The 69960-nt window shown below is 52.5% G+C and overlaps 2 protein-coding genes across 3 annotated transcripts in view; one reads left to right on the top strand and one right to left on the bottom strand.

Annotated features, from left to right (window-relative positions):
* Positions 1 to 33121: 33121 nt before the first annotated feature.
* LMTK3 (lemur tyrosine kinase 3) lies at positions 33122 to 61345 on the top strand (the record flags this gene model as incomplete). The annotated part of the gene is made up of 16 exons (XM_080703659.1): positions 33122 to 33197; positions 34053 to 34186; positions 34432 to 34582; positions 35080 to 35156; positions 35587 to 35705; positions 43559 to 43646; positions 43966 to 44114; positions 45348 to 45432; positions 45507 to 45628; positions 45730 to 45879; positions 46277 to 48789; positions 52344 to 52750; positions 56113 to 56248; positions 56351 to 56488; positions 60842 to 60974; positions 61102 to 61345. The coding sequence occupies 16 exons, from the start codon at positions 33122 to 33124 to the stop codon at positions 61343 to 61345; spliced, it is 4722 nt and encodes a 1573-aa protein (XP_080559785.1).
* Positions 61346 to 68273: 6928 nt separating this feature from the next.
* CYTH2 (cytohesin 2) overlaps positions 68274 to 69960 on the bottom strand; it is a gene marked incomplete at both ends in the record, with an annotated part of 10505 nt that continues 8818 nt past the window's right edge. For both annotated transcript variants that reach the window (XM_080702224.1, XM_080702223.1), the window contains 4 exons: positions 68274 to 68361; positions 68500 to 68654; positions 68743 to 68814; positions 68905 to 68981. In XM_080702224.1, the coding sequence (XP_080558350.1) occupies positions 68274 to 68361; positions 68500 to 68654; positions 68743 to 68814; positions 68905 to 68981 (392 nt within the window). The remainder of the gene's footprint in view (positions 68362 to 68499; positions 68655 to 68742; positions 68815 to 68904; positions 68982 to 69960) is intronic.

The following is a 69960-nucleotide window of genomic DNA, read 5'->3' as shown; positions in this document are numbered from 1 at the left end:
ATTGTGGTTTGAAGACAGCCTCAGATGCTTAGTGAGGCCCTTTGCAACTCGGCAAGACCCTGTTTCAAAATAAAGAATAAAAATTAGGGCTGGGGCTGGGCGTGGTGGCACACGCTTGTAATCCCAGCATTTGGGAGTCTGAGATAGGAACAACTGTGGTTCGCAGACAGCTGCAGCTACTACTTAGTGAGGCCCTTTGCAGCTCAGTGAGACCCTGTTTCAAAATAAAGAATAAAAAATAGGGCTGGGGGTGTCACTCGGAGGTATAATGCCCCTGGGTTCCATCCCCAGTACAGGAAAAAAAAAAATAGGGCTGGGGGTGTAGCTCAGAGGTGGAATGCCCCTGGGTTCTATCCCCAATACCAGAAAAAAAAAAAAAAGAATAAAAATAGGGCTGTGGGGGGAGTGTGGCCCATGAGTAAAATGTCCCTAGGTTCAATTCCAAGTACAAAAAAAAAAAAAAAGTAAAAAAAAAAAAATGAAGAGGAGGCTGAGGAGATGCGAAGCCTATTTCTTGGGGGCGAGGGGTGCAGACTCCCGTGGAAGTGGCAAGGAGGAACTGAAAGACACCGAATAGCATGTGAGCCAGTCATGGGAGGTGGGAAACAATGGAGAGCACGAACCCTACAGGACTGAGGTGAGGGTCCCAGACACCTGGGCGACCGGGAGGACATGAGAGAGCAGAAGGGGGGAGACCCTGCACCAGCTGGCGTCACAGGAGGAGCTGGAATTCCACACCTGTCATTCTCTCAGCTGTCCATCTGCCACGGCTTGAATAGGGTTTGTTCCCTCTGATTTCTGCAGGAGTTTAATCCCCAGTCTTAGGTTACTGGCATTAACAGGGTGGATCTGGGTGTGGTGGTGCACACCTATAATCCCAATACTTGGGAGGTTGAAACGCGAGGATCACAGGTTGGAGGCCAGCTTCGGCAACACAGCGAAACCCTGTTTCAAAATAAAAATAAAAATAGCTGGGCACGGTGGCGCACGCTTGTAATCCCAGCATTCGGGAGGCTGAGACTGGAGGATGGCGGTTCGCAGACAGCCTCAGCAGTAAAGTGAGGCCCTCTATAACTCAGTGAGGCCCGGTTTCAAAATAAAAAATAAAAATAGGGCAGGGATAGCTGGGCGTGGTGGCACACGCTTGTAATCCCAGCATTTGGGAGGCTGAGACCTAGAGGATCACGGTTCGCAGACAGCCTCAGCTACTTAGTGAGGCCCTCTGCAACTTAGTGAGACTCTGTTTTGAAATAAAGAATACAAAATAGGGCAGGGGGTGTAGCTTGGAGGTCAAATGCCCCTGGGTTCCATCCCCAGACCCATAAATAAATTAATTAATAAATTAATAAATAATACAAATATAAATAAAACAAATAAAAAATAGAATAGGGCTGGAGGTGTAGCTCAGGGATAGAATGCTCCAGACCCCCCCCCACAAACACGATACTTAATTCAACTAAGATGTTTATTTATTTATTTATTTATTTATTTATTTATTTATTTTTTGTGGGTCTGGAGATGGAACCCAGAGGCATTTGACCTCTGAGCTACACCCTCTGCCCCATTTTTTATTCTTTATTTTGAAACCGGGTCTCACTGAGTTGCAGAGGGTCTCACTAAGAAGCTGAGGCTGTCCGCGAACCACGATCCTCAGGTCTCAGCCTCCGGAATGCTGGGATTACAAGCGTGCGCCACCACGCCCGGCTTCAGCTAAGATGTTAGAGGTGAGGCCTTTGGGTGTGATTAGGTCATTGAGGTGGAGCCCCTAAGAATGAATCAAAGAGCACACATCGATAAAGACAGATGATAAGCATGAACTCTCTCTATGATGTTTCAAATCTGGGAGGCCTTCCCTCATGAGAATCTGTAAGATGATATTTGGACCTTGTATCTCCAGAACCATGAGTCAAAATAAGGTTTTTCTCCTTATACAATAACCGGCCTCCGGTATTTTGTTGTAGTAAAGAAAAGCTGACTAGTATACCATTTCTCCATTCATCCATCCATCTGACTGCTCATCCATTCCTTCATTCTTGATTCAGCTAACTATCCAACCATCAACAATCCACCCTTAGGCCGGGCGTGGTGGCGCACGCTTGTAATCCCCCGCACTTGGGAGGCGGAGACAGGAGGATCGCGCAGGTTGGAAGCCAGCCGCGCTGGCTTAAGAGACCCTGTTTCCAAATAAAAATATATAAATGGGTCTGGGAGTGTAGCCCGGAGGTAGAAGGGTTTCCAGGAACCCCAGTACCACCAAAAAAAAAAAAAAAAAAAAAAAGTCCACCCATCCATTCATTCATCCCTCTAACTGATATCTGAAGAGGCTTCTTCTGGGCCAATCCACAAACAAGACAGGCAAGAAAACAGGACTTAGAATTGGGCTGATCAACATGGTGGCTACTTAGCACTAGAGGCGTGACGTAACATATGTGACTAAGGAAATAAACATTTTCAATTTCAATTCTACTTCATTTTAATTAAAAAGCATAACTTTAATAGCAGAAACAGTATAAAATACTCCTTAAATAAACACTATAAAATACTGCTTAGCCCTCCACCCTGCTAAGCCTTCAGGGAGATGAAAATATCATCTGTGTGTGCCATGGACCACGAGAAAGCCCCCTTGTGTCCCAGACCTCAGGGATGGATTTTTTTTTTTTTTTTTTTTTTTTTTTTTTTTTGTGGGTCTAGGGATGGAACCCAGGGGCATTCGACCTCCGAGCTACACCTCCTGCCCTATTTTTTATTCTTTATTTTGAAACCGGGTCTCACCGAGTTGCAGAGGGCCTCACTAAGTAGCTGAGGCTATCCGCGAACCGCGATCCTCTAGGTCTCAGCCTCCCGAATGCCGGGATCACAAGCGTGCGCCACCACGCCTGGCTTCAGGGATGGATTTTTTTTTTTTTTTTTTTTTTTGCGGGTCTAGGGATGGAACCCAGGGGCATTTGACCTCCGAGCTACACCCCCTGCCCTATTTTTTATTCTTTATTTTGAAACCGGGTCTCACCGAGTTGCAGAGGGCCTCACTAAGTAGCTGAGGCTGTCCGCGAACCGCAATCCTCTAGGTCTCAGCCTCCCGAATGCCGGGATCACAAGCATGCGCCACCACGCCCGGCTTCAGGGATGGATTTTGAAGGGAGCCAGGAAGTGGTTTCCTCAGCTGGACGGAGGGTAGAGAGCAGGTCCTGGGCACCCCATCTCCACTTAAAACACCATGAACGCTTTGGTAATATTACATTTCAGTTGAACCATTGGAAACTGAGCATTGGAACAGAGACACAGAGCCTAAAAAGCATCTCAGAATAATTTTGATATTGATTCCATATTTAAGTGATTGATAGGTCAGATTCAAAAAAATATATTACTAAAGGTAATTTCACTCATGTTTTTCTTTTCATACTGGGGATTGAAACCAGTGGGGTTCTACTTCCAAGTTATACCTCCTTCTCTTTTTATTTTATTCTTATTTTTTTTTTTTCTTTTTGTGGTACTGGGGATGGAACTCAGGGGCATTCTACCTCCGGGCTACACGCTCAGTCCTATTTTTTATTCTTTATTTTGAAACAGGGTCTCACTGAGTTGCAAAGGGCCTCACTAAGTAGCTGAGGCTGTCTACGAACCGCCATCCTCCTGTCTCAGCCTCCCGAATGCTAGGATTACAAGCTTGTGCCACCATGCCTGGCTTCTTCCCTTTTTATTGAACAGGGTCTCTCTGAGTTGCTGAATCTGGCCTTGAGCCTGTGATCCTCCTGCCTCACCCGCACAAGTAACTGGGATATTATAGGTACTCACCATCACACCTGATTTTTTACTTTTTTTTTTGTGTGTGTGTGTGTGTGGTACCTGGGGTGGAACCCAGGGGCTTTTTTTTTTACCTCCAGGCTATACTTCCAGACCTATTTTATACTTTTATTTGGAAACAGGGTCTCACTAAGTTGCTGAGCACCTCATTAAGTAGTTGAGGCTGGTTTCGAACCTGTGTGATCCTCCTGTCTCAGCCTCCCAAGCACTGGGATTACAAGTGTGTGCCACCACGCCCGGCTTGTTTTTACTTTTTTTTTTTTTTTTTATGGTGGTACCAGGGATGGAACCCTTCTACCTCCAGGCCACACTCCCAGACCTATTTTATATTTTATTTGGAGACAGGGTCTCTGAAGCCAGCGAGGCTAGCTGCAACCTGCGTGATCCTACTGTCTCGCCTCCCAAGCACGGGAATTACAAGCCTGTGCCACCACGCCCTGCTTGATTTTACTTAAAAAAAAAAAAAAAGAAAAAGAAAAAAGAAAAACTGCAACTAGAAAGTTTCAAAGACACGTGTAGCTTTTGCGCTTTTTTTTTTTTTACAGTACTGGGGATGGTGCCCAGGGGCAGTCTACCTCTGAGCAACATCCCAGCCCATTTATTTTATTCTTTATTTTGAAACGGGGTCTCGCTAAGTTGCTGAGGCCCTTACTAAGTAGCGGAGGCTGGCTGCGAACCTGTAATCCTCCTGCCTCAGCCTCCCAAGTACTGGGATCACAAGCATGTGCCACCACGCCCAGCTGCTTTAGCACTTCTTTTACTGATGCTGCCGGCCGGGTGGGAAACTCACTGTGCTGGTATCAGGGCCTCCCTGGGAGGTGCGGAGCTGCTTCCCAGGAGAGAGGATGCCCCTCTTGGGAATATGAAGGGCAGGAGGACCTAGCGTTGAGGGCACAGGAGCTGGGTGGAAAAGGCGTCCAGGTGGAGGGCCTGAGTGGGGAATGGTGCTAAAGATGCCAGCTGGTATTTCCTCTGGGTTGGAGACGGGGCACCTGGGGATAGGAAGGTGGTGCTGGGTTCCTGGGCCCGGGTGCCCAGTGGCACATCCATCCCTGGTGACTTAAGGATAGCAGGAAACAGCACCAGATGGGGAGCGGCTGGGCCAGTAAGGACATGCGCTCCACCTGCTAAGCCTCCAGGGAGATGAACATGTCATCTGTGTGCCAGGGGCCACGAGAAAGCCCCCTCGTGTCCCAGACCTCAGGGATGGATTTTGAAGGGAGCCAGGAAGTGGTTTCCTCAGCTGGACGGAGGGTAGAGAGCAGGTCCTGGGCACCCCATCTCCACTCCTCTGCTTCTGCTGAGGGGGGGGGGGTCCCATTTACAACCCCTGCCCGGGCCCTGGAATGTGCTATTTTGTTGTTGGAGCTCAGCCATGGGGAAAGGGAGGTCACTGGGTCACGAGGTCAAGTTTGCACAGAACCAGGCCACTGTCACCTCCAGAGCCCAGCCTTTCCATTAAAAGCTAATAATTGCCACAAATACCGGAGAGCTGAGGGCAGAGAGCTCTGGCTGGTTGAGGCTGCTTCCCCAGAGGGCGAGGGGGGACAGTCCTGAGTCAGGGAACAGCTGGAACAAGGAACCAGGTGGGGTGGGGACAGGACAGCTCAGAGGTGGAAGTCTGGGCTCCTGGGTGTGAGGGAGAAGGGCTGGGACCCTGGGACCTAGACCAATGGGTCTGAGGGAGGAGGGCTGGGCCTGGACCCCTGAGTCTGAGGGAGGAGGGGTAGGCCTGGACTGCTGAGTCTGAGGGAGAAGGGCTGGGCCTGCACTCCTGGGTCTGAGGGAGGAGGGCTGGGCCTGGACCCCTGAATCTGAGGGAGGAGAGCTAGACCTAGACCTCTGGGTCTGAAGAAGGAGGGCTAGACCTGGACCTCTGGGTCTGAGGGAGGAGGGCTGGGCCTGGACAACCAGGTCTGAGAGAGGAGGGCTGGGCCTGGACCCCTGGGTCTGAGGGGGGAGAGGTGGTCATCGACCCCTGGTTCTCTGGGAGGAGGACTGGGCCTGGATCCTGGGGTCTGAGGGAGGAGGGCTAGAGTCTGGGCTCCTATGAGTCAGAAAGCTCTAAATGGGGCACTTAAGACAGCTGGGTCTGAGAAAGGGGGTGGAGAAATGCAGGTTGTGGAGGAAAGGACACCCTGTTTCCAAAGCCACCGGCCACTCTGAGCCGGAAGTGACGACCTCGGGCTGGGTGGGGTGGGCGGTGGGAGCAGACACCTCCAGCGGACGCCCTCCCCCTGCCTCCCCTCTAATCAGCGGGTCCATCTCGGGGTGTGCAGCGTTGCAGAAACCTCCGTTCTCCACCCGGATTACTCCATCCCCAAGGGAGCCCGCCGCGGGGCCGATACCGCCGGCCCCACCCCGCGCACTCACAGGGCTGCGCCCTCGCTGGTCCTCGGCGCTGGGCGGGAGGCCACGTGGGGGTGGCCCACACCTGTCTTCTTTCGGGGAGGGGATGGCTGGGCACTCCCACTGCCGGCCCGGAGGCCTGTGGAGACTGGAGGGAGAGGACCAGGGGCTTCAGGCCGAGGACCTGGGTCAGACGGGCACCTGACCTCTCAGAAGAAAGGGTGGCCACGGAGGCGGGAAGGCGGTGGAGGGGTGCTGAGGGCTGGGAACAGACTGCTCAGCCCTGGGGAGGGCGGCTGGGTCCCGGAGTCGGAGAGAAGAATGCAGGGGCCTCAACTCCTCCGTCTGAGGGGCCCCTGGTTCCCAGGGCCAGGACGGACAAGAGCATTGCAGGTGCCCGGGTGGGGGGTCTGGGGTCCACAGGCGCGGGCAGGTGAACAAAGGCGCCGACTTCCCACACACCTCCGGGGCCTCAGGGGTGCTCCCAGCACCATCCTCACCTGTCCCTGGAACTCGGTGCCAAACGCCAGGACCAGCCAAACTTGCCGTGCCAGTTGAGCATCCCCTGCCCCCCCCCCCACCCTGTCCCTTCCCGCGGTGAGTCCAGGAGGCCCTGCCCCGGGCCGGCGGGCGTGCGGAGGAGGTGGGTGGGAGGCGGGCTCAGGGGAGAGCCGGACCTGGCCTCATCCTGCTGCCTGCTGGGCGCTTCATTCCGGCTCCTCACACGTCTTCCTGCCCTGCCCCCACTGCCTCCAGGGGTTCACACTTCCTCCTTGGCCCCAGGTCCCCCAAAACCGGCTTCACCAAACGTCCACCGGCCCTTCCAGTTCCTCAGGACCGGGTCATGCGGATTCATTCATTCATTCGGCAGCGCTGGGCTCTGGGACCCGGGGTGCGGGGGAGGCTGGAATTGTGGCGGGCAGAGTCCTGCTCCTTGAGTATCCACACCTCATCTGGGAACCTCTGAGGATGTGACCCCTCTTTGCAAGGGAACCTTGAAGAAGTGATCAAGTTAGGAATCTTTTTTTTTTCTTTTCTTTTCCTTTTTTTTTTTTTTTTTTTTGTACTGGGGAATCCAACCCAAGGATGTTCTATCTCTGAGCTACACTCCTAGCCTGATTTTAGGATTTATTTTAAAACAATAAGCGTCTGCCGGGCGTGGTGGCGCACATTGTAATCCCCGCGCTTGGGAGGCGGAGACAGGAGGATCGCGCAGGTTCAAAGCCAGCCAGGCACACTGACTTAGGAGACCCTGTTTCCAAATTTTAAAAAAATGTAAAAATAGGTCTGGGAGTGTAGCCCGGAGGTAGAAGGGCTTCCAGAAACCCCAGTACCACCAATAAATGAATGAATTAATTAATTAGTTAATAAAACAGTAAGGGTCTCTCTAAATAGCTAAAGCTGGCCTTGAACCTGTCATCCTCCTCTCTCAGCCTTCCATTTATTTAGATTTACAGGTGTGTGCCAAGACACCCGGCCAGTTTCCATCTGAACAGCCTTTGAAGGAGACAGAGGAAGGAAAGGACCCTTGGGGCACAGGGGGAGCCCTCCCAAAGGTTGAGGAGGGGAACCACACCTTTCAGTGGGCAGAATGGAAGGACAGCTGGGGCATCTGGTCCAGTCCAAGTTCTCCTCTGTGACCTGACGCAGGGTCTCGCTCAGCAGAGGGAAACTGCGCCTTTCTGGTGCAGAGACACTCTCCGCTCACTCCAAGGTACATGGATGCCGCTTTCTTATATTTGTTGAATAAGCAGCACATCCTCTGCCTGGCTCTGTGCTGGGGATCTGCACAGCTATTCATTTAATCCCCGTGGTGCTGATGAGGTCATCCCCACGGGACAAGAGGAGGCTGGGCCAGAGGGCAGATGTCACTTGTCCAAGTCATAACTAGAACCAGGCAGCACTGGGAATTGGAGCCTCCATCGCTGCTGCTGCTGCTGCTGCTGCTGCTGCTGCTGCTGCTGGAGACATGCGGGGTGGGGTGGTACTTTGCAACCCGGAGTGGTGGTGCATGCCTGTGATCCTAGTACTTGACAGGCTGAGACCGGAGGAGCAAAGGTTCGAGGCCAGCCTCAGCAACTTCGTGAGACCCTGGCATTCGATCTGCAGTACCACCCCCCAAAAAAGAACCTTGTTGAGATGGGCACGGTAGGGCAGGTTTATAATCTCAGCACATACCTGTAATCTTAGTACTTGGGAGGCTGAGACAGGAGGATCGCAGGTTCGAGGACAGCCTAAGCAATGTAGTGAGGCTATCAGCAACCTAGTGAGACATTGTTTTCATATAAGAAAAAATTGGTCTGGGGTATATCTCAGAGGTAGAGTGCCAGTGACATTAAAAATAAATAAATGAAGTCAGCCATGGTGGCGCACACTTGTAATCCCTGCGCTTGGGAGGCTGAGACAGGAGGATCGCGCAGGTTCGAAGCCAGCCTCAGCTGCCTTAAGAGACTCTGTTTTCAAATAAAATATAAAATAGGTTTGGGAGTGTAGCTCGGAGGTAGAAGACCCCTGGGTTCCATCCCCAGTACCACCAATAAATAAATAAAAATAAATAAATAAATAAATAAATAAATAAATAGAGCTGGGGGTGGTGGCACATGTTTGTAATCCCAGCATTTGGAGGCTGAGACAGGAAGATCGCGGTTTGTGGCCAGCCTCAGCTATTTAGTGAGGCCCTTTGCAACTCAGTGAGACCCTGTTTATTTTTATTTTTATTTATTTATTTTATTTATTATTTATTTATTGTGGGTCTGGGACTGGAACCCAGGGACGTTTGACCTCCGACCTACACCCCTTCCCCTATTTTTTATTCTTTATTTTTATTTATTTATTTGGAGGGTCTGGGGATGGAACCCAGGGGCATTTGATCTCCAAGCTACACCCCCTGCCCTGTTTTTTACTTTTTATTTCGAAACAGGGCCTCACTAAGTAGCTGAGGCTGTCCACGAACGACAATCCTCGGGTCTCAGCCTCCCAAATGCTGGGATTACAAGCGTGTGCCATCACGCCCAGTGTGAGATCCTGTTTTAAAATAAAGAATAAAGCCAGGCATGGCGGCGCACCCTTGCAATCCCAGCATTTGAGAGGCTGAGACTGGAGAATCACGGTTCACGCACAGCCTCAGCTACTTAGTGAGGCCCTTCGCAACTCAGTGAGACCCTGTTTCAAAATAAAGAATAAAAAATTGGGCAGGGGGTGTAGCTTGGAGGTCAAAAGCCTCTGGGTTCCATCCCCAGACCCGCAAAAAATAAAATAAAATAAAGAATAAAAAATTAGGCTGGGGGTATAGCTCGGAGGTAGAATGTCCTGGGTTCCATTCCTAGTAACACACACACACACACACACACACACACACACACAGAGTAAATAAATAATAATAAAACAAATAAATGAAAGTTATTGGAAGGCCTCTTTTTTGTATGTGTGGTACTGGGTATGAACCCACAGACATACCACCTCTGAATATACCATCAGCCTTATTTAATTTTTGTTTAGAAACCATCTTGCCTAGTTGCTAAGCGTCTCACTGTGCTGCTAAGGCTGTCCTCATCCAACCTGCAATCCTGTCTCAGCCTCCCAAGTATGGGGATTCTAGGTGTGTGCCGCCATGCCCGGCTGGGTTTCTTTTCTAAGGTCAAAATTTAATATAAACCAGAATACAATCCTCTATGTTTAAGTCAACAAGGTTTTCTGCTCTTAGTAACCTTTACAAAGAACAGGTTTAAAGAACAAATATTCTATGTTTTATCAAGATAATCTCTTCTGTTTGCTGTTTGATAAGCTTTTGATTACTTAGGAATCTACGTTAGCAGAGTCATACTTTATTTAAGTGCCTGTTTACTTTTTAATGATCCCCTTCATAACTCAAATGAAATAAACACCTATTATTTGGGGTTACTATAGTATATTGGACACCCTGTATCGGTGACTAGAGCTGTGTATACAGTCAAGGGCTAAATATGCTATGTGCCCATAGACACCAGATTTAGAAATTGTTTATGATCATTCTAGCCGGGCGTGGTGGAGCACGCACACTTGTAATCCCCACGCTTGGGAGGCAGAGACAGGAGGATCGCGCAGGTTCGAAGCCAGCCGCGCGCGCTGGCTTAGGAGACCCTGTTTCCAAATAAAAATGTAAAAATAGGTCTGGGAGTGTAGCCCGGAGGTAGAAGGGCTTCCAGGAACCCCAGTACCACCAAAAAAAAAAAAAAAAAAAAAAAGAAATTGTTTATGATCATTCTGCATTTCTTATCAACAAGGTGGGATGATGGTCTCCCATTTGAGAGGCTGAGACAGGAGGATCATGGTTTGTGGCCAGCCTCAGCTACCTAGGCCCTCTGCAACTCAGTGAGATTTTGTTTCAAAATAAAGAATAAAAAGTAGGGCTGGAGGTGTAACTCTGAGGTAGAATGCCCCTGAATTTAATTCCCAGTACAAAAAAACAAAGCTTTTTTTTTTGGTGGTTTGTTCAGATTTGTTAAAATGTGAACATTTTCCTAACTGCATTGTATGGTACAAATCGACATTTTTTAGACTGCTTTATTTTATTCCACGGGTTTTTTCCTTATTGTCACATTCAGAATGCTGACGCTTACATGTAATTTTTCCATGTTTCAGAAAACAGAAGCCATCCCAGTGCTTAGGAGGCTGAGAGGATCGCACAGGTTTGAAGCCAACCTCAGCTACTTAGTGGCGCTCTCAGCAACTTAGTGAGACTGTTTTCAAATAAAGTATAAAAATAGGCCTGGGAGTATAGCCCGGAGGTAGAAAAGCCCCTCGGTTCCACCCTCAGTACTAAAAAAAAAACAAACCAGAAACCATACTTATTGCAAATTTCTCTTAATATTGTACAGTTAAACTGTGGCTTTTATTTCTCACATTGCAAGTCAGATTTTTTTGTTGTTTGTTTTTTTGGTGTTTTTTTTTTTGTACATAGACACATATTCTCTCTCTCTCTCTCTCTCTCTCTCTCTCTCTCTCTCTCTCTCTGTCTCTCTCTCTCTCTCTCTCTCTCTCTCTCTCTCTCTCTCTCTCTCTTTCTCTCTCGCTCTCTCTCTGGTACTGGGGGTTGAATCCAGGGGCATTCTACCTCCAAGCTACACCCCCAGCCCTATTTTTTATTTTATATATTTTTTATTTACTTATTTATTTTGTGTGCGGTACTGAGGGTGTACCTAGGGGGAAGTCTACCTTTGAGCTACACCCCCAGCCCTATTTTTTATTCTTTATTTTGAAACAGAGTCTCACTAAGTTGCAGGGGGCCTCACAAGTTGCTGAGGCTGGCTGTGAACCTGGGATCCTCCTGTCTCAGCCTCCCAAATTCTGGGATTACAAGTGTGCTTCACCACGCCTGGCTTAGACTACATCTTTAAACCTAAAGCTTCCATGACGGTCCTCATCTTCACCCTAAAGGTCTGTTTTCCTTTGGACCTAAATTCCTAAAAGGTCTGAGAAATTAAGGGTGCAAGAGCTCTTAGAACCCCAAATGTCCAGTTAACCACAGCCAGGTGTCTTGTTGACCTGCAGAATGTATTTGAGACTGATGGTGAATGTCTGGGGGATTTGGTTCAAAGGTCAATGGCACTTGGTCAAACCCAGACACCATCCAAGCTTGAAGAATCTGAGGAAAACCAGAGCACCATCCCTGCGATGTGTCCCTACCACCCAAATGGGGGTCTCCTGTAAAAGAAGACCTGCGTCCAAAGTGCCCTTCTCACTCTGGAGGAAGCCCCCCGCCCTCTCTCTCTCTCTCTCTCTTTCTCTCTCTCTCTCTCTCTTTCTCTCTCTCTCTCTCTCTCTCTCTCTCTCTCTCTCTCTCTCTCTCTCTCTCTCCTCTCTCTCTCCTGTCTCCTCTCTCTCCTCTCTCCCTCTCTCTCCTCCCTCTCCCTCTCTCCTGTCTCTCCCTCTCTCTCTCTCCTCTCTCCCTCTCTCTCCTCTCTCCTCTCTCTCTCCCTCTCCTCTCTCTCTCCTTCTCCTCTCTCTCTCCCTCTCTCTTTCTCTCTCTCTCTCTCTCTCTCCTGTCTCTCCCCTCTCCCCCCCTCCCACCCCCTCTCTAGTTTTGCAGTACTGGGGCTGGAACCCAGTGCATTCTACATCTGAGCCACACCCTCAGCTCTATATTTTATTCTTTATTTGGAAACAGGGTCTCACTGAGTTGCAAAGGGCCTCACTAAGTAGCTGAGGCTGTCGGCAAACCGTGATCCTCCGGTTTCAGTTTCCCAAATGCTGGGATTACAAGCATGTGGCACCACGCCCGGCTTGAACTGCATTTTTTTTTTTTTTTTTTTTTGGTGGTACTGGGGTTCCTGGAAGCCCTTCTTCCTCCGGGCTACACTCCCAGACCTATTTTATATTTTTGAAACAGGGTCTCTTACGCCAGCATAGCTGGCTTCGAACCTGCACGATCCTCCTGTCTCTGCCTCCCAAGCGCGGGGATTACAAGCGTGCGCCACCACGCCCGGCTTGAACTGCATTTTTTAAATTCCTAAATAAACCTCTATGTCTCTGCCTGGCTTGTGCTGAAATATTTTTTGTCACATAAGTCAAGGACCCTGTCAATCCTGAGATGAGGAATCAACCCTTTTCCCATGACAGTCAGAGGTCCAAAAATATTATTTAATTTTTTGTCAATGTGTTAATATATTGAGACCTGTTAAGGACAAAAACATATAAGTGTAGTTATCTTGTTAACCACATATACAAAATTTTGCTTCTAAAGAAAAGCAAAAACTAGCTGGGTGTTAGCCGGGCGTGGTGGTGCACGCCCGGCTAACTTGTAAGCCCCGCGCTTGGGAGGCTGAGACAGGAGGAATCGCACGGGTTCGAAGCCAGCCTCAGCTACTTAGTGAGGCTCTCAGCAACTTAGTGAGACCCTGTTTCCAAATAAAATATAAAAAAGGTTTGGGAGTATAGCCCGGAGGTAGAAAGCCCCTGGGTTCCACCCCCAGTACCACCAAAAAAACAAAACAAAACAAAACAAAAAAAAACTAGCTGGGCGTGATGGCACATGCTTGTAATCCTAGTACTTAGAGGGCTGAGACAGAAGGATCACAGGTTCAAGTACAGCCTCAGCAAGTAGTGAGACTTTTATCAACCTAGTGAGACCCTATTTTAAAATAAAAATTAAAAATAGGGCTGGGAGTGTGTGTAACTTGGAGGTAGAATGCCTCTGAGTTCAATCCTCAGTACCAAAAAAGAGAGGGGGGGAAAAAGACATAAAAAGAAAAGCATGCCCGGCTTCGTGGTACACACCTGTAATCTCAGTACTTGGGACGCTGAGGAAGGAAGATCACAGGTTTGCGGCCAGCCTCAGCTACTTTGTGAGGCCCTCTGCAACTTAGTGAGACCCTGTTTCAAAATAAAGAATAAGCTGGGCGTGGCGTCGCACGCTTGTAATCCCAGCATCCGGGAGGCTGAGACTGGAGGATCACGGTTTGCGGACAGCCTCAGCTACTTAGTGAGGCCCTCTGCAACTCAGTGAGACCCGGTTTCAAAATAAAGAATAAAAAATAGGGCAGGGGGTGTAGCTCGGAGGTCGAATGCCCCTGGGTTCCATCCCCAGACCCGCAAAAAAAAAAAAAAAAAAAAGAATAAAAAAGCCAGACGTGGTGGTGGCACATATTTGTAATCCCAGCATTTGTGAGGCTGAGACAGGAGGACTGAGGTTCATGGACAGCTTCAGCTACTTAGTGAGGCCCTCTGCAACTCAGTGAAACCTTCTTTCAAAATAAAAAATAAAAACCAGGGCTGGGGGTGTAGCTTGGAGGTAGAATGCCTAGACATGCTGTGTGGAACTTGGGTTCCATCCCCAGTACCGAAAAAATATAAAGAAAGAAAGAAAGAATAAAAAATAGAGTTGAGGTTGTATCTCAGAGGTAGAATGCCCCTGGCTTCAATCCTCAGTACCAGAAAGAAAGAAAGAAAGAAAGAAAGAAAGAAAGAAAGAAAGAAAGAAAGAAAGAAAGGCATAAGCTGTGTGTGTGTGTGTGTGTGTGTGTGTGTGTGTATGTGTGTGTGGTACTGAGAGTGGAACCCAGAGGCTTTCTACCTCCAGGCTATACTCCCAGACCTATTTTATACTTTATTTGGAAACAAGGTCTCACTAAGTTGCTGAGAGCCTCACTAAGTAGCTGAGGCTGGCTTCGAACCTGTGTGATCCTCCTGTCTCAGCCTCCCAAGCGCGGGGATTACAAGTGTGTGCCACCACACTTGGCTATAAGCCAAGTTAATAATGTTAGGTTGAAAATAGAGTTAGGGGGTTTAGGAGGAAGGCAAAAACACCAACCGGGTTATCAGAGACCACTGTTTTATTGGGACCCGGCACCCTTCAGAGAGTCAGGTGCCTGGGATTGGGGGGTGTTGGGGGGAAAGGGCCACGCATCTGGAGAGTTGCATAGTCCTGATTGCTGGCTGAGTCAGGTGGGGGATCAGAGGCACGGCTGTTTTTTTTTTTTTTTTTTTTTTTTTTTTTTGGGTGGTATTGGGGGTGGAACCCAGAGGCTTTCTACCTCCAGGCTATATTCCCAGACCTATTTTCTATTTTATTTGGAAACAGGGTCTCACTAAGTTGCTGAGAGCCTCACTAAGTATCTGAGGCTGGCTTCGAACCCGTGCCATATTCCTGTCTCAGCCTCCTAAGCGCGGGGATTACAAGCGTGCCCACCCCGCCGGGCAGCACCACTGTTTTACAGGCAGCCGATTCTCCCGACCTCTGTAGCATCGTGATGTTTGGAGTCTCCAGATATCCGCTTCTGACTTCCAGGTTCCGCTAGGAGACCACGTGGAACAGGGACCCAACTTATCAAATAAATGACAGAGGAATGACTTCTACATAACTGTGATGCTAATTATTGGCTTAGTTAATAGATGATAGATGACTCCTACATAACTGTGAAGCTAATTAATGGCTTCTTTGTATGTTAAAGGTACTTAAGTTCCTCAAGTGTACAAGACTTCAAAAATGCAAAGTTTAAAAGAATACTTTAGCCAGGCGTGGTGACGCCTGGCCTGTCCTCATGTAATGCCCGCACTTGGGAGACCGAGACAGGAGGATCGCGCTGGTTCGAAGCCAGCTGCGCAGGCTTAAGAGACCCCAGTACGGAGACAGAGGGGGGGGGGAGAGACACTTTACCAAATATGGTGGCCCCATGCCTGTAATCACAGTACTTGGTACAGTACTTGGGAGGCTGAAACAGGAGAATCAAAGGTTCAAAGCCAGCCTTAGCAGTTTAGTGAGGCTCTCAGCAACTTTGTAAAACCCTGTTTCCAATAAAAATATAAAATAGGTCTGGAGGTGTATCTTGGAGTAGAAGGCCCCTGGGGGTTTCATCTCCAGTTCTTATTTATAAAAATAAATAAATAAATAAATAATAGGAATGAGGGTGTAGTTTAGAGATAAAATGCCCTGGGTTCAATTCCTAGTACACACAACACACACACACACACACACGCACACGCACACACACACGCACACACACACGCACACGCACACATCAAATAAAGTAAAAAAAAAAAAAGAAAAGAAAGGCAGAAAAAAAAGAATACTTTACCAAGACAATATACTCTAAACAAAAATTGTTAGTAGCAATAGCCTTTTTTGGCTTATATTTATGTGTTCCAAATTGTATTATGACCATTATTCTTGAGAAAACGTAAGTAGACACGTCTGAACATGCCTAGACATGCTGTGTGCTACACACAGTGATACTCTGATAACTAAGAACAGTGGACATTGGTCACCCAGGGACACATCTGTAAACAAGTTCATTCCAAATCTATTTTTTTTCTTCTTTTTTTTTATGGTACTGGGAATTGAACCCAGGGGCATTCTACCTCCAAGATAAACCCCCAGCCCTATGTTTTATTCTTTATTTTGAAACAGGGTCTCACTAAGTTGCAGAGGGCCTCACTAAGTAGCTGAGGCTGGCTGCAAACCTGCCATTGTCCTGTCTCAGCCTCCCAATTACTAGGATTACAAGCATGTGTCACCAAGCCTGTTTTATTTTTACTCATTTATTTGTACTGAGGATTGAACCTAGGGGTATTCTACTGCTGAGCTACACCCTCAACCCTTTTTTAATTTATTTTATTTTATTTTTTATTTTGAAACAAGGTCTCACTAAGTTGCTAAAAGTCTTACTAAGTTGCTGAGGGTGGCCTCAAACCTGTGATCCTCCTGTCTCAGCCTCCTAAATCCTGGGATTAAAGGTATGTATCACCATGCCTAGCTTTATTTTTTATTTTGAAACAGGATTTCCCTATGTTTCCAAGACTGGCCTCCATCCTCCTGTCTCTACTTCTCAAGTATGGAGTTTTGAGACTTGCACCACTGGACCTGGCTTTTTATTTTTAATTAATTAATTTATTTATTTATTTTGCGGGTCTGGGGATGGAACCCAGGGGTATTTGACCTCTGAGCTACACCCCCTGCCCTATTTTTTATTCTTTATCTTGAAACCGGGTCTCACTGAATTGCAAAGGGCCTCACTAAGTAGCTGAGGCTGCCCACGAACCGCAACCCTCCTGGTCTCAGTCTCCCAAATGCTGGGATTACAAGCCTGCCCACCACGCCCAGCCCCAGCCCCGCAAAAAAAAAAAAAAAAAAAAAAAAAAAAAGAAAGGGCTAAAGACATGGCTTGGAGGTGGAACACCCATAGGTTCAATCCCCCTCCCCACCCTTATTAAAAAGAGACTCTGGGGTGGTGTGGGGGGCAAAAAATAGCACCCAGGGAAGATGCTATTTCAACCATGATGGTGGGAACAGAGTGGGGCAAAGGTGGTCTGGTTCTGGGAATATTTTGAAAACAAGGCCAGCTGTGGGAATGCGTGTGGGGGTGTGGGAAAAATCCTGGAGTCGGCAATGACTTGGGTCTTGGGCCCTGGGGGGGACTGTAGGCGGGGCAGGTGGAAGTTTCCCAAATGTTCCAAGCTCTTTGGCACCTCCAGGCTGTGTGTGCACCACTCCGTACCCTGCTTGGAATGTTCCCTGCAGCCCCCGCCCTCCAGGTTCCCACCTCCAGCTCAGCCTCCCAAATACTGGGATTACAGGAGGCAGGTCCATCACACCCAACTGGGCTTACCTTTTGGGGAACTGTCAGGCTAGTTTCTTTTTTTTATTTATTTATTATTTATTTATTTATTTATTTATTTATTTATTTATTGCAGTACTGGGGATGAACCCAGGGGCATTCTACCTCCGAGTACACCCCAGCTCTATTTTTTATTCTTTATTTTGAAACAGGGTCTAAGTTGCAGAGGGCCTCATTAAGTAGCTGAGGCTGGCCGCAAACCGTGATCCTCCTGTCTCAGCCTCCCAAATGCTGGGATTACAAGCGTGCGCCACCACGCCCGGTTTAGCCTAGTGTCTAAAGTGGTCCCCACTAGCGGTGCGTGGGGGTTCCGATGTCCCCATCTTCGCCATTACCTGTTATTATACAGAAGTGATTTCCCTCTCTTTACCTGACTGCCAGTAGCCAGGGAGAACTGCCACCATCTCTGTCCTGGCCATTTCACTTGCCTCCTTCCTGGGCTCCAGACTTCCACTCCAGTCTGTTCTTACACTGCAGACAGAGCTGGCAGCCAGAGAAGCTCCTGGCCCTGTTCAGCCCACAATCCTCCTCCTCCTCTTCCTCCCCCTCCTCTTCCTTCTCCTCCTCCTCCACTTCCTCCTCCTCCTCTTCCCGTCCTCCTCCTCTTCCTCCTCTTCCTTCTCCTCCTCCTCTTCCTCCTCTTCCTTCTCCTCCTCCTCCTCTTCCTTCCCCCTCCTCCTCCTCCTCTTCCTCCTCCTCTTCCTTCCCCCTCCTCCTCCTCCTCTTCTTCCTCCTCCTCTTCCTCCTCCTCCTCTTCCTTCCCCTCCTCCTCCTCTTCCTCCTCTTCCTCCTCTTCCTTCTCCTCCTCCTCCTCTTCCTCCTCTTCCTTCTCCTCCTCCTCCTCTTCCTTCCCCCTCCTCCTCCTCCTCTTTCTTCCCCTCCTCCTCCTCTTCCTTCCCCTCCTTCTCTTCCTCCTCTTCCTTCTCCCCCTTCTCTTCCTTCTCCTCCTCCTCTTCCTTCCCCCCTCCTCCTCTTCTTCCTTCTCCTCCTCTTCCTTCCCCTCTTCCTTCTCCTCTTCCTTCCCCCTCCTCCTCTTCCTCCTCCTCTTCCTCCTTCTCCTCTTCCTTCCCCCCTCCTCCTCTTCTTCCTTCTCCTCCTCCTCCTCTTCCTTCCCCTCTTCCTTCTCCTCTTCCTTCCCCCTCCTCCTCTTCCTCCTCCTCTTCCTCCTTCTCCTCTTCCTTCCCCTCCTCCTCCTCTTCCTTCCCCTCCTCCTTCTCTTCCTTCCCCTCCTCCTCCTCTTCCTTCCCCTCCTCCTCCTCCTCTTCCTTCCCCCCTCCTCCTCCTCTTCCTCCCCCTCCTCTTCCTTCCCCTCCTCCTTCTCCTCTTCCTCCCCCTTCTCTTCCTTCCCCCCTCCTCCTCTTCCTCCTCCTCCTCTTCCTTCCCCCCTCCTCCTCCTCTTCCTCCCCCTCCTCTTCCTTCTCCTCCTCCTTCTCCTCTTCCTCCCCCTTCTCTTCCTTCCCCTCCTCCTCCTCCTCTTCCTCCCCCTTCTCTTCCTTCCCCTCCTCTTCCTCTTCCTCCTCCTCCTCCTCTTCCTCCTCCTCCTCTTCCTTCCCCTCCTCCTCCTCCTCTTCCTCCCCCCCTCCTCTTCCTCCTCCTCTTCCTTCCCCCCCTCCTCCTCTTCCTCCTCCTCCTCTTCCTTCTTCTTCTCCTAAGTTCACTAAGTTCTCACTAAGGTGCAGAAGACCTTGCTAAGGTGCTGAGGCTGGTTATGAACCTGCGATCCTCCTGTCTCAGCTTCCGCAGAATTCCTCAGTAGCTCCACATTGGGTGAGAACTGACCCAAATTCCACGCGCCACTTGGTCTCCAGAGCCAGCTAAGTCTCGCCTCTCTGGTGACACTCATGTCCCCACTTCCCTGCCTGTGGGGACCTGGCCATCCCAGCCTGGATGTGATTACAAGCGTGTGCCACCACGCCCGGCTTCCATATCACTTTCAGAGAGTATTTTGCTTTAAAATAGCTAAAGCTATTAAAAAAAAAAAATGGTGACCAGATGTCTCCGTCAACATTCTCACTAATATAACCCGAAGCGTTTGGTCACACAATTCAGAGGAAGGCAGGTTTATATGCTCACAGCGTTTTGGAGATTTGGGGATCAATCATGGGAGGCTGGGTTACATCTGCACCTCTCAGGGCACAGGGCCCTGAGGCTCTTCTCCCTCATCACTGAGGGACAAGAGAGAGAGGAAGGGCAAAGGAACCAAATAACCAAGGCCACACTCCCAGGGACCCTCCATAACAACTAAGCCCCGCTGCCAGCATTGCTACTGTTAGGAGCAAATTTTAGGGTAGTTGAAAAAAAAAAAAATCACGAAGACAAAAATGACTGAGCAAGGCAGTTTCTTCCTGTGCAGAAGGGTGCAGGCATGCTGGACAGTCCACTCGGCCTTGTGTCCTCCTAATGCACAGGCCACTGCACCGGCTCCCATGGGCTAGAGCGAGACTTCACAAGCTAATCTGGTTGGCTGATTTTTTTTCTTTTTTTTTGTTTCTGCCACACTGGGGATAGAACCCAGGGGCATTCTACCTCCTATATTTCCAGCCCTATATTTTATTCTTTTTCTTTTTTTTTTTTTGTGGTACTGGGGGTGGAACCCAGAGGCTTTCTAGCTCCAGGCTATACTCCCAGACCCATTTTATATTTTATTTTATTTATTTTATTTTTTATTATTATTATTATTATTTTTTTTTTTTTTGGGTGGTACTGGAGGTGGAACCCAGAGGCTTTCTACCTCCGGGCTACACTCCCAGACCCATTTTATATTTTATTTGGAAATAGGGGTCTCACTAAGTTGCTGAGAGGCTCACTAAGTAGCTGAAGCTGGCTTTGAACCTGCATGATCCTCCTGTCTCTGCCTCCCAAGCGCGGGGATTGGGGATTACAAGCGTGCGCCACCATGCCCAGCTTTATTCTTTATTTTGAAACCGGGTCTCACTTAGGTGCAGAGGGCCTCACTAAGTAACTGAGGCTGTCCGCGAACCGCGATCCTTCTGTCTCAGCGTTCCGAATGCTGGGATTACAAGTGTGTGCCACCACGCCCAGCTCCCTGGACAGATTTTACAAAGGGAGAAACAAGAAATCAGTACATCCAGGGGTGGAATGTGTGTACAATCTACAAAATGGATACCTAGGCTACGGTTATAAAGTGGAAACTTGTCAGTTTCCAGGAGATTTAGTAACTTGCATAGAAAATATTGTTCTCTTCTTACAATTTCCTTCTCTTCTATTATACACTTCTTTTCTGTGAATTCTGTTAACATGAGCTGACTTTTTTTTTTTTTTTTTTTTTTTTTGCAGTACTGAGGCTGGAACTCAGGGGCATTCTACCTCTGAGTGACACCCCCAGACCTATTTTTTATTCTTTTTTTTTTTTCAGGTCTGGGGATGGAACCCAGGGGCATTCTCACTCTGAGCTACACCCCCCGCCCTATTTTTTATTCTTTATTTTGAAACAGGGTCGCACTGAGTTGCAGAGGGCTCACTAAGTAGCTGAGGCTGTCCACGAACCACGATCGTCTAGTCTCAGCTTCCTGAATGCTGGGATTACAAGCATGCGCCACCATGCCCGACTTTATTCTTTATTCTTTTTATTTTTTATTTTTTTGGTAGTACTGGGGTTCCTGGAAGCCCTTCTACCTCTGGGCTATACTCCCAGACCTACTTTATACTTTTATTTTTGGAAACAGGGTCTCTTAAGCCAGCGAGGCTGGCTTCAAACCTGCACGATCCTCCTGTCTCAGCCTCCCAAATGCTGGGATTACAAGTATGTGCCACCATGCCCGGCTTTTAGTCTTTATTTTGAAACAAGTTCTCATTAAATTTCAGAAAGCCTAAGTAGCTGAGGCCGGCTGCGAGACTCCTATCTCAGCCTCCCGAATATTAGGTTCACAGGTGTGCACCAGCACACCTGGCTCTGAGCTGACTTTCTTGATCTGGGTTTTTCAAGTCAAAAAAGGTTTTCATGGTACTGGGGGGGCGGGCTGTTTAGTAATGGCTCTCGATAAGTCTCTGGACTAATCCTCGTATGCAAGGGATTATGCAGCATCCTACCAAAATTATAATTTCTATAATAGCGAGGAGGAATGTCAGGACAGATGTCATCATTTACCTTCTTTTCCTGAATCATTGTTTCATTAGATTAGGGAAGGGATCATCCATTCCTGAATTTTCAGCAAGTTTATTCATGAAGGTTGTTCATCCCTGTAGAGCTAATCTGTTTTCCCATATCCTCTGGCTAGGAGTATCTGTTTAGCTATTCCTTCTATATAATATAAATAATCCACTCTATATTTTAAAACAAACAATACCGCATATAATTTATTATATTGACTACTAATACCCTGTCCATTAGTACTAATAATTGGCTTTTTGTAGGGGTTATCCACAGCTATCTGTCTTTTGTTTTTACATATTTGGCTGAGCCATCTGTAAATAAACACCTTGTTTCTCCTTTAGGTGTCAGGTGGTCCTGGATCTACAGGTTTATTTTTATAGCATTTTATAAAGATGCAGCAGGTTTGGACATCAGTGCCATATTATTTCTTCTATGGGCCTAAAAGCAAAAGCACCATTATAAATTATAAAGTAGACTAGAAGAGGGAGCCAAAGTATGAAGATACCTATTTACGTGGGTGGCCTTTTTTATTTATTTATTTTTTATTGGTGCAATGTATTCATACATCATAATGGTATAAAGAAAAAACTTTTGTAGACATACATGCACACATCGCCCAGTCAGCCCCTACCCGATCCCCACCCCGTTCCCTCCACATCCCTCCTTCCCATGCTTGGCTTAGTGGTTGACATCTAGTTTTATAGCAATTTATCCAATATTAACGATGATAATCTCATATAACAGTTTCATTTGTCTGATACTAAGCTTTTGATGACTTAAAGGTAACATTTCAATATTTCTTTTTGCTTTCTTTCTTACCAGAGAATATTTTTTTCTTTTCTTTTTTTTTTAGGTGAAACTATCATATATTTATTTATTTTTCAGAAAAAAACTATCCTGATATGGAATATGGACTCTAGATACCCAAAACGATCTCGAAGAAGAACAAAGCTAGAAGATGTATATTTTCTGATTTCAAACCATATAAAGCTACAATAATTGAAACAGTGTAGTACTGTTCTAAAGGCAGATATATAAACCATTTGAGTTAAATAAAAGCCTAGAGCTAAATTCTTCCTTATATTGTCAAGTTATTTTTGACAAGGTTTCCACGAACATTTGGTGGTGGAAATAATAATCTTTTAACTAAATATTGTTGAAAAATAATAATTACATGGAAGAGAATAAAATTGGACCCTTACCTAATCCCATATACAAATATTAACTCAAAATAGATAAAAGACCTAAACATATATCTTAATACTACAAACTTTTAGAAGAAAATGTGGGTGGCCTTTTAAATGACTCTATGAGGACAGCTCTTTTCACCCCAGGATATCATACTTGTCTCTGGTTAAACTTTATTCCTAGGGTGCCGGGCGTGGGGGCGCACGCTTATAATCCCAGTACCTCGGAGGCTGACACTGGGGGATCGCGGTTCACAGCCAGCCTCAGCTACTTAGTGAGGCCCTTTGCAACTTGGCACGACCCTGTTTCAAAATGAAGAATAAAGCCGGGCGTGGTGGCGCACGCTTGTAATCCCCGCGCTTGGGAGGTGGAGACAGGAGGCTTAAGAGACTCTGTTTCCACATAAAAATGTTAAAAAATAGGTCTGGGAGTGGAGCCCGTGGGAGTGTATACCAGAGGTAGAAGGGCTTCCAGGAACCCTAGTACCACCAAAAAAAAAAAAAAAAAGAAGAATAAAAAATAGGGGTTGTAGCTCGGAGATAGAATGCCCCTGGCTTCCATCCCCAGTCCCGAAACACACACACACACACACAAAAAAAAACTTTGCTGCTGGGTATTCAAGACCAAGCATGTAGCCGCCAACATAAAGGTTAGTCAGGGCTTTTCAGGGTTACTCTGAGGGACTCTGTGAGGCTTTTTCTCTACTAGTTGTGCCATCTGCCATGATGAGTCATGGTTCCTAGAAGCCTAGGGGATAGTTCTCATTCTTCTTTTTCTCTTTTCTTTTTCTTTCTTTCTTTCTTTCTTTCTTTTTTTTTTTTTGGCGGGGGAGTGGGGATTGAATTCAGAGGCATTCTACCTCTGAGCTACACCCACAGCCCTATTTTTTCATTTTTATTTTGAAACAGGGTCGAGCTAGGTTGATGAGAGTCTCATTACTTTACCAGTATTAGGAATGGCCTAGGAAGATTTGAGAAAGAAGCTCTGATTATTAATATATATTTCAAAAATGGGGCCACAGAAGACGCAGCTCAGAGTTGTAAGAGGGAAGGGCATGTCAGGACTTGGTTACGGCCAGGAGTCAGATGACTGTTAAAAAGTACCCTAAAAGTAATTAGCAAGTGGGAAGAGAAGGGGAGCTCGGACTTCCATATTCTAAAGACAGGTTTACATAATGACTGATGTCCAGTTAAGAGGGTGGGAGGCGGGACTTGACCTTCGTGAAGGGAGGAACCTGGGCATAAACCAGGAGTTAGGCGGGAAAATTAAGGGGACGATCTTTACCTCTGTCAGAATTACGTAGGAGAGCAAGATGTTGGATGTCGTATCTATAAAAGGCTGTTTTGTATTTTGTATTTCGGTGAATTCGTTCGAACCACCCCCTCATGCTATTCCTGAACAGCATGGGGCTGTAACTATCATCTGTATTTCTATCTTTTTAATAAACGTCTTTAAATCTTCAGCAAGAGTCCTGACCAGTGTACATTTGTCCTGAGTCGGGACAAGAACCCGCGGTTATGGGGAATAACCTCTGTGAGCCTAATCGGGGTCCCCGGGGACAGTTCCCTCAAACGGTAACAGTCACCCCAAACAGTTACAAATACTAGCTGAGGCTATCCTTGAACCTGCAATCTTCTCATCTCAGCGTCCCAAAAACTAGGACTACAAGGATTTACCATCACTCTGGGCTGACATTTTCCTCTTTGATGACCGTTTTTTATTTTTGCAGACTATGCCCGGGTGCATACTCTTGTTCTCTGGGGCTTTCATGGTCTCCCTGTTACTGGAGGTCAGATGACTCACTGGAGTGGCAGGGGCTCTTAGAGAAGTCCCCGTCATTCCTGCATCTTATTTGATCATGAAGGGCAAGAGCCAAAATATTAGCTGTTTTCTCCTTAGCTCTTTTATTTATTTATTTATTTTTAATTTTTATTTAGTTCTTTCTTTTTCTCTGTCTTTTTCTTTTTTCTTTTCTTTCTTTCTTTTTTTTTTTTTTTTTTTTTTGTGGTACTGGGGGTGGAACCCAGGGGCTTTCTACCTCCAGGCTATACTCCCAGACCTATTTTATACTTTATTTGGAAACAGGGTCTCACTAAGTTGCTGAGAGCCTCACTAAGTAGCTGAGGCTGGCTTCGCACCTGTACGATCCTCCTGTCTCAGCCTCCCAAACGCAGGGATTTATAAGCCTGAGACACCACGCCCAGCTCTTTATTTCTTTTTCTTTTTCCTTCCTTCCTTCCTTTCTTTCTTTCTTTTTTTTTTTTTTTTTTTTGTGATACTGGGGTTCCTAGAAGCCCTTCTACCTCCAGGCTACACTCCCAGACCTATTTTATACTTTTTATTTGGAAACAGGGTCTCTTAAGCCAGCGCGGCTGGCTTCGAACCTGCGCGATCCTCCTGTCTCCGCCTCCTACCAGCTCTTTATTTCTTGATTGTTCTCCAAGTCCAAGTTTTATTTTGTTTTCCCTGCAGTACTGGGGATTAAACCCAAGGACTTTCTACTTCCAAGATACACTCCCAGCCCCTTTTTTTGTGTGTGGTATTGGGCATAGAACCTAGGTCAATTCAACTTCCGAGCTATATCCCCCAGCCCTATTTTAAATTCTTTTTTATTTTGGTGGTACTGGGGGTGGAACCCAGGGTCTTTCTACCTCCAGGCTATACTCCCAGACCTATTTATACTTTATTTGGAAACAGGGTCTCACTAAGTTGCTGAGAGCCTCACTAAGTAGCTGAGGCTGGCTTCGAACCTGTACGATCCTCCTGTCTCTGCCTCCCAAGCGCGGGGATTACAAGAGTGCACCAGCACGCCCGGCTTTTTTTCTTTATTTTGAAACAGGGCCTCACTAAGTAGCTGAAGCTGTCCGCGAACCACGATCCTCTGGTCTCAGCCTCCTGAATGCTGGGATTACAAGTGTGTACCACCTCACCTGGCAGCCCTATTGTTTAGTCTTTTTTTTTTTTTTTTTGGTGGTACTGGGGGTGGGACCCAGAGGCTTTCTACCTCCGGGCTATACTCCCAGACCTATTTTATATTTTATTTGGAAACAGGGTCTCACTAAGTTGCTGAGAGCCTCACTAAGTAGCTGAGGCTGGCTTCGAACCCGTGCCATCCTCTTGTCTCAGTCTCCCAAGCGCTAGGATTACAAGTGTGTGCCACCAGCCCGGCTTTTAGTTTTTTTTTAAATAGCGTCTCACTGAGTTGCAAAGGCCCTCATTAAGTAGCTGAGGCTGTTCACGAACCACGATCCTCCAGTCTCCACCTCCCAAATGCTAGAATTACAAGCATGTGCTACCATACCTGGCTACAATCCTCATTTATTTAAATTTGACTTGTTTATACATATATATGTATTATTTTGTGTGTGTGTGTGTGTGTGTGTGTGTGTGTGTGTGTGTGGTACTGGGGGTGGAACCCAGGGGCTTTCTACCTCTGAGTTGTACTCCCAGACCTATTTTATATTTTATTTGGAAACAAGGTCTAAGTTGCTGAGAGCCTCACTAAATAGCTGAGGCTGGCTTCGAACCTGTGCGACCCTCCTGTCTCAGCCTCCCAAGTGCAGGGATTACAAGCGTGCGCCACCACGCCCGGCTGCATATGTATTATTAATATCAGCTTTTAATCAGGCTAGCATGGTTTGGAATACCAAGTATTTGAACATCTCCATCTTTGCTTAAAGATGGCCATAATATAACTTAGGAAAACACAAATATGAACCTAAAAAACAATTCTATCACTTATTAACAATTTTTTGTTTGACACCAGCTTGGTAAATTGTCCTCTTAAGCTTGTATTTAATTAATTAATTTATTTATGTATTTATGTATGTATTTATTTATTTTGCGGGTCTGGGGATAGAACCCAGGGGCATCCGAGCTACACCCCCTGCCCTATTTTTAATTTTTTTTATGTTTTTTTTTGGGGCGGGGAATACTGGGGATGGAACCCTTCTACCTCCGGGCTACACTCCCAGACCAATTTTATATTTTATTTGGAAACAGGGTCTCTTAAGCCAGCAAGGCTGGCTTCAAACCTGTGCGATCTTCCTATCTCTGCCTCCCAAGCGCGGGAATTATAAGCATGGGCCACCATGCCCAGATTTATTCTTTATTTTGAAACTGGGTTTCACTGAGTTGTAGAGGGCCTCACTAAGTAGCTGAGGCTGTCTGTGAACTGCAATCCTTCGGTCTCAGCCTCCCAAATGCTGGGATGACAAGTGTGCGCCACCACGCCCGGTTTAATTTTATTTATTCATTCACTTATTTTTGTGGTACTCAGGATTGAACTCAGGGGCATTCTACCTCCAACCTACACCCCCTGTCCTATTTTATTTTTATTTTGAAACAGGGTCTTACTAGCTTGATGAGAGTCTCACTACTTTCTGAAGCTGTCCTCAAACCAACAATTCTCCTGTCTCAGCCTCCCAGTACTGGGACTAGTAGCATGTGCCATGATGCCTGGCTTAGGCTTTGTATTTTAAAGATACTTAGGAAACATACTTAATTTACAATGGAGTCAGTAGTAGTTCACATGATAGTTGCATATATTAATTTAACCATTACTATTGAAGTGAAATTTAAAATTCACTGCTCAGTAAGATAAGTATAATTACAGTTTTATTTAGGTTAACAACATTGACAAAAAAAATCAAGAAATACCTCTAGAGCTTTTTTGGGGGGGGGTGGGTAGAACCCAGGGGCTTTCTACCTCTGAGCTATACTCCCAGACCTATTTTTATATTTTTATTTGAAAACAGGGTCTCACTAAGTAGTTGAGGCTGGCTTCGAACCTGTGCAATCCTCCTGTCTTAGCCTCCTTAGTTTGTAATACTGGGATTACAAACATGTGCCACCATGCCCGCTACCTCTAGAGCTTTTACAAGTTTAGAAAACAGTGTTAGTTAATACCGGGCGTGGTGGCACACGCTTGTAATCCCCGTGCTTGGGAGGCAGAGACAGGAGGATCGTGCAGGTTTGAAGCCAGCCGCACGTGCTGGCTTAGGAGACCCTGTTTCCAAATAAAAATGTAAAAATAGGTCTGGGAGTGTAACCCAGATGTAGAAGGGCTTCCAGAAACCCCAGTACTACCAAAAAAAAAAAAAAAAAAAGAAAGAAAACAGTGTTAGTGATCAGAAACAGGATTATTTAGCCAGATGTGGCAGTGCACACTTTTACAAGTACTTGCCAGTACTTGGGAGGCTGAGACAGGAGGACCAAAGGTTCATGGCCACCCCTCAGCAACTTAGTGAGACCCTGTTTCAAAATAAAGAAAGAATAAAGCTGAGTGTGGTGGCGCAGGCTTGTAATCTCAGCATTTGGGAAGCTGAGACAGGAGGATCGCAGTTCGAGGACAGCTTCAGCTACTACTTAGTGAGGCTCTTTGCAACTCAGTGAGACCCTGTTTCAAAATAAATAATTTTAAAAAATAGGGCTGGGGGTGTAGTTCAGAGGTAGAATGCCCCTGGGTTCCATCCCCAGTACCGCAAAAAGATAAAGAGAACGAGAGAGAGAGAGAGAGAGAGAGAGAGAGAGAGAGAGAGAGAGAGAGGGAGAGAGAGGAAGAAAGAAAAGAGGAGAGAGAAAGATAGGCCTGGGGGTGGAGTTCAGATACAGAATGCCCCTGGGTTCATGCCCGATACTGCAAAAAATAAATAAATAAATAAATAATAAATAAATAAATAAAATAAATACTTTAAAAAGAAAGAAAAGGAAACAGGATTATTGTCTGATGAACAATTGTATTTTTTTGGGGGGGGTACTAGGGATGGAATTTAGAGGCACTCTACCTCCAAGCTACTCCCCCATACTGATTCTATTTCTTATTTGGAAACAGGGTCTCACTAGGTTGCTGAGAACCTCCCTAAATTCCCATGGCTGACTTTAAACCCGCAATTCTTCTGTCTCAGCCTCCCAAGTACTGAGATTACAAGCATGCGCCACCACACCTGGCTCAACTGTAACTTTTTTATACAAAAAAATAAAGCATTCAGTCAAAGCAAACAGATATAAACCAGGCATTAAATGGCAGGGATTTGTGAATGATATTAAACATCAGATACAATGCACATTGCAAAAAGAGATCATTTATTGTTTACCTTGCATATAAAAAAACCATATATCTAACTTTATAAGCTTTTGTGAAACATCTGTGCGTCCCCAGATGCACAGAATATCTAGCCCTCAGTTTTATGCGCATCTATAGTCACAGATACATAGGGTGTCAAATATATAGTAACCCAAAGTAATAGTTGTTTACTTATCTTTGTTTGTTAGCTAGCTAGACATTAGCAGGTGAGGTCAGCTGAAAGAGACCGGAATTTTACCTGCAGATAATCTCCTCACTTTGATCCCTGTGGAAAGGGGTGGAGAAACAACGCAGGGTCATTAAGTTGCAACACAGAAAGGGCAGTCAGTCACCAAATGTACTGTGTTTGTTTGTTTGTTTATTTATTTATTTATTTGTAGGTCTGGGGATGGAACCCAGGGGCATTTGACCTCCAAGCTACACCCCCTGCCTATTTTTTATTCTTTATTTTGAAACCGGGTCTCACTAAGTTACAGAGGGCCTCATTAAGTAGCTGAGGCTGTCTGCGAACCACGATCCTCCAGGTCTCAGCCTCCCGAATGCTGGGATTACAAGTGTACGCCACCACGGCCCGGCTAAATGTACTGTGTTTAAAGAAGGTGTCTGAGCCGGGTGTGGTGGCGCACGCTTGTAATCCCCCCTGCTTGGGAGGCAGAGACAGGAGGATTGCGCAGGTTTGAAGCCAGCCGCACGCGCTGGTTTAGGAGACCCTGTTTCAAAACAAAAACAAAACAAAACAAAACAAAAAACATGTAAAAATAGGTCTGGGAGTATAGCCCGGAGGTAGAAGGGCTTTCAGGAACCCCAGTACCACCAAAAAATAAAAAAATAAAAAAAAATAAAGAAGGTGTCCAAGTTTGTAATCCCAGTGCTTGGGAGATGAGACAGGAGGATCACGCAGGTTTGAAGCCAGCCTCAGCTACTTAGTGAGGCTCTCAGCAACTTAGTGAGACCCTGTTTCCGGGTTCCATCCACAGTACCACAAAAAGAACAGGGGGGGGGGAGGAGGAGTCCAAAGGAACCACAAGGTTCAGCGCTTGGATCACGCCAGGCCGCTGTCCTTTCCCAGTGCTCTGGGCCGCCTTTCCATTCCCTCAAATGGCCCATTGAAGATGTTTTCCAGCCGGGCATGGTGGCACACGCTTGTAATCCCTGCACTTGGGAGGCTGAGACAGGAGGATCACGCAGTTTCGAAGCCAGCTGTGCTGGCTTAAGAGACCCTGTTTCCAAATAAAAATATAAAATAGGTCTGGGAGTGTAGCCCGGAGGTAGAAGGGCTTCCAGGAACCCCAGTACCACCAAAAGGTAAATAAAATACAATAAAATAATAAAAAATAAAATAGGTCTAGGGGTGTAGTTTGGGGGTAGAATGTTACTAGGTTCAATCCCCAGTACCAAAAATAATTTTTATTAAAGACCATAAAGGGCGTTTATAAATGTGTGGTTTATATCCTTTACCACATTACACATAAAGACAGGAACAGTAGCTATGCACATAATCTCAGTACTTGGGAGGCTGAGACAGGAGGATGGCAGGTTTGAAGCCAGCCTTCCCAGCTTAGTGAGGCCTTCTGCAACTTAGCAAGACCCTGTTTCCAAATAAAAATAAAATAAAATAGGACTGGGGTGTAGCTTGGAGGTAGAATGCCCTGGGTTCCATCCTCAGTAACACACACACACACACACACACACACACACACACACACACACACAGAGAGAGAGACGCTGGCTGCAACTGCAGCGCTTGGCGTCACACCCGGTTTGTGGCTCAGGGCTCCTAGCTTGCAAAACTCTAAGGGACCTTCTGCTCTTTGGCAGAGGCATCCTTTCCCTGCCTCTGTACAGCCGGGCCACCTAGTCCTAGTTTGCAATGATTTCACTTCCGGCTGTTTTCCGTGAGCCCCCGAGACTCCTAACAGCGTCTCACTTGTTCCCTGAGGCCTCCGTGGCTTCTGGCACAGAGTCTCGTTAATCACATGTAGTAAGCCCTTGATCAGTGTTTGTCGAGTGAATATATGAATAGCTAGCTGGGGACAGAGTCGGGACAGCAACTCCACTGTACCACACAACGGAAATACTGTGGGATTCAATAATTCTGCCCACATGATTCCCAAAGATCCAGGCAGGGGACCCCTGGACCACCCTGCATCCCCCACCTGGACGCAGCCTCCTCCGCCTGCTGGAGATGCCCAACGGGAGCCTCCAGGCGGGATGGACCAGGACTACATTTCCCACAAGCCTCCGCCTTACCTCCCTTAAGCCTCTGCTTCTGTCAGGTTCTGTGCCCTTCACGGGGGCGTGGGGGGGCTCACTGCACCTGCCTTCGCCCCCACCCCCTAGTTCCATTCCTGCTCCCCTGCACCGGCGGTCAGCACCGAGCGCCCCTCCCTCCCGTGAGGCGCCTGCCTCAGTTTCCCCGCTCGCATCCCTCCCAGGTGTCCCCCTGAGCAGGGTTGAGCGCTGCGGGTGGCTGGGCCGCGGGTCCCCCGCGCGTGGGCCACGGCGGCGCGATCGGTGCCAAGTCCGGGCCCTGCTGGAGGCTGGGGGCTGGGCGAGCGCGCTGGGGAGGGGGCGTCGGGGTCGCCCACGCCGCGCGCGGCCGAGCCTGCGTCTGGGGCGGGGTGCGCAGCTCCCGCCGGCCTCGCCCCGAGGGAAGCGTCGCAGGGCTCCTGGACCATGGAGACGTCCGCGCCGAGGGTGGGAGTCCGCGCTGCCGGGTGTGTCTGCAGCTTGGGGCGCCCGGGGAGGGACCCCGCCGCGGCGGCCGGGCACGTGATGTGTGTCTGTCCTTGTCTGGTGTCTCGCTGTCCCTGGCGGGCCGGGTTCCAGTCCCGCTGCTTCCAGGCTGTGTGCCTGGGGGCAGGCGACTGCCCCTCCCGGCCTCAGTGGCCCCGCCCGGGCAATGGGCGCCATCAAAGCACTTGTCTCCAAGGACAGTGGTGAGGATTCAGGGGTGACAGGCGCAGAGGGCTGAGAGCCATGCCTGGCGCCAGTAAGGACGCATAAATAAGAGTGAATAAATAAACTGATTCCATCTCGCTTGTATGAGGCAAGTGCTTGTAGCTGGGTAATGCCGGTGTCATCGCAGGAGAAATGTGGGTGTCTGTGCTGCGTGCGTGTGTCCTTGTGCGTGCCGTGGGTTTCTCAAGTCCTCGTATGTGTTCCCCCGTGTGCTTACGTATGCAGTGTGTCCACGGTGGGGTAAGGAGTCCCCGTAGCCTTGTCAAACGTGTGCTTGTTTGTGACATGTGTGTGCACGCCTGTTGAGGTACATGGTGTGTGCACTGTCGTGTGTGTTTCTGTCTGATGTGTGTGGCTGGTACCTTTGCATGCGATGTGTGTCCATGCCTTGGTGTGTCATGTCATTGGTGCAGCCTTGTGCGTGTGGAGGAGCTATGTGCGCCAGTGTGCATGTGTGTATGTGAGGTGTCTGTGTGTCTCTGGAAGTGAAGTGTGTGTGTCTTATCTGTGTCCACACACATGCATGAGCTGTTGTTTCTGCGATGTGCCTGCCTGCATGTACCTGTTGTGTGCCTGTGTGATACATGTTTCTACATGTCTCTGTACAGTGTGTCTGTGTACATCTGTGTGGCATGCACACATGTGGTATCCGTGCCCATGGGTGTTCTTTGTTGCCCGTGGGTCTGCGAGTGTCTGTGTCCGTGACTGTGTGCCTCGGCCTGTCACTGTGGTGTCCTCGTCTTTGTCCAAAGCGCCCATGTCTATGGATCTGGGCTTTACTTAGTGGTGTGTGTGGGTCTTTGCTTTCGCCGGTGCATCTGTGTCGGGGCCAGCCTGCCTGTGTGTTCCCGGTGCGGCCTGTTCCTGCGTCTTTGTGTGTGACGTGGACGTGTCCCCGTCTGCTGATGGCTGTCCACCTTTGTATGTGATGTTCTTGTCTGCGAGGGTCCCTGCGACGCATGTCAGCTGCGTGTGCTTGACATCTGCATCTTAGCGTGTGGCACACATGTCCAGTGTCATATCGCAGTGGTGTCAGGGCCCGGTACTGTGGACACTGCGTTACCCCCCACCCCAGGGTCTGCTGGTCCCTGTCCCTCCCCCTCCCCTCTCTCCCCTCCCTCCTGGCAGCCAATGCTACCGGGAGCCAGTTGCCATGACAACGCTCCATCTTCCCTCCTCCCACCCTTCCTCTGACAGGCTCTCTGCTCCCCCAATCCCGGCTGTCCTCGGGGGCGGGGCCCTCAGTCTCGCCCCCCCATCCTACCCTCTCCCCCCCACCCCAGAAACCCCGGCTCCCCAGCTCCTCTCCTCTGTCCGCCTCTCCATCCCTTCATCTGTCTGTCCCTTCAAAGAGGGGGAGGGGGTACCTGAGCCAGTAAGCAGCCCCTCCCTCCCCCTGTCCTGCGTCTCCTGCCCCTCTCCTGGGCCGGGGGGAGGCCAGGGTCGCGCGGGTCCCCATGGCTGGGGGCTGAGGGCCCGCCCCCCCTCCTCCCCAGCCGCCACCACCTCTACCTCCCTTCCATCCTCGACAAGATGCCTGCTCCGGGCGCTCTCATCCTCCTCGCGGCCGTCTCCGCCTCCGGCTGCCTGGCATCCCCAGCCCATCCCGGTGAGTGTGTCCGGCCATCCGTCTGTCCAGAGGCCCCTACCCCTACCGCGGCCTGCTGGGCCTGCCTGCGCCCCGCTCCATCACCTGCGCGGACGAGCGGCCTCGAGCCGCGGGGACCGAGCCTCTGTCAACAGGCCCGGGGAGGCCGGCTGGCGCTGGGTGGGGAGGGGGCCTGTCTCGGCAACATGTGTGCGTGTGTGTGCACGCATGTGTGTGTGGATGCGCACGGGGAGCTGAGGAAGGACGAGGCTCTGCGAGAATTGGGGGCAGAGGGACAAATACTATTTCCAAGGCGGATACCACACGGATGGGTGACAGGCTTTGCGGAGATCCAGGGCTGGTGGAGTTCCCTTCCCGGAGGCCGGGCTGGGGCTGGATGACAAGTCTCTGCTCCAGCGTCTCAGCCTCCCCGGCGGGAGGAGAGAGGATGTTGGCATGGGCCAAGAATCTTCCTCCAGCCTGCAGCTGGGCGATCACCACCTCCCTTAAATGGGGGGCAATGAAGCGCCCGTGGGAGCGTATTTTAAATTCTGAGAGCTGCAGGTCTCACTACTACTACTCCTTCCCTCAGTCCTCACTGGATCTCATCCAAGCCTGGGGTGAGGGGATGCGGCGGTAGTACTGCTGGGGGTCCCGGCTTGGGGCGGGAGGAAGGACCCCACCCCCAGCCCAAGCACCTGGGAAAGCCTCAAACTCCCACAATGCCCCGGGTCAGCCGGCTCCTCTGCCAAGGGGGTCCCTGGTTGCAGAGCACCATGGGAGTTGTAGTCCAAGATTGGCCAGGACGGGAGGGGCACGGAGTCCAGGAGCCAGTGGCTAGGAATCGCGACCCCAGCCCAGCCCCTGTGCCTGCAGATGGATTCGCCCTGGGCCGGGCCCCTTTGGCTCCTCCCTATGCCGTGGTCCTCATTTCCTGCTCTGGCCTGCTGGCCTTCATCTTCCTCCTCCTCACCTGTCTGTGCTGCAAACGGGGCGATGTCGGTTTCAAGGTGAGGTGCGGGAAAGGGACTAATCCCGGGAGGCTCCAGCAAAGCCTTTCCCCTCTATGCAGGTGGCTGGTGGAGGAGGGGCCGTAAGTCCGACAGCGCCTGGTCAGAGGTGCTGGAGCCTTGGGTTCTGGAAATTGGGCTGGGATTGGGGGTCAGTCATGAGGACGATGGGAAACACACTGAAGGGAATTATGGCGCGTCTCTCAGCCCTATGTTCTCCCACTCCTCACCTCTCCCGGCCCCAGGAGTTTGAGAACCCTGAAGGGGAGGACTGCTCTGGGGAGTATACTCCCCCAGCAGAGGAGACCTCCTCCTCCCAGTCGCTGCCTGATGTCTACATTCTCCCGCTGGCTGAGGTCTCCCTGCCGATGCCTGCCCCGCAGCCTTCACACTCAGGTACTGTCCCACCCCCAGGACAGGACCCCATGGTCCCAGGGGGACGGGGCAGAAGGCCCTGTGTGTCTTCCCTTTGGAGGGAGGGAGAGGGCCTGGGAGCTGAGACTGAAAAGGCAGAGATGGGATCCCTAAATTCTGGAGGTAGCCTGTAGAGAGGCAGACAGAGATCATCCTCGCAGAAGCCACTGCTTAACCCAAAAGAGGACCTGGGGATTCTGGTGGAACTATGGCTGGTGAGATCAGCCTAGATCGCAGTCTCAGAGGCAGCCAATGGGAGGCGGACATCCAGTCATAGGAGTCTGGGACACGAAGGAAGGGACTGATTGGATGCTGGAATCTTGTGGGCAGCCAATGAGGAGGTTGAGATCCTGTCATGGACTGTTTAAGGCAGCCAATGAGAAAGGATTGGTGTCTGCTTTGACCCAGTCCCCATGGAGGAAGGGGCACCTGAGGGGGGAAGAAGGTCAGGCGCCTCCCCATCCTGTCCTCTCCCCCAGACATGACCACCCCCCTGGGCCTTAGCCGCCAGCACCTCAGCTACCTACAAGAGATTGGGAGCGGCTGGTTTGGGAAGGTGAGCGGGGGTAGGGGTGGGAGGTAAGGGGTCCAGTGCCTCTGTTGTGTGTCCACCCCCCCCTGCTCTCACCACCACTCATCTGTCCCCCTCCCCACCTTCAACGCCCCCACGACCCACTGTCTACCCCTCACCATGCCCACCCCACCCCCCACATCTGTTGGTCAGCACCTCCCTCCTCACTTCATTGACCACTCCGCCTCGCCACCCGGCTCTCCACGCCTCCGTCCGTCTGTCCATGCTTCCATCCGTCCCTGCGCCCATCGGACTTTGGGCTCGTGAGTCTCTCACCCTGTCTGGTGGGGGTCGAGGGAGGCAGGACGTGGAGGGAGGCTGGAAGAAGAGGGAGCTCCGAGCCAGGGCGGGGCGGGGGTGGCCCTGGGGACAGGTTGGGGGAACGTCCTGGCTGACTCCGGGTGCCCCTGGCCAGGTGATCCTGGGAGAGCTCTTCTCCGACTACACGCCGGCCCAGGTGGTGGTGAAGGAGCTCCGGGCCAGCGCGGGGCCGCTGGAGCAGCGCAAGTTTATCTCGGAAGCTCAGCCTTACAGGTATTGGAGGCTTCTCCAGAACAGGGGTTCCGGGAGCCCCAAACACCTACCTGGGTTTGTCCCTTAGAGAAGTAATGCTCGGGAGTGGAAGGAACGCAGCTTCGGGTCAAACCTGGTTTTGAATCTCACATCGGCCTCTTCCTGACTCTGCGCTCCCCTCCCTCCCCAAGACTCAGGGTCTTCCTTGGCCAGACCTCAGGACCCCCTGTTTGATGGGGGTGGGGGGAGCCCTGCGGTTGAGCTGGAGGCCTGGCCCTCTTCACTCTGAACCTCAGTATCTTCATCTGCCAAGTGAGCCCAGGAGCCCAGGCATCCTCAGTAAGAGGGCAGCGGGGGAGGTGTGAGATGAAGGTGTCAGGTGCCCTCTGTGACCCAAGTTCCAGCCTTCAGGCCCCAGCCGAGGGTGAGGAAGGACAGAGGTGAATCCAGGAGCATGGCCCTGAGCTCGCTACTGAGCAGCTCTGCCCCCACCCCCCTTCCCCTGCTAGGCTGCGAGTCCTGGAGGAGCCCACACTCTCCTGTTTGGTCTCCTCTAAGGGCTCCTGGGATGAGGCCCAGGTAAAGGTCTTCCAGATAACTGCATTGTGAGACAAGGATTTCCCTGTCACGGAAAGGGGTGTGCACAGAGAGCTCGCCAGAACCGCTGTCAAAATAGGGTTTACCCTGAGAGACGCAGACATGGGATGCCTGTTCCCTGTTGCCCATAGGGCAAGTCCCACTCTTCCCTACGGCCCACAGGCCCCGCACATTCCGACCCTGTTCCCTTCCTCCCACTGTCCACCTTCATCCCAACCACGCTGGCCTCCGAACTGACTTCCATGTCGAGCTCCTTCCTGTCTCAGGGCTCAGTTCTTGCTTTTCTCTGTCTCTGGAAAAGCAGCCCTTGCTGGCTCTGAACTGGAGACTTCCTTCCCTTTCTCCAGTCTAAGCTCCAAGATGCCTTACGCCTCATCGCCTCTCGCCATGTGAAACATTCCATCATGGTCAACTCGACTTGCTTACTGCCACTCTGCCAGCAACCACTAGCTATGTATGGCTAAATGTAAGCTAAGTCGGGCACAGTGGCGCACGCCTGTGTTCCCAGTACTTGAGAGGCTGAGGCAGGAGGATCACAGGTTCCAGGCTGGCCTCAGCTACTTAGGCCCTCAATAACTTAGCAAGTCCCTAGTTCAAAAATAAAAAGAGCCGGGTGTTGTGGCGCACGCTTGTAATCCCCGCGCTTGGGAGGCAGAGACAGGAGGATCGCGCAGGTTCGAAGCCAGCCGCGCGCGCTGGCTTAGGAGACCCTGTTTCCAAATAAAAAATATAAAAATAGGTCTGGGAGTGTAGCCCGGAGGTAGAAGGGCTTCCAGGAACCCCAGTACCACCAAAAAATAAAAAATAAAAAGAGTACTGGGTGTGGTGGCTTGTCATCCCAGTACTTGGGAGGCTAAAACAGGAAGATTGCAGGTTCAAGGACAGCCTCAGCAAGTAGTGAGACTCTCATCAACTTAGCGAGACCCTGTTTCAAAAAAAAAAAAAAATAGGGCTGAGAATGTATTTCAGAGGTAGAATGTCCCTAGGTTCAATCTTCAGTACTACAAAAATTAATTAATTAGCTGGGCGTGGTGGTGCACACTTGTAATCCCCACGCTTGGGAGGGGGAGACAGGAGGATCGTGCAGGTTCGAAGCCAGCCGCGCTGGCTTAAGAGACCCTGTTTCCAAATAAAAACATAAAATAGGTCTGGGAGTATAGCCCGGAGGTAGGAGGGCTTCCAGTAATCCCAGTACCACCAAAAAAAAAAATTTAATTAATTGACTAATTAATTTAAAAAAGTAAAAAGGGTGAGAGGTATAGCTTGGAAGTAGAATGCTCCTGGGTTCAAGCCCCAGTACCACTAAGAATAAATGAATAAATTTAAGCTAAATACAATTAAATAAAATTAAAATTTGACTTTCCAGCCAGGTATGGTGGTGCACACTATAGTCCCAGCACTTGGGAGGCTGAGAGAGAAAAATTGCAAGTTTGAGGCTGCTCTCAGCAACTTAGCAAGACCCTGTTTCAAAATCAAAAGAGCTCAAGCTATATCTTGGAGGTAAAATGCCCCTGGGTTCAATCCCCAGTACCGAAAAACAAAACAAAAACAAAAAAGTACTTGGTAGGCTGAGGCAGGAGGATCACAGGTTTGAGGCTAGCCTCAGCAACTTAGAAAAATAAACCCTTAGAAAAATAAAAATTAGCCGGGCGTGGTGACGCATGCTTGTAATCCCTGCACTTGGGAGGCAGAGACAGGAGGAGCACGCGCTGGCTTAGGAGACCCTGTTTCTAAATAAAAATATAAAATAGGTCTCGGAGTGTAGTCCAGAGGTAGAAGGGCTTCCAGGAACCCCAGTACCACCAAAAAAATAAATAAATAAATATAAAAAATTAAAATTAAAATTAAAAATTCTGAGGGAAGCCACGCATGGTGGTGTAGGCTTGTAATCACATGGGAAACTGAGATAGATAGGAAGATCGCACAGCTTGGAAGCCAGCCTCAGCTACTTAGTGAGGCTCTCAGCAACTTAGTGAGACCCTGTTTCCAAATGAAATATAAAAAATAGTTGTGAGAGTGTAGCCCAGAGGTAGAAAGCCCCTGTGTTCCATCCCCAGTTCCGCAATAAAATAAAATAAAATTCTGTGGGGGTGGGGAGCCAGGCGTGGTGGTGCACTCTTGTAATCCCTACATTTGGGAGTCTGAGACAGGAGGATCATGGTTCGTGGACAGCCTCAGTTACTTAGTGAGGCTCTTTGCAACTCAGTGAGACTCTGTTTCAAATAAAGAATAAAAAGCAGGGCTTGGGGTGTAGCTCAGAGATAGAATGCCCCTGGGTTCCATCCTCAGTACAAAAAAAAAAAAAAAATCCTGGGGATGTAGCTCAAATGCAAAATGTCCCTGGGTTCCATCCTCAGCACCAAAACAAACCAACAAACCAACCCTCACTTTCCCAGCACAGGCACATTTCAGGTAGTCTGCAGCCACTTGTAGCTTGATGGGCCCATATTGGACCAGGAGGTCCAGAACATTTGCACCTCCACGGAAAGCTCCAGGGACAACACAGGTTCATAGAGGCAGCTCAGGGTCTATCTTGTCACCTGAGCACAAGTGCCATTGGCCCTTGGCAGATGTCTGCTGAGGGAGCCACAGCCCTAGGATCAAACCTCCACTTGGCCAGCGTTTGCAGCTGTGGGACCCCATGTCCATCACTCTGCCCCCCTGAGCCCCTTGTTTTCTTCTGGATCAAATGGGAGGTCCTCATTCTGCATCATGGGGTGCCTGGAGGACCTGACAATGGAACTGGCCTGCCTTGGCTGGGATTAGTATGTGTGCAGGAAACCTAGGCCTCCTTCTTCAGTCATCCTGAGCCTCCCGGCCCTGTCCATTTCCCAAGCCCCAGGACAGGGCTGGTGCTTTATGAACATTTTTTTTTTTTTTTTTTTGGTACTGAGGATTGAACCCAGGGGCATTCTATCTCCGAACTCTACCCCTCAGCCTCATTTCTTATTCTTTAGTTTTGAAACAGGGTCTCACTAAGTTCCGGAGAGCCTCAATAAGTTGCTGAGGCTGGATACGAACCTGTGATCCTCCTGTCTCAGCCTCTCCAGTACTGGGATTGCAAACGTGCACCACCACGCCTGGCTTGAACATTTTATTGCATGACTTTTCAGCCATGTAGATGAGAGGCCCTGTTCTCCCAGGTGGGGCAGGTCACGGAGGAAATAGCAGAGCTGTTGTTAGGACACGGCAGATGGAGAGCTTGGAGTCTGGGCACTGGCCCTCACTGTCCCTGAGTGTACCCTGCCCTCCACCAGGCCTCCGGAGCAAAACAGCTTCCCATGCACCTACACCTGCCTGGGCCCTGGGCTGCAAGTTGGAAATGCCTGATCCTCCCACAAAGCTCCAGGCCTTGCATGAGGGCAAAGCCCCTCATCGCACTTATTTTTATTGAGCACCTACTAGTCCAAGCCATGTTCATGCAAATCCTTTCCCTGAAAAAGCTCACCACACCTAGTGGAAAAGACACACAAAAATGAGTGACAAACTAAATTTTTTTGTGTGGCAATCTAGGGGATGGAACCCAGGGGCATTTGACCTCCGAGCTATACCCCCTGCCCTATTTTTTAGTCTTTATTGTGAAGCAGGGTCTCACTAAGTTGTAGAGGGCCTCACTGAATAGCTGAGGCTGTCCGCGAACTGCGATCCTCTGGTCTCAGCCTTCTGAATGTTGGGATTACAAGCGTGCGCCACCACACCCACTTAGTTTTTCTTTTATTATTATTATTTTTATTTTTTATTTTTATTTTTTTGGTGGTACTGGGGTTCCTGGAAGCCCTTCTACCTCCGGGCTACGCTCCCAGACCTATTTTTATATTTTTGAAACAGGGTCTCTTACGCCAGCGCGGCTGGCTTCGAACCTGCGCGATCCTCCTGTCTCCGCCTCCCAAGCGCGGGGATTACAAGCATGCGCCACCACGCCCGGCTAGTTTTTCTTTTTAAAATTTAATTTGGCCAGGCATGGTGGCCCATGCTTGTAATCCCAGCATTCGGAAGGCTGAGACTGGAGGATCGCGGTTCGAGGACAGCCTCAGCTACTCAGTGAGACCCAGTTTCAAAATAAAAACTAAACCGGGCGTGGTGGCGCATGCTTGTAATCCCGCACTTGGAAGGCGGAAACAGGAGGATCACCCTGGTTTGGAGCCAGCCTCGCTGGCTTAAGAGACCCTGTTTCCAAATAAAAGCATATAAAATAGGTCTGGGAGTGTAGCCCAGAGGTAGAAGGGCTTCCAGGAACCCCAGTACCACCAAAAAAAAAAAAAAAAAAAAACCACTAAAAAATAGGTCTGAGTGCATAGCTAGGAGGTAGAATGCCCCTGGGTTCCATCTCCAGTACCACAGAAAAAGAAAAAGAAAAAATAATCTGGTGCATGGTGGAGCACCCTTGTAATCCAAGTACTTGGGGAACTGAGATATGAGGATCACAGGTTCAAAGCCAGCTCCAGCAGTTTAGTGAGGCTCTCAGCAACTTAGTGAGACCCTGCTTCCAAATAAAATATAAAGTAGGTCTGGGGGTATAGCCCAGAGTTAGAAGGTCCCTAGATTCCAGCCCAAGGACTGCAAAAAAAAAACCAACCAAAAAACCAAAGAAGAAAGTCCCCAATAACACACACACACACACACACACACACACACACACACACACACGTTATCAGCTATGTAGAAAAGAAGAATCAAGTGACAGGGACAGAGGCCAGCTTGGACGGGAGCATTTGGGAGGGGGTGGCTTGGGAGGCATCAGCCAGGGAAAGGCCTGTGGGAAGCATGTTCCAGGCAAAGGGGACAGCAGATGTGAAGGGTGGGAGACGGGAATGAGCTTGATGAGATGGGGCTGCCCTGGGAGTGCGATTAAAATGGAGGAGGGAGCCAGGCATGATGGCGCACGCTTTTATTCCCAGAATTTTGGAGGCTGAGGCAGGAGGATTGCAGTTCTAAGACAGCCTCAGCTCCTTAGGCCCTTGGCAACTCAGTGAGATTCTGTTTCATAAAAAAAAAAAAAAAATAGGGTTGGGGGTATAGCACGGAGGTAAAATGCCCCTGGGTTCCATCCCCAGTACCTCAAAAACAAAAACAAAAACAAAAAAACAACTGTGAGCCGGGTATGGTGATGCACATCTGTAATCCCAGTACTTGGGAGGCTGAGACAGGAGGATGGCAGGATTGAGGACAGCCTTAGCAACTTGTGAGGGGCCCTCTGCAACTTAGTGAGACCTTGTTCAAAATAAAGAATAAAATAGGGCTGGGGCGGGGGGGGGGGCTTGGAGGTAGAATGCCCCTGAGTTCCATCCCCAGTACCACAAAAACAAAATGAACAATAGTAAACTGGGTGTGGTGGCACAGGCTTGTAACTGCAGTACTTGGGAGGCTGAGAGAGGAGGATTACAGGTTTCAGGCCAGCCTCAGCAACACAGTGAGGTCCTCGGCAACTTAACAAGATCCTATTTCCAAATTTAAAAAATAGGGCTAGGAGTATAGCTCGTATGTATGTATGTATGTGTGTATGTATGTTCTGGGGATTGAACCTAAGGACATTCTACCTTTGAGCTGCACACCCACACATATTTTATTTTTTATTTTGAAACAGGGTCTCTCTAGATTGTTGAGAGTCTTGCTAAATTGCTGAGGCTGAGCCGGGTGTGGTGGCATACACTTCTAATCCCTGTATTCGGGAGGTAGAGACAGGAGAATCACAGGTATAAGGACAGCCCAACAAGTAGTAAGACCCCTTCACCACTCTAGCAAGACCCTATTTAAAAATAAAAATAGCCAGGCGTGGTGGCGCACGCTTGTAATCCCCGCGCTTGGGAGGCAGAGACAGGAGGATCGCGCAGGTTTGAAGCCAGCCGCGCTGGTTTAAGAGACCCTGTTTCCAAATAAAAATATAAAACAGGTCTGAGAGTATAGCCCAGAGGTAGAAGGGCTTCCAGTAACCCCAGTACCACCAAAATAAATAAATAAAATAAAAATAAAGGCCGAGTGTGGTGGCACACGCTTGTAATCCCAGCATTTGGGAGGCTGAGACTGGAGGATCGCGGTTCGCAGACAGCAGTGAGACCCGATTTCAAAATAAAGAATAAAAAATAGGGCAGGGGGTGTAACTCGGAGATCGAATGCCCCCTGGGTTCCATACCCAGACCCGCAAAAAAATAAATAAATAAATAAAAATAAAAATAAAATAGGACTAGGGGTGACGTTCAGAGGTAGAATGTCCCAGGGTTCAATCCCTAATGCCACAAAATAATTAATAATAATAATAATAATAATAATAATAATAATCAATTGCTGAGGCTGGTCTCAATCCTGTCTCAGCCTCCCAAATACTGAGATTACAGGTGTGCACCACCCTACCTACCTGGCTTGCACACATTCTCTCTTCATATATATACTACACACACACACACACACACACACACACACACACCCCAGGCCAGGCCCTCTCACTGTACTGGCCCCTCGTAATCTCATAAAATGCTTCTCCAAGCCAGGCGTGGTGGCGCACGCTTGTAATCCCAGCATTCGGGAGGCTGAGACCGGAGGATCACGGTTCGGGAACAGCCTCAGCTACTTAGCTAGGCCCTTTGCAACTCAGTGAGACCCTGTTTCAAAATATAGAATAAAAAAATAGGGCAAGGAGTGCAGCTCGGAGGTCAAATGCCCCTGGGTTCCATCCCCAGACCCTCAACAACAACAAAAATTCTTCTCCAGCACAGGGGAACAAGTTACTGACCCTACTTCCATTTTACAAATGAGGCAGAGGCAGAGAGAGGACTGAGGAATCTGAGATAACACACCTCGGAAAGCTAGAATGGGCACTGAGGCCCCCAGCGTGCGGGGGAAGGAAGGGCATCTGGCCCAGGCTGAAGCTGGGGCCTGAGAGGCGAGGAGGGCTTCGAGGAGAAGGGTGTTCTCCAGAGTGCAGAGTCCTGGGGCCTAAGCAGGGCCTGCCCTCCATCTTGCAGAGAGACGCGCAGGGTGAAGAGATGCGCGGAGCGGCCCGGGGGGCAGGGGACACCAGAGGGCAGTGACCTCTCTTGAGGGCACTGGGGAGCTACAGAGGGCTGAGGGCAGGCGGCGTGGCAGCTCTGTGACAAACTGAAGGGGAGGGACTGGTGCTGGAGGAGGGGATGGGAGGAGGGAATGCAGGCCCGGGGCGAGGAGGGACAGGGCGCTGCAGGGGAGCTGGGCCAGGACTCAGAGTGGGGCCACAGAGGTGGACGCGGCAGTGGGTGCTGGTGGGATGCGGCGGGGTGCTCCCTCACCAGCTGCCTCCCCCACAGGAGCCTGCAGCACCCCAACGTCCTCCAGTGCCTGGGCCTCTGTGTGGAGACGCTGCCTTTCCTGCTGATCATGGAGTTCTGTCAGCTGGTGAGGGGCTGGGGGCTGGAGCGCAGAGTGGGGGGCGGGCGGGCGGGGCAAGTCAGGACCCTGGGGTTCTTGGGCATCACCGTCCTGAGAAACAGCGTGGCATTCTTGAGCTTTTACTGTCCCCTTGGCCGCCCCGAACTAGCAGGTGAGGCGGATTCTGTTTTACTCCCTCCAGGCAGCAGGGAAACAGAACCAGGGGCGCTGCCCCCATCGTGGGCGGGGGCCCCCGGCCTCCGCGCTTCACACTAGCTCCTAGTCTCCGGACTAGACTAGATCGTGCTGGCCACGACGCGCTGACCTGTCCCTGTCTCCCTCACAGGGGGACCTGAAGCGGTACCTCAGGGCCCAGCGGCCCCCCGAGGGCCTGTCTCCCGAGCTGCCGCCTCGAGACCTGCGGACTCTGCAGCGGATGGGCCTGGAGATCGCTCGCGGGCTGGCGCACCTGCACTCCCACAACTACGTGCACAGGTGGGCGGGCCGCGCGGCCGCGGGGGAGGAGCTAAGCGAGCAGAGGGGTCCTGAGTGGCTGACCCGAAAGGGGAAGACCTGTAGGGAGGAGATGGAGGGGGGGGAGGAGGGGGAGGGGGGGGGAGGGGGGAGGAAGAGGAATCCGATGAGAATGGGGAGGAGCCATGAAGAAGGAGGAGGTGCCAGAGAGAAGGTAGTACCAGAAGAGGAGGAGTTAGGGGAGGACCGAGGGGCCTCGAAAGGAGGCGGTGTTAAGGGGAGGGGGAGGGGCCATAAGAGGAGGAGGAGGAGTTAAGAGGCAAGGGGAGAGACCAGGAGCGGAGAAGAGCGTGGTTAGCCCGGAATGATGACGCTTACCTGTAATCCCAGTAATTGGGACCCTGAGACAGGAGGATTGCAGGTTTGAAGCCAATCTCAACAATTTAGCAAGACCCTGTTTCCAAATAAGAAATAAAATACGTCTGGGGATGTAGCCCAGAGAGATAGAAGGCCCCTGGATTCCATTCCCAATACCACACATACACCAAAAATAAAAATAAAGCCGAGCGTGGTGGCGCACGCTTGTAATCCCCGCGCTTGGGAGGCGGAGACAGGAGGATCGCGTAGGTTCGAAGCCAGCCGCGCTGGTTTAGGAGACCCTGTTTCCAAATAAAAATGTAAAAAAAAAAAAAAAAAAGTTATCTGGGAGTGTGGCCCGGAGGTAGAAGGGTTTCCAGGAACCCCAGTGCCACCAAAAAAAACAAAACAAAACAAAAAAGAACAAACAAACAAAAAACCAGAATAGGAGGAGGAGTTAGGAGATATGGGGCGGGGCTAGGAAGGAGGAGGAGCTAAGTGAGGAGAGGGGCCAGGAGAAGAGGAGGAGTTTGGAGATTAGGGGAGGGGACCCGAGGGGAAGGGTGGGGTCAGGAGGAGTTATAAGAGGACGCAATCAAAGAGGTGAGGGGCCAGGAGGAGAGGGGGTGGAGTTTGGAGAGAAAACGTTTTGAGAGGGAGGAGCCAGGCGAGGAGGTGGAGTTAGGAGAGGAGGACCGAGGACCGTGGCCATCAGGAGAGAGGGAGGAATCAGGAGGCTTTACTAGATGAGAGGAGCCAGGAGAGGAAAGGAGGAGCCAGAGGATAGAAGGCTGGGGGAGGCTGCGGGAAGGGGCAGAGAGGAGGGGCCTGGGGAGCAGTGGGGAGGAGCCAGGGATGGGCGTGGCCTGTGCTCACCCCGCCTCACCCTACCCCCAGCGACCTGGCCCTGCGCAACTGCCTGCTGACCTCCGACCTCACAGTACGCATCGGAGACTATGGGTTGGCCCACAGCAACTACAAGGTGGGCTGCCCTCCTGCAGGCGGGAGGCTGTGGGGTGCCCTGGCCCGCCTGACCTCGCCCTGGCCGCCCCTCAGGAGGACTACTACCTGACCCCCGAACGCCTGTGGATCCCCCTGCGCTGGGCAGCACCCGAGCTCCTCGGGGAGCTTCATGGGACCTTCATGGTGGTGGACCAGAGTCGAGAGAGCAACATCTGGTAAGGGTCCTGACTGCAGAGGGTAGGGTCACCGGATGCCTGTCATGGGGAAACTGAGGCCCAGCTGGGCTGAGCCCTCTCCGCTCCTCTGCCTTCTGCAGGTCCCTGGGGGTGACCCTGTGGGAGCTGTTTGAGTTCGGGGCCCAGCCTTACCGGCACCTGTCAGACGAGGAGGTCCTCGCCTTCGTTGTCCGCCAGCAGCACGTCAAGCTGGCCAGGCCGAGGCTCAAGCTGCCTTATGCGGACTACTGGTGAGGGCCCCCGGGCCCCTGACCGCCCAGCCCAGCCCAGCATGGTCCTAGCACCTCGCCCGTCCACATGCCACCCACGGTCTCACTCAACCCTCCCCGCCTCCCTATGGAGGGGACATCCTCGCCCCTCTGCCAGCACCTGCTACTTGAAGGACGGAGGGAAACCGAGGCAGGAAGTGGCAGAGCCAGATCTGAACTGGAGTTCACTCCCTCTTGCTAAGGCTGGTCTCTGACCCCAGAACTCACAGCCCAAGCCACCGCTTCCTCCAGACCTCTGTCCCCTCCCTTTGGGTCGCTGTCCCGGCACTCTCTGGGTCTCTTTGTGCTTTCTGGGTCTCCGCCCCCCTCTCTGGGTCCTCTCTGTCCTGCTCCCCCTCACCTGGTCCCTCTCCTCCAGGTATGACATCCTGCAGTCCTGCTGGCGGCCACCGGCCCAGCGCCCCTCGGCCTCCGATCTCCAGCTGCAGCTGACTTACCTGCTGTCTGAGCGGCCGCCCAGGCCCCCGCCTCCCCCACCCCCACCTCGAGATGGCCCCTACCCATGGCCCTGGCCTCCATCGCACAGCGCGCCCCGCCCGGGGACCCTGTCCTCACCCTTCCCCCTTCTGGATGGCTTCCCGGGGGCCGACCCTGATGACGTGCTCACGGTCACCGAGAGCAGCCGGGGCCTCAACCTGGAGTGCCTGTGGGAGAAGGCGCGGCGCGGGGCTGGCCGGGGTGGGGGGGCACCGGCCTGGCAGCCGGCGTCCGCGCCCCCGGCCCCCCACGCCAACCCCTCCAACCCCTTCTACGAGGCCATGTCCACGCCCAGCGTGCTGCCAGTCATTAGCGCCCGCAGCCCCTCCGTAAGCAGCGAGTACTACATACGGCTGGAGGAGCACGGCTCCCCGCCTGAGCCCCTCTTCCCCAATGACTGGGACCCCCTGGACCCAGGCGTGCCTGCCTCCCAGGCTCCCCAGGCCCCCTCCGAGGTCCCCCAGCTGGTGTCCGAGACCTGGGCCTCCCCCCTCTTCCCTGCGCCCCGGCCCTTCCCGGCCCAGTCCTCAGCATCGGGCAGCTTCCTGCTGAGCGGCTGGGACCCCGAGGGCCGGGGCGCTGGGGAGACCCTGGCAGGAGACCCCGCCGAGGTTCTGGGGGAGCGGGGCACCGCCCCGTGGGCCGAAGAGGAAGAGGAGGAGGAGGAGGGCAGTTCCCCGGGAGGGGGCAGCAGCAGCCTGGGGGGTGGCCCTGGCCACCGGGGCCCCCTGCCCTGTCCCCTGTGCAGCCGCGAGGGGGCCTGCTCCTGCCTGCCGCTGGAGCGGGGGGATGCCGTGGCCGGCTGGGGGGGCCACCCCGCCCTTGGCTGTCCCCACCCCCCAGAGGACGATTCGTCCCTGCGGGCGGAGCGGGGCTCCCTGGCCGATATGCCCATGGCCCCCCCTACCTCGGCCCCCCCCGAGTTTCTGGACCCCCTCATGGGGGCCGCAGCGCCCCAGTACCCCGGGCGGGGGCCACCCCCCGCTCCACCCCCGCCGCCACCTCCCCGGGCCCCCGCGGAACCGGCCGCGTCCCCCGACCCCCCGTCGGCGGTGGCCAGTCCAGGCTCCGGCCTGTCGTCTCCGGGCCCCAAGCCGGGGGACAGCGGCTACGAGACCGAGACCCCTTTTTCCCCCGAGGGAGCCTTCCCAGGTGGGGGGGCGGCCGAGGAGGAAGGGGTCCCTCGGCCGCGGGCTCCCCCCGAGCCCCCAGACCCAGGAGCGCCCCGGCCACCCCCAGACCCGGGTCCCCTCCCGCTCCCAGGGACCCGGGAGAAGCCGACCTTCGTAGTTCAAGTGAGCACCGAGCAGCTGCTGATGTCCCTGCGGGAGGATGTGACAAGGAACCTCCTGGGGGACAAGGGGGTGACACCCCGGGAGACCGGGCCCAGGAAGGCGGGGAGAGGCCCCGGGATCAGAGAGAAAGCCCCGGGCCTGAACAGGGACCTGACAGTCCCCGGCATCGGGACGAAAGCCCCGAGCCTGAGCCTCCCCGTGAACGGGGTGACGGTGTTGGGGAACGGGGCCCCAAGAGCCCTGGGCATCGAGGAGAAGGCGCCGGAGAATGGGGGCCTGGAATCCCCGGAGAGAGAAGAGGAAGTGCTGGAGAATGGGGATCTGACGCCCCCAAGGAGGGAGGAGAAAGCCTTGGAGAATGGGGAGCTGAGGTCCCCAGAGGCCGGGGAGAAGGTGCTGGTGAATGGGGGGCTGATACCCCCAAAGAGCGAGGAGAAGGTGTCCGAGAATGGGGGCCTGAGATTCCCCAGGAGCACGGAGAGGCCACCAGAGACTGGGCCCTGGAGAGCCCCAGGGCCCTGGGAGAAGATGCCCGAGAGTGGGGGTCTAGCCCCCACGACCCGGGAGCCAGCCCCAGAGACCTCGCTGGAGAAAGCCCCCACACCCACAGAGGCGGCCTTGCCGCAGAACGGCGTGGAGACAGCCCCTGGCCCCCTTGGCCCAGCCCCCAAGAGCGGGACGCTGGAACCCGGGACCGAGAGGAGAGCCCCCGAGACTGGGGGGGCGCCGAGAGCCCCCGGGGCTGGGAGGCCCGACCTCGGGAGTGGGGGCCGAGCCCCGGTGGGCACGGGGACGGGCCCCGGCGGCGGCCCCGGAAGCGGCGTGGACGCAAAGGCCGGATGGATAGACAGCTCGAGGCCTCTGCCGCCGCTGCCTCCACCGGAGATCCCACCGTCGAGGAGGCCGGAGCCAGCGCCCCAGAGAGCCAGGCCGGAGGCGCCCCCCGAGGGAGAGCCCGGGGTCCCAGACAGCAGGGCCGGCGGAGACACGGCACCCAGCGCAGACGGGGACCCCCCCAAGCCAGAGAAGAAGGGCCCGGAGATGCCTCGACTGTTCCTGGACCTGGGACCCCCTCAGGGGAGCAGCGAACAGATCAAAGGTAAGGAGGGGGGCGGTGGGGGGCAGGGAGTAGACTGGGGTGGCCGAGCAGCAGGTGGGACGCAGAAGCCGCACCCGGGGCCATCTCTTCCTCTGCAACCTTAGTGAGCGGTGCCTGTTTCTCCATCTACCAAGAACAGAAGACAGGGACAGCACTTACCTACGAGAGTGGTTGTGAGGTTTGAGTTAGGAATGGCAAAGTGCTTATGCCAGGGCCTGGGAGTCTATGGCTTTTAGGATTGCAGTCCATTTAAGACTTGTGTCTCAAAGGCAGATAGATGTCCATGGCCCGACAGGTAGGGAAATGGGAAAATGGCTGTGTGTGTGTGTGTGTGTGTACGTGGGAGGTTAGAGAGAAAAGGAAGGGCAGCCATTTCCTGGGAAGCCCACCCACTGCTTGCTGCCAGGTCTGCCACTTTTCCCTTTTAAACCAGAGCTCGCTCTTTTTAAAATTAAGGCGAGAGCCGGGCGTGGTGGCGCACGCTTGTAATCCCCGCGCTTGGGAGGCAGAGACAGGAGGATCGCACAGGTTCGAAGCCAGCCTCAGCTACTTAGTGAGGCTCTCAGCAACTTAGTGAGACCCTGTTTCCAAATAAAATATAAAATAGGTCTGGGAGTATAGCCCGGAGGTAGAAAGCCCCTGGGTTCCATCCCAGTACCACAAAAAATAAAATAAAATTTAAGCAAGGTGGTCAGGGCTCCAGGTTGTAGGCCTGTGATCTCTGGTTTAAAGTTGCCAGTAAGCCGGACATGGTGGCACATTCCTGTAATCTCAGTACTTGGGAGGCTGAGAGAGAAGGATTGCAGGTTCGAGGCCAACCTCAGCAACTTAAGAGATACCCTGTATCAAAAGAAAAAAAGGGGTGGGATGTAGCTCTCCTGAGGTAGGACACCATGGGATTCATTCCCTCCTACCAAAACAAAAAAAAAAATTGCCAGTAACCTAAGGCAACTGCCCCAGGGAGGTAAAATGCAGGGAATCTCTGGAGCCCAATAGTCTTATATGCTGGTATGAAAGTCCTGAGGTCCTGGGCCTGTTTATATTGCCAGGTGTTGGTGGCCTGTGCCTATAATTGCAGTGCTTGGGAGGCCAAGACAGGAGAATCACAAGTTGGATGTCAGCCTCAGCTACTTCCTGCCACGGTTAAGAAAAGGGTTGTCAGCCAGGAGTAGTGGTGCACACCTGTAATCCCAGTACTTGGGAAGCTGAGACAGGAGGATCGCAGGTTTGACGCCAGCCTCAGCAACCTAGGAAATATTTTGCAAACAAAAAATAAAAAGGGCCAAGGGTTGCCAGGCGTGGTGGCACACACTTGTAATCCCAGCACTTGGGAGGTTTAAAGAGGAGGATTCAGGTTCATGGACAGCCTCAGCTTCTTAGTGAGGCTCTTTGCAACTCAGTGAGACCCTATTTCAAAATAAAGAATAAAAAATAGGGCTGGGGTGTAGCTCAGAGGTAGAATGCTCCTGAGTTCCATCCCATCCCCCCGTACTGCAAAAAAAAAAACGAAAAAAAGGAAAGAAAGAAAGAAAGAAAGAAAGAAAGGGAAAAAAAAAGGCTGGGAGTAGACGAGTGTGGTGGCACAAGCTTGTAATCCTAGTACTTGGGAGGCTGAGACTAAGACAGGAGGATCACAGGTTTGCAGCCATCCTCAGCTACTTAATGAGGCCCTGTTTCAAAATAAAGAAAAAAAAAATAGGGCTGGGAGTGTAGCTTAGAGATAATTTGACCCTGTATTCAACCCTCAGTACCACCAAAAATAAAGTTAAAAAAAAAAAAAAAGAAAAGGGTTGTAGTCCCCACTTACCAGAGAATCCCATGGGTCTATGAACAAGAGTCAGGAAGACCCATGCACAGGCCTTTCCTCCCTCAAGGCCCCCGTGTCAAGGCTCCTCCTCCTCAGGGCTCTTATAAGTCTGAAACTAGCTGTCCCGGGGAAAGACCCTGGGCAGCATGCAAATGCTGGGTTAGCAACTATAAAGCCTCAGAGCATCAGAGGCGCTGGGTGAGAAGAAGCCGGGACTGGCTTGCTCCTTCCTACCCAGTGAACAGTCGTCTTGCCATCTTTTTAGGGTCCCTGTCCAAAGGCACCTTTTGGGCAATTGTGAAGGAAAGGAGAAAGTAAGCCAGGGGGACATGGGAGAAAGGCCGCTCTGGGCAGAGGGCACCCAGATGGGCGCTAGTTGGGCAGATTTAGGGCCTAGCATGCAGTTCACTTTTGTGCCCATGGAGGAACGAGTGACCCCTGTTCATTTGCCAGGGAGGAAACAGAGCTGCTTGCCCAGGGACACACAGCAAGGATGGGCTTGGAATTGGAAGGCAGGGCCTTCCTCCTGGAACCTCAAGTCCTTCCCTTCAGCACGCTGAGACTGGGGAGTCTTCGGACAGAGAGGGGGCCTGCAGGTGGTTAGACTCCAGGGTTGGCAGTCGAGGGTCAGAGAGGGAAAGTTCCCCAGACAGTGTCACTTACTTATTTATTTATTTATTTATTTATTATGCGGTACTGGGGATGGAACCCAGGGGCATTCTACTGCCAAGCTACACTCCCAGCCCTATTTTTTATTCTTTATTCTGAAACAAGGTCTCACTGAGTTGCAAAGGGCCTAAGGAGCTGAGGCCATCTACCAACCACGATCCTCCTGTCTCAGCCTCTCAAATGCTGGGATTCCAAGCGTGCACCACCACGCCCGGCACCGCACATTCCTTTATTAATCCAAACATTCCTTTATTGATCCAGACATATCCTTTGGATCCTTGTGTTCAGGTCCCAGGATGCAGCCAGGCGTGAGCCAGATTCAGTCTTTGTTCTGTGGTGAGGCAGACACTAACCACTGCGCCACAGAAGCGTAGCAACACACAGAGAGAACGCTGAGAAGGAGACAGGCTCTGTGGCCTGGGCCAGAGCAGGCGCACCTGACCTGCTCAGAGCTGGAGGATCGGGACTTGAGTTAGGAAAGAGAGCTCCAGCCAGGCATAGTGGGGCACACCTTGTAATCCCAGTGCTTAGGAGGCTGAGTCGGGAGGACCACAGGTTCAAGACCAGCCAGAGCAACATAAGCCCTCAGCAACTTAGCGAGAGCCTGTTTCAAAATAAAAAGGGCTGCGGGGTCGCTTGGAGGGATAATGCCCCTGTGTTCAATCCTCACTACAAAACAGAAAGAACACAGTTCCAGGCAAGCCTGCTTGGCATGCTCAGAGGTGGAAAGACTGGGGTACCTACGTGGCTGGACTAAGGTCACACCAGAACAAGATGAGAACGGAGTCTGGAGAGAGGAGCTGGGCCAGGGCACTGTGGCTTGATGGGCTGTGGGGAGTCTCTGGGTTGTTATGCTCTGGGTATTGGGGGGCCATGGGGAGGTCAAGCAGTGGAACGGAAGGGAGAGCCTCCCCATCCCACAAGGAGAAGGGCTCCGGTGCAGTGCTTCAGTTCTCAAGGGAGAGGGTAAAACGGAGGCCCAGACTGTGGCCCAGGCTTATTCGAGGACGCACACATGGGTGGGACGGTCTGCCTCAGTTTCCCGGGACAGGCGCTTACCGGGTCTCTCCCCTCACAGCCAAGCTGTCCCGGCTCTCGCTGGCGCTCCCGCCGCTCACGCTCACGCCATTCCCGGGGCCGGGCCCGCGGCGGCCCCCGTGGGAGGGCGCGGACGCCGCGGCGGCTGGCGGGGAGGCCGGCGGGGCGGGGGCGCCGGGGCCAGCGGAGGAGGACGGGGAGGACGAGGACGAGGACGAGGAGGAGGACGAGGAGGCGGGCGCGGCGGCGGGGCCTCGGGGCTCCGGGAGGACGCGGGCAGCCCCGGTGCCCGTCGTGGTGAGCAGCGCCGACGCGGACGCGGCCCGCCCGCTGCGGGGGCTGCTCAAGTCTCCGCGCGGGGCCGAAGAGTCCGAGGACAGCGAGCTGGAGAGGAAGCGCAAGATGGTCTCCTTCCACGGGGACGTGACCGTCTACCTCTTCGACCAGGTGGGTAACCTGGAAGGGCGCTGTCCTGCGGCCTGGGTCTGCAGTGAGGTGCGCCTGGACGGAGGCCGGCGGGGGGTGGGGCGGGGCCTGGGCGGGGCCTGCAGTGGGCGGGGTCTAGGGGACCTCTCTGGGTGGGGCGGGGCAGGCAGTAGGGGCGGGGCCGGCAGTGGGCGGGGTCTAGGGGACCTCTCTGGGTGGGGCGGGGCCGGCAGTGGGCGGGGTCTAGGGGACCTCTCTGGGTGGGGCGGGGCCGGCAGTGGGCGGGGTCTAGGGGACCTCTCTGGGTGGGGCGGGGCAGGCAGTAGGGGCGGGGCCGGCAGTGGGCGGGGTCTAGGGGACCTCTCTGGGTGGGGCGGGGCCGGCAGTGGGCGGGGTCTAGGGGACCTCTCTGGGTGGGGCGGGGCCGGAAGTGGGCGGGGTCTAGGGGACCTCTCTGGGTGGGGCAGGGGCGGGGCATCCAGTGGGCGGGGTCTAGGGGACCTCTCTGGGTGGGGCGGGGCAGGGGCGGGGCATACAGTGGGCGGGGTCTAGGGGACCTCTCTGGGTGGGGCGGGGCAGGCAGTAGGGGCGGGGCCGGCAGTGGGCGTGGTCTAGGAGACCTCTCTGGGTGGGGCGGGGCCCGGGGTGGGCGGGGTTTGGATGGGGCCTAGATTGGCGCGGGCGTGGCCTTGTCGGCGGGGCGTGGTCCGGGGGTGGGCGTGGCCTGCATGTAGGTCTAGCTTGGAGGGGCGGGGTAATCGTCGGGGGCGTGGCCCGGGGACTGGGGTAGAGCCTGGATGGAGGCCTAGATTATCGTGGGATGAGGCCTGAAAGGGATAGATCTCTGGAGGCGGGCGTGGCCCAGATGGTGGGGTGAGTCTGGGTGGAGACCTAGCCTAGGATGGTGTAGGGTCTGTTGAGTCAGCTGGGGGCATGTCTGCGGGGGGGGGGGCAGGGGCCTGGCTAGAGCCGCTCTCTGGGGGCGTGGCCTGGTGAGGGGTGGGATCTGGAGCGAAGCCTACCCTTGAGTGGGGCGGGGTCTGGGGGGCAGATCATCAGGGGCGTGGCCTGGAGGGTAGGTGGAGGCCTTGATGGAGGCCTAGTTTAGAGTGAGGTGGGGTCCCAGCCCAGGGGGTAGGCGGGGCCTGGAGGGAGGCCTAGCCCAGAGAGGGGCGTGGCCTGCAGGGTGGAGCGGGCCTGGGGAGACTGGTCAAGGAACAGGGCAGGACAAGAAAGATGGGTTGTAACCTAGAAATGGGATGGGACCCAGAGGATGGTCCAAGCCTCTAGTATGAGGTGGGGTGGGTAAGTCGGGGAGTAGTCTAGGGTGGGGTAAGCCTGTAGAAGCCCCGCTTAGTGGTGGGGTGGGGTATTGGGGTATGGTCTGGAGGGGGCCTGGGAAAGACTGGTTAGGGAATGGGTCTGCACAGGAAGGTTGGGCCTCGTCTAGGACGGGAGTGGGACCTGGAGTGTGTGTGTGGGGGGGGGCGGGATGGCATGCAGCTAGAGGCCTTCAGAATGTGGGCAGATGTGGAAGGAAGCGGAGGTCCTTGGCAGTCAGGTAGAGGCTGGGGCGTGGCCTGAGTGGTAGGGGCGGAGCTAGTGCAGTTGGGGGAGGATTGTTGACCAGCCTCCTAGTGTCCTCGAAGGAGGCCAGTTCAGGATGGGGCGGATCTTAAACAGGTAGGGCTTAGCAGGTAGTATTAAGATATTTTGGAGTGGGTTCAGGAACGGGCATCTATAACTAATGACTGCAGTAGGTCACGAGAGATGGGTTGAGGATGACATTAAGAGTAATTGAGCCGGGCGTGGTGGCGCAAGTTTGTAATCCCAGTACTTGGGAGGCTAAGACAGGAGGATCACGCAGGTTCGAAGCCAGCCTCAGATACTTAGTGAGCCCCTTTACAACTCAGTGAGACCCTATTTCAAAATAAAGAATAAAAAAATAGGGCTGGGGGTGTAGCTTGAAGGTAGAATGCCCCTGGGTTCAATCCCCAGTACCCCCACACACACACACACACACGTAATTGAGAGAAGAGAAGAGCTCGTGGCACACACCTGTAATGTAATACCAGTACTTGGGAGGATTGCAAGTTTGAGGCCAGCCTGGGCTACTTAGCCAGCTTGGGCAATTTAACAAGATCCTGTCTCAAAAAAAAAATTTTTTTTTTTTGGTGTATGTGCGGCACTAGGAATTTAACCCAAGTGTATTCTACCTCTGAACTACATTCCCAGCCCCATTTTATTTTGAAACAAGGTCTTCCCAGGTTGATAAGTCTCACTATTCGCTGAAGCTGACCTCAAACCTGTGATCATCCTGTCTCAGCCTGAAGTACAGGGATTACAGGCATGGGCCACCACACCTGGCTTCTGTCTCATAATTAAAAAAAAAAATTGGAGCCCTCCCACCCCTCAAAATAAAGTTCTAAAAGAGTTGTGAGAGCTGGGCAATACGGCACACACTTGTAATCCCAGTACTTGGGAGGCTAAGACAGGACGATCACAGGTACGAGGACAGCTCAGCAGTGTAGTGAGACTCTCAGTAACCTGGGAAGATCTGTCTCAAAACAACAAAAAGGGCTGAGGATGTAGCTCAGAGGTAGACTGCCCCTGGGCTCAATCCACAGTTCCAATAAATTTAATTAATTAAATAAGTTGGGGTGTAGCTCAGTGGTGAGGTGCTTGTCTAGTATGCTCAAGGACCTGCCTTCGGTCCTTAGCATGGGGGGGGGGGGGGCTAGGGCTGGGGAAATACTGTTGAGAAAAAGGACGAGGCAGTACTTGGATTGGGGCCCTGTCTAGATAAATCTGGGGCTGGGCACACCTCGGACAAGATCATAAAGAGAATGAGAACTGGGCCGAGAGCTGGCGCCTGCATCACTGATGGGGAGTGGGACTTGGAACCAGAATGGGCTACTTCTGAAAACAGGGCTTAGGAACTCAGGGGCCGGAGGGAGGGATCATGCATCCTGGGGCAGGATGTGTGCAGGCTAGGGTAAGGTTTAGAGGGTTATAGAAACAGTGTTCTAGGGCCCCAAAATGGACCCCTGCGGCCTAGATTTGGGGAGGTATGGAAATGAGGCGGAGTCTACAGAGATAGGGTTGGGTTAAGGGCCCGCTTTCTGCGGATGGATGATCTCTGAGCTGTGGGCCAAGCTCAGCGTCTGGTTTGGAGCCTTCTGCCACAGGGGCCTGAGGCTTCTAAGGCCGACTGGGGGCTCCAGCCACCTCTCCAGAGAGCACAATACGAGATGGGAAATAAGGATTCCTGAAGCCCCTTGCGATCCGTCGGGACGCCTGGAGCTGGGTTTTGTCGCTTTGGGGGGATGCGGCAGGTGGGATGCGACGGTTCCCCTCTCCGGTCCCCTCATCTGCATCCGCAGGAGACACCAACCAACGAGCTGAGCGTCCAGGGCCCCCCCGAGGGGGACTCGGACCCGTCAACGCCCTCGGCGCCCCCGACGCCTCCCCACCCCGCCACCCCAGGAGATGGGTTTCCCAGCAGCGACAGCGGCTTTGGTGAGGGGCGTGGCCTGCTTGAGGGGCGGGGCCGGGGCGGGGCCCGAGTCCAGGTCCGGCCGCGCACCTGTCTGAGCGTCCTGTCTCTGCTCTCCCCGCCAGGAGGCAGTTTCGAGTGGGCGGAGGATTTCCCCCTCCTCCCCCCGCCAGGCCCCCCCCTGTGCTTCTCCCGCTTCTCCGTCTCGCCTGCGCTGGAGACCCCGGGGCCTCCCGCCCGGGCCCCCGACGCCCGGCCCGCAGGTACGGCGCTGGAGACCCCCGGCTCCGCCCCAGCGATCCCCGACTTTGCCCGGCCCTGCGTTTCCCCGCTTCTGTCTTCCATAATCCCTCTCGGTCACCGCAGATACCCCTCAGCTCTGGAACCAGCTCAGACCAGGCAGTGTCCGGTAGACGGTCCTGGGCAGTCACGCCCCTTCCCTCTCCTGTAAGCATCTCTCTCTCTCTCTCTCTCTCTCTCTCTCTCTCTCTCTCTCTCTCTCTCTCTCTCTCTCTCTCTCTCACACACACACACACACACACACACACACACACACACACATTTCTACACTTTTCTGGGCTTCGACTGACTTCTGCTTGTCGCGTACTGGGTTCTGGCCCCCACCCCCGTTTATCGGGGCATTTGTTGATGAGGCCCACAAAAAGAGAGGAATCCAGCAGGCTTAAAAGTATTAGTATGGGCCCGAGGCAAAGAGGAGGTGGCCAGGGAGCCCCCTCAATGGTGACAGCTGCATTGTGCATGCGGCATCTGCATGCAGTCCCCAATTTACAAAAGGGGAAACTGAGGCACGAAAAGAGGTGAGGAGCCCGGATTTCACATCCGCCATACGGCTGATCTCCACGGCCACTTTGGGAGGGGGTTCCGGCGCCCTTTAAACCACAGAGGAGACCACAGGCCAGTAGCGCAGGCAGGATCCTGCTGGCTCTCTGCTGCCCCCTGCTGTCTGTCCAGAGAACACCCCAAGATGCCGGACTTGCTCTTGAGCCTGTAGGTGGTGGCCCAGTTCTCAGATACCATAGAAGGTGCCACAGCTGGGCCCCTCTGGGAAGGGCTTTTTTCTTAACCCCTCCTCCCCTCAGTACTCTTGCCTGAGTCCAGGTGTTTGTCCCACCATCCCTCAGTCGTGTGGCCCGTGGCAGGTCACTTTCCTCTGGGTACTTCAGCCCCCCCATCTGTAGAGTGGGGGGTGAGAGTAGAATCCAACTTGGGAGATTTTTGAGGCTGCGCTCCTCCTTTGCCTATGGCACCGAGTCAGAGCACGTAGTGGTGGTCTCTACCCCTTAACTGTTACCACACCCAACAAAGTAGGTGTTGGCTGAGCACCCACTGTGTGCAGGCGCTGGCTGGGCGTAGGGGATTCAGTGTTGAGCAAGATAGGTGAGTCTGCCTGGCTCTACCCAAGTCACTGACCACACAGCCTCGCAATGCAGGAATAACCTCGAAGGTAGATGACAAGAAAGGGCTTGGAGCTGGGAGTGATGGCTAACACCAGTAATCCCGGTATTTGGAAGGCTAAGACGGGAGGATCACAGGTTAAAGACCAGCCTCAACAACTTAGCAGGACCCTCAGCAACCTAGTAAAGCCCTATTTCAAAATTAAAGAGAGCCGGGCGTGGTAGCACATGCTGAGACAGGAGGATGGGGGTTTGAAGACAGCCAGCTACTTAATGAGGCCCTTTGCAACTCAGTGAGACCCTGTTTTATTTTTTATTTATTTTTATTTTTTTATTTCTGGTGGTACTGGGGTGGAACCCAGGGGCTTTTCTACCTCCGGGCTATACTCCCAGACCTTTTTTTTTTTTTTTTTTTTTTTTTTTTGGTGGCACTGGGGTGGAACCCAGAGGCTTTCTACCTCCAGGCTATACTCCCAGACCTATTTTATATTTTATTTGGAAACAGGGTCTCACTGAGTTGCTGAGAGCCTCACTAAGTAGCTGAGGCTGGCTTTGAACCTGTGCGATCCTCCTGTCTCAGCCCCCCAAGTGCTTGAATTATAAGCGTGTGCCACAATGCCTGGCTTGAGACCCTGTTTTAAAATAAAGGATAAAAAATAGGGCTGGGGGTGTAGCTTGGAGGTAGAATGCCCCTGGGTTCCATTCCTGGTACTGCAAAAAAAAAAAAAGTTAAAATAGGTCTGGGGGGTGTTGCTCAGAGTTAGACTGCTCTTAGGTTCAATCCCCAGTACAAGAGAGAAAAGAAAAGAAAGAGAGAGAGAGAAAAAAAAGCGGAGCTGGGCGTGGTGGCGCATGCTTGTAATCCCAGCACTTGGGAGGCCGAGACAGGAGGATCACACAGGATGGAAGCCAGCCTCAACTACTTAGTGAGGCTCTAAGCAACTTAGTGAGACCCTGTTTCCAAATAAAGTATAAAATAGGTCTGGGAGTATAGCTCGGAGGTAGAAAAGCCCCTGGGTTCCACCTTCAGTATCACAAAAAAAAAAAAAAAAAAAAAAAAGAGAGAGAGAGAGAAGAATGGGTCTTGTCTTCCCAGCAGCAGTGCCATTTGGCCAGGGACTTGAAGGGTGCTGGTCAGTAACTGGGTAAAGGGGCAGTGCACAGCTTGCTAATGGAGGGCACAGCTTGCACAGAGGGCCGGAGGCAGAAGAAAGCTTGGCCAGTACAAGGAACAGAAGGGAGGCCTATGTGGCCGGGTCCTTAGGGAATGGGAGTGGAGGAGTGAGGGCAGAGGGGCAGGGCAGACCTGGCTTGGTGTGCACAAGGAGCTGAGACATAGTCCTGAGGGTACTAGGGAGCCATGGAGGATGAAAAGGAGATGAGGGGCTGAGACGGTGCTGGGTATAGGAAAGTCCTTCTGGCCATGTAGGCCAAGGATGGGAGAGAGCAGGAACTGGGTGTCTGGGGAGAGGCTGGGGCGAGAATCCAGGACAGAGAGAGGCTGGTGACCTGGGGCGGAGGGGACAGGCAGGAGGGGCTGGGCAGAGTCAGAACAGGAGGGCAGGGCTGGGGCTGATGCCTCAGTGGGCTGCTTCCTCGGGCCTCACCCAAATGTCACCTCCTCCCGGACTCGCTCCTCTCAGTGCCCCTGAGAGGAAGGGCAGGGCGGGTCTTGGGCATCATGACAGCAGCCAGATGATGAGTCAGACCGGGGCTGGCAGGGCCAGCCGGCGAGGATGACATCACCTTTACTCACCAGGACTCGAAACGGAGGGCCCAGTCGTGCAAAACCCCAAATCCCTGTAATCAGCCAACAAAAATTCCCACTGCAGTGTGGCCAGGAAGCTGCGGGACCTTTCTCCCAGCGCCATGGCAGGGAGGCCCCGCCACAGGGACCCCTTCTGTGGACCTGTGCTGGGAGTTGAATGATGCAACATATCCCAAATTCTCCCTGTTCCTTTGAAAAAGAGCCAAACTTGGCTCTTTTATTTACTTATTTTTGCAAGTCTAGGGATGGAACCCAGGTGCATTTGACCTCCAAGCTACACCCCCTGCCTTATTTTTTGTTCTTTATTTTGAAACTGGGTCTCACTGAGTTGCGGAGGGCCTCACTAAGTAGCTGAGGCTGGCCGCGAACTGCGATCCTCTGGTCTCAGCCTCCCGAATGAATGCTGGGATTACAAGCGTGTGCCATCATGCCCGGCTTCAAAGCTGGCTCTTTCACAGGCGTGGTGGCACACACCTGTAATCCTAGTACCTGGGAGGTTGAGAACAGAGGAGTGTAGGTTCAAGACCAGCCTTAGCAACTTAGTCAGCTCCTGCTTCAAAAAAAAGGGGGAGGGGATGAGAGTGTAGCATAGAAGTAGAACACTCCTGGGTTCAATTCTCAGTAACACACACACACACACACACACACACACACACACACTCACTGATAAAGCAAAAGAACAGAAGCCAGGCATAGTGACACACACCTGTAATGCCAGTAAGTATTTGGGAGGTTGAGACAGGAGGATTGTAGGTTTGCAGGTTGAGGCTGGCCTCAGCTACTTAGTGCAGCCCTCTGCAATTTAGCAAGACCCTATTTCAAAATAAAAAGGGCTGGGGGTGTAGCTCAGAGGTAAAATGCTCAAATGATTCAATTCCCAGTACCAAAAAAAAGGAAGAAAAAGAAAAAAAGAAAGAGGAAAAAGGTGAGCCAGCATGGTGGCTCTCACTTCTAAAACCAGCATTTCAAAAGCTGGGCGTGGTGGCGCACGCTCGTAATCCCAGGTAATCCCAGTGCTTGGGAGGCTGAGACGGGAAGATCGCACAGGTTGAAAGCCAGCCTCAGCTACTTAGTAATGCTCTCAGCAATTTAGTGAAACCCTCTTTCCAAATAAAGTAGGTCTAGGAGTATAGCCCGGAGGTAGAAAAGGTTGAGACAGGAGGATGGGGTTAGTGGACAGCCTCAGCCACTTAAGTAAGCCCTTTGCAATTGAGTCAGACCCTGTTTGAATAAAAAATAAAGCTGGGGGCATAGCTCGAGGTGAAATGCTCCCATATTCTACCCTAGTACCACAAACAAAACAAAAACAGAGGAGCTAGCAGACAGGAAGCTTTTCCACAATGCCTGGGGTAGACCCCAGAGGGGAAAACAGACAAAGCTCTGTGGAGGTAAGTGAGCGGAGCCACCTGAAGTGTGAGGCTGCCTGACCTCAGGGAAGGCCCGGGAGGCACAGGGCTGCAGGAACAGTGCGGAGGCCCTGGGGTGGGGCTGTGCGTGGAGCATTGAGGAGCCGAGGGGAGAGGAGGCCAGTGCGGCTGGAGCAGCCAGGGCCGAGAGGTTGGAGTGGTGAGGACAGAGGGGGCCGTGGTCCATCACAGGGACGTGTGGGCCAGTGAGGGCTTTGCTTTCACTCGGAGTCAGAAGCCTTGAGCCAGCCGGGGGCCCCCGTAATTCCGTCTCTCTCCATTCTCAGGCCACGTGGAGAACTGACTCCCCAAAGACCTGACCCCCCTGCACCCACAGAAGAGGGGCTAAGAGCAGAATCCTCCGTGGACGATGGAGCCACTGCCAGCATCGCAGACACCGCCTCCAGGGAGGCCCCTGAGGCCGGGCCTCCCCCCTCCCCCACCATGTGCCAAACAGGAGGCCCTGGCCCCCCATCCCCCAGCCCCCCAGATGGCTCCCCCGACCCCCCAGACCCCCTCGGTGCCAAATGAGGCAGGAAGCCCGCCCCTCCCTGGACAGCCACCGTTCTTGGAACTGAACTGAACTCTTTTGGGCCTGGAGCCCCCGACACAGCGAAGGTCCCTCCTCACCCGCTCCCAGCCCCACAAAGGGCCGCAGGCTTCGGGGACCCAGACCCCCCTATTTTGCGCCTCCCCTCTCCCCCCACAGCCCAGCCCCTGGAGGGGCCTACGGTTCAAATCTTCGCGTGGCATTTTCACATTATTTAAAAAAGACAAAAACAACTTTTTTGGAGGAACGTGGTGGGGCCGTGTGAGTGCTTGGGGAGGGGGCGGGGAGGGGGTGGCGAGCAGCCGCTCCCCAATATCACCCAAGGCACCTTCCTCCTACCCCCTGCGGCAGAGGGACAGAGAAGCTCACTGAGGCAGCACCTCTCTCCTGCTCAGCAGAGCCTCCGCTCTTGGGCTTTTGACTGATCCCCACTCTGGGCCTGGTGTTTGCAGCACCCGCCCAACCGCAGCCCCAACTGACCATTCATGAAGCAACAAGAAGCCGGGCGTGGTGCTGCATGCCTGTATTTGAAAGGCAAGACAGGAGGATCACAGGTTCGAGGTCAGCCTCAGCAACTTAGCAAGATACTGTTTCAAAATGAAAAATTTTCAAAGGAGCCAGGGTGGTGGTGCACACTTGTAATCCCAGCATTTGGGAAGCTGAGACAGGAGGATGTGGGTTCCAGGACAGCCTCAGCTATTACTTAGTGAGGCCCTTTGCAACTTAGTGAGACCTTGTTTCAAAATAAAGAATAAAAAATAGGGCTGGAGGATGTAGTTCAGAGGTAAAATGCCCCTGGGTTTTATCCCCAGTACCCTAAAGAAAAAAGAAAAATTTTAAAAGGGCTGGGACAGCCAGGTGTGGTGGTGCATGCCTATAATTCCAGTATTTGGGAGGCTGAGACAGGAGGATAGCAAGTTCCTGGCCAGCCTCAACAACTTAGCAAGACCGTGTCTCAAAATAAAAAGTAAAATAGGGCTGAGGGTGGAGCTCAGAGGTAGAATGCCGCGGGGTTCAATCCCCAGTACAAAAAACAAAACAAAACAAAAAGTAAAGACAAACCAGACATGATGATGCATACCTGTAATGTGAGTACTTGGGAGGTTGAAACAGGAAGATCACAAGTTCCAGGCCAGCCCCAGCAATTTAGCAAGACCCTGTTTCAAAATAAAAAGAGCTGGGGGTTGAGCTCAGAGGCAGAACAGCCCTGGGTGTTCAATCCCAGTACCAAAGAAGAAGCGACAAAGAGCCAGTGAGTTTGGGGAAGCTGGAAGTGGTGGTGACCCCATAGCCTATGTGGGTGGCCAGAAGCTGTCCCAAGACTGGGGCAGGTGGGGGGAGCTAAAATGACCTGCTGAAGCCCACCCTGGTCCATGACAGCACCCCAGACGCCTTCTCGGATTGCCACCACCTAGTCTTGGCGGTCCCTACTCATGATGGCTTAGCCTTAGTTTACCCATATGTGTGTGTGTGTGTGTGTGTGTGTGTGTGTGTTACTGGGAATTGAAGATTGAACTCAGGGGCATTCTACCTCCAAGCTACACCCCAGCCCTATTTTTTTTTTTTCCGGGTCTGGGGATGGAACCCAGGGGCATTTGACCTCCAAGCTACAACCCCTGCCGTATTTTTTATTCTTTATTTTGAAACCGGGTCTCACTGAGTTGTAGAGGGCCTAAGTAGCTGAGGCTGTCCACAAACCGCGATCCTCCAGTCTCAGCCTCCCAAATGCTGGGATTACAAGTGTGTGCCACCACGCCCGGCCCCAGCCCTATTTTTAACTCTTTTTATTTTGAAAAGGGGTCTCCCTAAATTGCGGAGAGCCTCACAAATTCCCTCACAAGTTGCACCGGCCATCCTCTTGTCTCAGCCTCACAAGTACTGGGATTATAAGCATGTGCCACCATGCCCGGCCAGTTAACCCATTTCTGTATGTGACTGTCTGCCACCCGGACAGTCTCTTTTCTTGCCTACACCCTGATGGGTCCCTGAGGGCACATTTTGGTTCCGTGCTCCAGCCCCATTGTGGTGTGCTGTTCTCTCAGCTCTCCATCCGGGCTTCTCTGGCAGCCTCCCACTCCCTGTCTAATTCTGTTTGGGGGTCTTTGTCTCACTTCCTGTCCCCACGATGTCTTTCTGCCTCTGGCTTTCTATCTCCTTTCCTGTTTCTCTAGCGTCTGCCTCCATCCCTGTTTCCCTTGGACCCGGGCTATCTGTCTGGTCTCTTGGGTCAGGCTCCACTGTCACCCTGGGGCCACATTCACTGGCTCACTGCAGAGAGATCACTTGGATAAGAAGAGGGAAGGGATAGAGGGCATGGTGGCGCACACTTGTAATCCCAGCGCTTGGGAGGCTGAGACAGGAGGATCATGAAGGTTTGAAGCCGGCCTCAGTTACTTAGTGAGGCTTTCAGCAACTTAGTGAGACCTTGTTTCCAAATAAAATATAAAACAGGTCTGGGAGTGTAGCCTGGAGGTAGAAAGGCTCTGGGTCCCATCTCAGTACCACACAAAAATAAGGAAGGAAGAAGGAAGGAAGGAAGGGATGAGTGTGGGTGCTGCTTTCCAGCCGGAGGCTGTGGACTCTGGCTGAGGAATGGAGGAGGTGAGGGTGTTAGGTCACATGTCAGTGCAGGGGCTGGAGGAGGGAGGGGATGAGGTTTACCTCTTCACCCTACTGTCACTGCCAGAGCACATGATCCTGCATGGTGGTGTTGGTGGTGTTCTGGGAATTGAACTCAGGGGCATTCTACCTCCGAGCTACACTCCCAGCCATCTATATTTTTCTATATATTTTTTAAAATTTTGAAACAGGGTCTTGCGAAGTTGCTAAGGCTGGTATTGAACCCATTATCTGGTCTCAGTTTTCCCAGTACTAAGATTACAGAGGAGTGCTGCTGTGCCTGGCTGGATGTGAGCTTGAGACACGCCTTGGTGGGAGTGGTGGTGGGGGGGCTATCAGGCTCAGCCAAGGGGGGCTGTGAGGCCTGGACCCCTGGGTCTGAGAGAGGAAGGCTGGGCCTGGACCCCTGGGTCTGAGGGAGGAGGGCTGGAGTCTAGACCCCTGGGTCTGAGGGAGGAGGGCTGGAGTCTAGACCCCTGGGTCTGAGGGAGGAGGGCTGGAGTCTAGACCCCTGGGTCTGAGGGAGGAGGGCTGGGCCTGGACCCCTGGGTCTGAGGGAGGAGGGCTGGAGTCTAGACCCCTGGGTCTGAGGGAGGAGGGCTGGGCCTGGACCCCTGGGTCTGAGGGAGGAGGGCTGGAGTCTAGACCCCTGGGTCTGAGGGAGGAGGGCTGGGCCTGGACCCCTGGGTCTGAGGGAGGAGGGCTGGAGTCTAGACCCCTGGGTCTGAGGGAGGAGGGCTGGGCCTGGACCCCTGGGTCTGAGGGAGGAGGGCTGGAGTCTAGACCCCTGGGTCTGAGGGAGGAGGGCTGGGCCTGGACCCCTGGGTCTGAGGGAGGAGGGCTGGAGTCTAGACCCCTGGGTCTGAGGGAGGAGGGCTGGGCCTGGACCCCTGGGTCTGAGGGAGGAAGTGCATATTAGTTTACTAGTGCCAACGAGATAAAGTACCTTGTTTGGTGACCTAAGCCACAGAAACGTGCTTTGCAGTTTTGGGCTGCTAGATGTCCCTGGTCAGTGGCCACAGGCTGCTCCCTTCTAAGACCATGAAGGAGAGTCTGTTCCTCCTCTTTCCACACCTGGCTCTGGTGGCTGCTGTGGGTTCTTGGGCACAGAGATGCCTCAGGCCATGCCTTCCTCTCCATAGGGCCTTCATCCCAGTCTTTTTGTCTTAGTTTGCCCCTTGTTTCAGTAATGGGGGTTGAACTCAGGGGCATTTTACCTCTGAGCTACGCACCCAGCCCTAATTTTTTTTTTTTTTTTATTATCTTGAAACAGGGTTTCACTAAGTTGTGCAGGGCCTAAGTAGCTGAGGCTGGCCACAGAGCTGCAATCCTTCGGTTTCAGCCTCCCAAGTGCTGGGATTATAAACTCGGCACCACACCTGGCTATCCGTTTCCCCTTTCTGTAAGGGCACTGTCACTGGCTTAGGGCCACACTAATGACCTCATCTTAACTAATATCTGCAATAAACCTATTTCCAAAGAAGATGACATTTCAAGAGGAGGGTCAGAATTGTTGAGGGACACAAAAACCTGTGAGAGGGGGATTGAGAATGTGAGAGCTGGATGGGGGGGATGTGACTTCATCCCCCTTGGTGCATACCTGTTATCCCAGTACTTAAAATTCCAAATAAAACCTAAGGGGCCAGGATGAAGCTCAGTGGCAAAGCGCCTGCTTTGCAGGTGTGGCGCTCTGGGTTCGATCCCTGGTTAAAAAAAAAAAAAAAAGCCGGGCGTGGTGGCGCACGCTTGTAATCCCCACGCTTGGGAGGCAGAGACAGGAGGATCACGCAGGTTCGAAGCCAGCCGCGCGCGCTGGCTTAGGAGACCCTGTTTCCAAATAAAAATGTAAAAAAATAGGTCTGGGAGTGTAGCCCGGAGGTAGAAGGGCTTCCAGGAACCCCAGTACCACAAAAAAAAAAAAAAAAAAAAAAAAAAGACACACACACAAAAAAAACCTTTAAAAAAAATAAGCTAAGACCAAATAAAATATAAAATAGGTCTGGGAGTATAGCCCAGAGGTAGAAAGCCCTGGGTTCTATCCTCAGTGCCACAAAAACAAAAACTCCTTTTGAACCATTGCAGTCAATGTCACTGCCCAAGGGAGCCACTCTGCGGCACCTGGGAAGCCATATCCTCTGGCACCCAAAGGCCACCGCTCCCGTTTTCCCAGCCACCCCTCAACCCTAGATTGTTCTTCCAAGTCTCGCCAAAGGTGGCTCCCATCTTGCCACGAGCACATCCAAATGCCCCACCAGGACTGACCCCATTCTGCCCGCCCTCCACCACACCGAGTGGCAGTCACCTTCTGGACACACCTCTCAATTCACAGCCCCTCCAGCTTGCTGGGCTCCTGTGCTGTCTGCCTCCCACCGCCAGAGCCACCACTTCTGCAGGTACAAGGCCCATGGGTTCATACCACGAGGCAGGCACCACGTCAAGAACTCCTATTTACTCAAGGACTCCCTTCCCAGGACCTGCTCCAGCTGATGACCATTTCCCCGGGACCCTTACTTAGGTGATGTTGGTAACTTCAAACCAGCTCCCAGGTAGGGGTAGAAAGCAGGGCTCTTCCCCACTTTCACAAAGGGTAGAGGACCAGAAAGGTGAACATCACAGTAGTTGGCAGTCTAGGGAGCCAGGCACCAGCTCTGCTGGGGTGACACCACCACCTCACAACTCTCTGAGAACCAGTGTCTGGTAGCTCCTGGTGGCCCAGGGTGGGGCCAGGATGGAGGTCTAGACTCAGGGTGACCAGACTCAGGTCTGGAGTCAGGGGACTGACTATACACAATCAGGGATTCCTATATGGCACATAGGTGGAACTACAGTTCCCAGCAAACCCTGGGGGATGGACTTCACCCAGCCACACAGGGCCAAGAGTTGTAGTTCCCTCTGTGCTCCACAGCTCCAAAGTTGGTCCTGGGAGTGACAGGGGTCTCCCCACTACCCCTGGGATCCATAAGCCCCTGTTCTTTGGGGACACCATCCACTCAGATCCTAACTAAAAGGTAAAAAGGGAGTCGGGCATGGTGGTGCAGGCTTGTAATCCCAGCATCTGTGAGGCTGGGACAGGAGGTTCACAATTTGCAGACAACCTCAGCTACTTAGTAAAACCCTTTGCAACTCAGTGAGACTGTTTCGAAAAATAAAAAGACTAAAGCCGGGCATGGTGGCACATGCTTGTAATCCCGGTGTTTGGGAGGCTGAGAAGGGAGGATTGCACAGGTTCAAAGCCAGCCTCAGCTACAGACTCTCAGCAACTTAGTGAGACCCTGTTTCTAAATAAAGTATAAAATAGGTCTGGGAGTATAGCGCAGAGGTAGAAAAAGCCCCTGGGTTCCATCTCCAGTATCGAAAAATAAATAAATAAATAAATAAATAAATAAATGGTAAACAGAGCCAGGCGTGGTGGTGCATGCTTATAATCCCCACGCTTGGGAGGCGGAGACAGGAGGATCGCGCAGGTCCGAAGCCCACCACACTGGCTTGGGAGACCCTGTTTCCAAATAAAAAGTATAAAATAGGTCTGGGAGTGTAGCCCAGAGGTAGAAGGGTTTCCAGGAACCCCAGTACCACCAAAAAAAAAAAAAAAGAGATTAGTCCCAAACCTCCTGTGTGCCAAGATTTCAATTTCCTAGGCAAAATGCTGGAAACACAGGTCCCAGCCTTGGACACGATGCTCTCCAAAGGAGGCCGAATGGTGGTGAGGCCCAGCTGTCCCCTCCAGGGTGCACCCTACCCCATGGCCCTCGGGGCCTGCTCTGCCCCCTGCAGGGCCACAGTCTCTTTGCTGGCCCACTCTCGGCCTTCCCGGCAAGCACCCTATTTTTATTCTTTAGCTGAGGCTGTCCACGAACCACGATCCTCTGGTCTCAGCCTCCCGAATGCTGGATTACAAGCGTGCGCCACCATGCCCGGCTCTAAACTTTTCTCTTTACTCCACAATACCCTGAGGGCTTCGGGTGAAAGCAGAAGTGACCCATCCGGGATGGCACCTCCTTCCTGCCAGGAGCCACCTAGCATCTGCACTGGCCAGCCTCTCGGACCTAGTCAAGTGGACAGGGCAAGGCATCTCAGCTCTGCCAACACCAAGAAATGAGGGAGTCGGCAGGCAGGAGTGGTTAAATAATTAATAAGATTACCAACAGCATGTGAATTACAAATAACGAGGGAGGAGCTAGAGGTGGTGAATTTTCCAAACGGGAAACCAGAATCCACAGCCCCAGGGCCCAGGGGTCCGGCCACCCAGGCGGGGCAGCTCCAAAATAAATAATGGAGTTGGGACGGGGGTCAGGGCTGCTCCTGCTTCTTCTTGACGGAAATCCGTTTCTTCCTCGCTGCCAGCATCTCATAGAAGGGGTCAACACTCACTGCCGCCCTGCAGAGGGGAAGGTCGCAGGTGAGGGAGGACCCAGGCCCCAGCCCTCTTCCCTCAGATCCAGGGTCCAGGCCCAGCCCTCCTCTCTTAAACCCAGGGTCCAGGCGCCGCCCTCCGCCTGCAGACTGGGCTCCTCACTGGATGGACTTGATCCACTCGTCCTTCTCCTCCTGCGTGGGGGCCGAGATCCGGTACACCATGTGGTTCCCCTCCACCACGCGGCCGTCTGCCTCTGTCTTGCAGGCTTTGATGAGCTGCCCCTTGTTGTTGGGGATGTAAAGCTCGAAGCAGTTCTGGGGAGAGGAGAGCCAGGGACGCATCAGCCCAGCCCAGCCCGGGGCCAGACATGCATGGGGGGCAGGACAGGGCAGCGCCTCCTACCGGCTTGCGGGGGTCGTCCACCTCCCGGATGCTCAGGTTCTCCAGCGGGATGATTCCTCGAGGCTCCTTGTCCTGGAGGAGCAGATTGCTCAGGTGTGAGACCTGGGAACCTTGGCCACAGCCCTCCTCCCACACTCCCGGCCCTGGCCCGCCAGCCCTCACCGTGGTGTACTCAAAGTAATAGAGGCAGTTGTCTGTGAGGATGAACCAGCGCCGCTTCCACGTCTTCACCCGGCCCCCTGTAAGGGAAGGGCGGGAGGGGGCCTGGGCTCAACGGGGGCGGGGCGTCTGGGAGGGGAGAGGGAGGCAGAGCAGAGCGGAAAGGCAGGCTCTGGGCTTGGGACAAAGCAGCGCGTGCCAGCACAGGCCATCAGGGCAGGGTCGCTGGGGCCCCAGGGATCAGTCCACCCAGCCGGGGCTCAGGACTTCTAGGCCTGCAGCTCAGGCGCAGGAGTCCCAGTCCCCTCCCCATGGGTGGGGGCTCGCCTAGTGAGGCTGTGAGGACAGGCATGTACCTACCTCCTGGGGCAGACAGCAAGAAAGCAGGCAGGACCAGGTGCAGGAGGAAGGAAGGCGGAGGGATGGGGTACCCCCAAGAGCCGCGACAGAAACGGGGGGCAGGGGAGGAATGCATGGGGGGTAGGGCAGAGACAGACACAGGCAGAGCGGGTCAGGGAGGGAGGGAGAGAGAGGAAGAAAACTAGTTACATCCACATGGGGGGGTGGCCAGAACCTCTCCCTCCCTCACCCAGCTCCAGGCCTCGCCTCGGGCTGCCCATCCCTGGCCTGCGGGCTCCTTGCCGCTGTATGACCCCGAGACACTCTAGCCTTCTCTGACTCTGGCCTGCAGACCCACTTGAGCTCACACTGACCTACAGCGAGATGACCTGCTTCTGCTTCCTGTGGACCCAGAAGGCCGAACAGTGACACCAATACCATGCTAATGGGTTTCAGCACATTAAGGATGGTAGTTTTCTTTTTCTTTTTTTGCTGTACTGGAGATTCAACCCAGGGACAGTCTACCTCTGAGCAACAATTCCAGTTCCTTTTATTTTTTATTTCTGGAAGAGGGTGTCCCTAAGTTATTGCTACTAGCCTCAAACCTGAGATCCTCCTGTCTCAGTCTCCCATGCACTGGGATTCCAGCACATGCTGCCATGTCTGGCAAGGCATATCTTTTCTTTTTTTTGCATAATTGGAGATGGAACCCAGGGACAT

The sequence above is a fragment of the Muscardinus avellanarius genome (genome assembly GCF_963383645.1).
Source record: "Muscardinus avellanarius genome assembly, chromosome: 10".
Taxonomy (NCBI): domain Eukaryota; kingdom Metazoa; phylum Chordata; class Mammalia; order Rodentia; family Gliridae; genus Muscardinus; species Muscardinus avellanarius.
This window is presented reverse-complemented; position numbering and strand designations above follow the sequence as displayed.